General features: G+C 44.7%; 1 protein-coding gene across 1 annotated transcript; it reads right to left on the bottom strand.

Moving 5' to 3' along the window:
- Positions 1-7,501: 7,501 nt before the first annotated feature.
- SLC35F3 (solute carrier family 35 member F3) lies at positions 7,502-61,252 on the bottom strand. Its single transcript, XM_032185647.1, has 7 exons — positions 61,177-61,252; positions 44,862-45,186; positions 13,680-13,899; positions 11,059-11,184; positions 10,590-10,782; positions 9,929-10,018; positions 7,502-9,171 (listed from the first exon to the last, which is right to left on the bottom strand). The coding sequence occupies exons 1-7, from the start codon at positions 61,250-61,252 to the stop codon at positions 8,927-8,929; spliced, it is 1,275 nt and encodes a 424-aa protein (XP_032041538.1). The 3' UTR covers positions 7,502-8,926.
- Between the last annotated feature and the right edge of the window lie 6,200 nt (positions 61,253-67,452).

The raw sequence follows: 67,452 nt of genomic DNA, 5'->3' as shown, positions 1-67,452 counted from the left end.
ATGATCTTTATCCATAATAAATTTTCAGTGGCTTTCATTTGAAATAGTGTTCCTACATAGCCCCATGCCCAACTATTTATTTTGCTAGAAATAATAGCAGGATTGTACCTGAGGTGGCTCAGGGCATTGTCTTCTGTTGCTGAGCACCAAGCCATATTTTAAAATAAAAATTACAAAAATATGTAGCATGAGAGAACCATGCATCAATATTTTCTCTTTCTTGCTTTTCAGATATCTGCTAAAGATGTAACTCTGACTCTTCCAGTGTTCCTTGCAATGTCTGAGGAAGGAATATGATTAAAGAAATCATAATAATTAATTGTGTCTGGTTTTATTATTAAAAATGAATAAATTAAGCAAAGAAATACCATGAACTGAAAACAGTAGTTGCCTCTTTCTGTTCGTCTTTGAAAATGTTTTAACAGAAATTACTTAAATGGTTGGACATCAGCCATCTCTCTGGGAAGCTCTCACTTAAATGAAGACAAAAGCATTTAATTTTAAACAATGAATTTTACCGTAGTTCAAAGCACTAGGCAAGCATTGGGTGGAGAAAGGATGTTTGCCTACTAGTACATCAGTCCTACTTCATGAAGCACAGAAGCTCTGGAAAAAAAATCTAGAGGCTTTGAATGCCTGTTACTGAAAGGTCTTAAGAAGGGAGAAAGTAAATAGCAGTCATGAACAGGTTAAACATGTTATAAATGGCTCAGGATTCAAATTAGGATTAAAATAAAAATAGGATTTATTGAAAGAATATAAAGGAATAGAGGTAAGCAAACAGCGCTGGGTGCACCGGGAGTCTCCGCTCCACCAGGACGCACACCAGTTACATCAAGCAGCTGATTTTTATGCTCCTAGACTAATACATATTCATTACTACTTCTAAAAAAATAGATTATTAAAATTAGCTTCCGGGGTGCAGTCCCTCCTACTGGAGCATGCGCAGTCTCCTCTGGGGTCTCTTCTGGGGGTCTCTAGGGGTCTTCCATGCTGAAGGCTCGCAGTCTTCCTCTTCCCCTTTGTACTTACTGGGCACCATCCCAAGTTTACAGAACACCTTCTTCAAAACACCTTCTTCAAATCTTGTCTCCCAGCCGCTTTTCAGCTTCTTTCTCGGCCCCCCCCTAACCAGATACCAAAGATCCACATAGTATCCCATAACAGTCACTAGTTGTTATCAGTTGTTCTGAAACTCCCAGACACACGGGTAATTAAAACATTCTTCCCCAGCCATTCACAGACACATCTATAGCAGTGTTAGAAATAGAAGTCCGGAATAACAAAAGCAAGCAGGTTCATAAATTTAAGAAGTGATAAATTGGCTAGAATGAGGAATGAGGGGGAGACTGGGACACACTGCAGCTGTGGTTCAAGCATTGAATTGCCAGTGCAGGGCCCAGAGGCAGACAGGATTCAAACATTTCAAACAGAATTGTTCTTTATGGACACGAATTGTTAAAACATTCCTCACAAACAGCAAGGTCCCCTTCCAGTTCTTGAGATCTTGTAGACCAAATTTTAAATCCTACTTCCATCCTTTTGCTGCCTGCAGACCCTCACAGGTTACTCTTGGCAGCAGCATCAGCTTTGAAGATGCAATCTGCAAAGGCAAGCATAGAAGCACCTCGTTCTTGTGGAGGGGAAACATTCATCCATCTTTATACATGTGGGTTGAAGTCTTCCCCACATTGCTTTCTGAAATTACATTTGTGGTTTATTAGGGCTCAGTGGGACTTAAAATCTCATTGCAGTAGGTCATTCTTTAACAAAAAAGGTCATCTTTAGCTTTAAGATAACTTTTTAAAAGTGCTTTAGAAACTAAATACCCCTCTTGAAGAATCAGTCACTAGAGAAGACCACTGATTTTTAAAGCAAGAATTTTCTGAGCCTAGTAAGGGAATTGCTTAGGAACTGACAGACAGTTAGTAAGTTCCTCAGCTGATAATTAGAGTTCTTTTTTTAGTAGCCACCGATGTTACTAAATGATCTGTCTATGCTTATAAAGAGAACTTCTCTACTTCTCTCTTTACATAACTTTGCAGGTAATACCAAATGTTTATAACTAAATAGCTGAAAGAGGCATATTATACATACTATACTTTCTGTAGCCTTATTCAAAGCATTCCTTTTTATTATTTCATAAAGACCTTATGTTAAATTTTATTTATTTATTAAAAACAACATGAATTTCTTTGGATGAATTAGCATTTTTGTTGTTGTTGTTCTTTTGAATGAATAAAGATGGAAGTATGTATGAGGAGAAAGAAAACTAGATTTTTGGGGGGTAGGTTTAGCAAATCAGTTTTTTGAATCCCTAACAAAATGTGCATTTCCATGTTCTGTTTCAATGCAATGTGTGTCGGGTTTCTTACCTTGATTTCCTCATGCTGTTTTTGCTGCATGTTGTGATCCTTGCCATAGGGATTGCCAGTGTGAAATGAACATAATAAATTAGGTAAATGCTTTGGGACAGCTACCGCAGCTTTCTGTGCTAGCTCTGCTTGTACCAGAGGGCTGCGTGTGCCCAGGAAGCACTGGAGGGGGTTTGATGAGGAAGGATGAAGCAGGCTGGTGTGGAGGAGGAACAGGGGAGAGAACAGACACAACAGTGATTTTCATCTTCTTCACAACTCTGCATAGTAATGTGAAGCCTACAGAGAAAAGACTGCCTTTGTTTGAGGCCCTTCATGGACATCAGCGAGGTGCTCTGTAGAATGGTCTGAATATCGCTAGGCTACCTAAAAGTTATGACAGAAATAAAAAATCCTAGAGTGTGAGGATTCTGGTGAGGCGTTGAAGTCGTGTGTGTTAATTATAGGCAATTGTTTTTAAAGCCTTTAATTCCTTTTTTTGTTGTTCAGTTTTTAGAAAGGAAGAAAACAGAAAAAGGAGTATTTGGGGAAGAGAGGCAATGGTAAGGCAGGAATACTGACCAATTCTTATTCTTCTGTTGGCTCCTGATTAGCAATTCTCCAAGCCCACGAAGGATGACAAAATCTTGCTTTGCAGCAATGTTGATGTTCAGTTTCTTGCAAGAAAGCTCAGATGGTAAACTGGGAATATGCCTATTCTGCAGACAGACTGATTTTCAAAGCCATGTAAATGGAAGAAATCTCACGAATTTCATTTGGATGCCTTCAAATTACCATGGCATGATAGATACTGAAAGCTAAGAAGTGGTCCCTGGTTCTCTCTGAGACTGAAATATACTCAAAAATTTTTTATCAAAAAGCCAGCTGAATGCTTGCATCCATGTGTTATATTTAATAACCCATCAGCTGCACCGATCACCTTAGCGTTCACTGTAAACGTTTCAGTGAAGCATGGGTGTGCGGTACCAGATGGGATTGCTTTCACAGGCAGAAAGGCAACATTGTTCTGAAACATGGTGAATATTTGCTCTGAAGATCAATGTCAATTTTCATAGCAGCCAAGCTAGCAAGTAACATGCCTTTGATCACATCCAGAATCACCCAAGGAAAGGGAAATGGTTTTGTTTACATGTCAGGAAAGCATTAAAAATATATAGCCAAAACATATAGGCAGGCATTTAAAATGTAGCCAAAAATCACATGGACAGTATTATACAGCTGCCTCTGTTTGCTCACTAGACTAGAGTCATTAAAGACTTGGCAGCTTCAGAAGCCGGAGGGACAGCAACAGCTATTGCTGGTAGACAACAAAGCTGGGCTCACCGGCTCTTCGTGCGTGCTAGCGGCCAGCAGGGCAGAGAAACAAAGCTGAAGCTCACATCTTATAAGTCCTCACACATCCCACTGCTTGGACCCCACTGGAAGACAGCTTTGAGTCTTAAACATCTTGGTTGTGGGTACATGCAGAAGCTGGAGGTTGGTGTAAATACTCTTTGGAAGCTAGGCAGGGTCACCCTACCCTGAGGAAAGGCAAAGGAGAAGGGACCAAGACCCAGACGCTCAGTATTCCTGTCCTTTCATGCTCAGTGGAGCCTGAAGGATGGGTGACTTTCCACACTCTCATCTGGGTGCTTTTTTGAGAGGATAGCAAGCATTGTACTTAGATTTTTGAGGCATTTCTAATAGAGCTTCTCACCAAATTAAGCTATTGTGGGTCAAAGGAGAAGGTTTTCATGTGGTCTAGTAACTGGTTAGTGAGGCAAGAGCAAATGATTTTTCTCAAAAGGAGAGAGATGATCAAAGGAGCTATACTGACAGGAGTACATCTTTATAAATGATTGGTAAATGACGATAATTTTTTACTGATTCAGGACGGTGAAGGCTAAAACTGAGAGAGGACCTTTCACTGTCATGTGGGCAAGCAGCAAAACAGCTGGTGTAATTCAGCATTAATAGCTGCAAGATAATGGGAATAGTAAAAAGTCTAAAGTGCACAAGTTAACTTTTCACTCATAAGAGAGTTTCTCAATTTATGGCAAATAATTCCTTTAAAGCACATCTACTTTATTCTTCTTTATGTATCAGTTGGGTGAAAGATGCTGTCCCATTGCAGAGAGATTGCACTTAGCAGGTTCTTAAATGCAGTGCTGATGTGAGCTCCACAGCCTCCACCCTTTAGGCTGGTTTCAGACTTGTAACTCTCCTTCTGTTTCATTCTTCGTTTCTGAAAAGTACACTGGTTGCATCGTAGTGTGTCTGTCGTGTGTGGAGGAATGCAGCTCGCCACCCTCCTTAGAATAATTTTGTGCGTATAGAATGAGTGATAGTATATTTCCCTCCAACAGAGTTTCAGGTAGAAGAGAGAAGTATGAGGCATTTTATCTTCAGAAACTTTAGTTTGAGCTGCTGGTCCTGCCCTTAGGAATGTTATTTCCTCTAAAAAGAAGATATTTAGGCTGCAGGTGGGCAGCTGTTCATTTGACTTCCTCTTTGCTTTCAAAAGATCTTTCAGCTCCTTTTTTTTTATTTCCCTTTTTGATGTTCAAGACTTTTAAGTAAGGAGCAGGCTGTCACAGAAGTGCCCTTAGAACATGCCAACTGAAAAGAAAATCTACTTGCTTCTCTTTTAATAACGATGAGCTAATTAAACTCGTCCATCAAAATCCGTTACTGCTGACTATTTCTGCAAAGACAGCTTGTGTGAGGGCTGGATTGTGAGAGAAGCTTCTCAGCCTGGGCCTTCGCTGAGGAGTAGCTCGGTTCTGGAGGCCTTGCAGGACTCCTTGCTGTCTGCTGTACAGATCAGGGGTGTGGAGCCAACCTCCATGTGGTTCCTGAGTTTACAGCATGAGGTCATTTCTGTCCTCATCCCATCTTTCCCATGCTCTTGTTCCACACCAGCATCATTACTTTGGGCTCCTGTTCTTTCCCCATCCCCTGAAGAACCCCCTAGCCCCAGCCTGTGGCCTGTGCCAGCCCTGACCAACTCAGTAGTGTGCCTGCTTTGCACACAGAGCAGCACTGTGGAGAACCTGAGATGAGTGAGGCCGACCCCTAAAATGGCAAAGCTAGATGCTGGTTGCAGTGTCTTCTGTTCATCTGAGTGTTGTGGCTGGATTTCTGCCTTTTATAGCTATTTTCTGAAGGCTGCTGATATGAATACAACCATCCTTGACAGAAGAACAGAAGAAACTTTCTAATATAAGCCCGACTCTGACTCATGTGGTGATGAGACTATGGATGGCTGTAACAAAAAATGAAGGCAGCAGCAGGAGTCATCTACAGACAGGGGGGCAAGGAAAAAGACTTGCAAGGGAGGGGGAGAAACTGTTGGTCCTTCCTTGGGTTCCTCACCACTGCATTGTGCAGCCGTGAAAGGGGGCAGCCACAGTGGCCTGGTGATGCTCTTTGCTCTCTGGATATTTTTGTCAATTTGCTGCTTATACAAGCCCACTGGATATATAAGCAGGGAGGAGCCAAGTCGCTTTGTGAGGGATGAGGTGGAGCAGAAGGCTGCCTATCCAGGTCCACACCTTAGCCCCCTCCTGCAGGCCCGCCTCAGGAAGAGGTCTGAGCTGGCTGCCCTGGGCCATGCTGGGGCTGTGTACCGAATTTGTCCTGTGTATCTTTTACCAGGCCAGTGTCAGGAGAGTTCAGTCTTGCCCTTGCCTGAAGGGTGACCCAGCTGCATCTAATGCTTTCTCAGAAGGGCTGGCTCTCTGCCTCTCCTTCTGGGGGGAGCCAACGACTCCAGTTCCTTTTGCTCTTCAGCTTCAGGTCTGGGAAACCCTGGCTCTCACAGATGCCCACATGTACCCATACGGGTGTGCTGCTTTCTTGACAGTCTCCTCATCACACCTGGGCTTCACTCTGCTAAGTTTCATCAAGCACCTTCTTGCCTTTAACGAGGTGTTCTGGGCAAGGTGTTGCCTGAAGAAGTGTAGCTCAGTTCATTTGATTAGTCTGTGTGTAGTTTGGAAGTGCTTAAAATGGGTTAATCTAGTTTCCTCAGCTCATATTCAGGAGAGACGCTGTAATAAAATATGGTTTGAAATCCCAGCCCTTGCCTGTGTTCAGCCTGTCCTCGGGAAGGATAAACTGGCAGAAGCAATGACAATCACATTTTGTAAATCTCAGTTCTACTGATGCTGCTGTCTGCTGTGGTACTTAAATTCCCCCATGATCTGCACTCAGCACTGAAGAGTCTGCTGCCATTTTAGCAATGAACACACACCAGGTGCAGATTTTGAAACATCATTTAGAGCCTTTCAGGTATGTATTGGACTGCATCAAACACACACCAAAATGGAGTGCAGAGATGACAGAAGATGGTACTTACTGGAATTATGGAAAATAGAAGGGCTCTTTGTACAATCTTATTTGGCCTCAACTCATCAGGGAGCTTGCGGAATGATGTGGGATACTTTGAGGGTGACAAAATGATATACCTGAAGATGCAGTAAATTTTAATCTGGGAGCTTTGAGACATAAGCCTGTGTGTGTGCCCTTCACGCCAGCTACTAGCATTGTACATGTCCTCCTGTCTTGTACCTTAACCTCTCCTGATTCCCCCCAAATTTTTAAAATTGAGCTGTGTTACCCTGACTGGGACGATCAACTCAGCTTCCCACAGCCTCAGATTTTTGCTTGCATGTGTAATCTCCTCTGGCAAGTCTTTAGTGTCTATTTGGTCACAGAGAGAGATGTAGAGAACAAACACACAGCCTGGGCCGGGGCCTTACTATTCCCCGGGGAACTGGGGTTGTTTAGTCCAGAGAAGAGGCTCGGGGGAAACCTTATTGCTCTCTACAACTGCCTGAAAGGAAGCTGTGGGGAACTGGGGGTCGGCCTCTTCTCGCAGATAACTAGAGATAGGACTAGAGGGAATGGCCTCGAGTTGTGCCAGGGCACATGACAACGCCTGCAGGGCTCAGATTCTGGTTTTGTGTTGAAGGCAGTGGGATTCTGAGCAGAAGGAAAGCTCCTGCAACACAGCTGGGGCTGTGAGACTGGGCTGAAGGTTGGCCGATCCTGTCTCTGCCACTTGATCGCTTTGGCCGGATGCAAGCCACAGCAAAACTGGAGTAAAGGTGCAGCCAAGAGAGGCAAACAGCACTGACAGAAGCTGAGTTTAAAATCTTTTATTATTGAGCGTTGCCAAACAGCTAATGGAATCTGAAGTTGATTTGCTAAAATGTTTTGAAGTGGATGCCACCCCTGCCTGAGACAAAGAGGGCCTCAGTGGCAGCAGGGACCCTTAGGCTATGGCAGCAGTTCAAAAGAACACTTTTAATTTTGTATGCAACAATGTAAACTTCAAAAATAGTAAACTATAACCTTTCCCCCCCCCTTTTTTTACATAGCATGTGATCTATCACAGATAGAAATTTAATGGCGAACCAAAATCGCGTAAGTAAACATCCTGGTGCTTACAAGTTTCATAAAAAGTGTTACATTTGATGTAAATATATTACATTTTTAACTCTTAAACACTCACAATTATGGAGTAAAAGCAACTGGCGATTCACCCCCTCAGTCCGTGTCCTCAGACTGTACATCAGCAACCCCGCTCTCGTCAGCTCTGCCGCGCATTTTCGGTCAGATTTTTCCCCACGCAACCACCACCGTTTCCCCTTTCTCATGCTAGCGTTAACCGAGTGCAGCTCCACACAGGGCTAAAACCTGTGCAAGCGGGAGGAGAACCAGGTCCCCTGCACACAAACCTGCAGTCCACGGGGCCCCGTGCTCCCAGCGCTTGTGAGGGGCACTTCCCGGTGCAGGAGGGGAATTTGGGGTGCCCGGGCTGCAAGGCTGAGCCCCGCAGTGCCGCCATCTCACAGCAGGGCCTGGTTCTGCGCGGATAAAGACAAGAGTTCTGTAGAAGGCACTGTATTTCTCTTGCATGGTTTTAAACGTGGACTACAGTCACGTGCAGTACCAGGAGATTTGGGCTCTAGACTGCTTTCCCTCTAGTGCTTTAATGCAGGCATTTTTAGCACTTGAATTTTTGTCCGGTTCCAGCGCAGCACGCGCTCACCTACACAGAGTGATTTCCGAACTTCCCTCCTTCTACTCTTCCCCCCATCTTCCTGTCCCCATAAAGATTCCCTTTTGGTTCCTTGAAAACTATCAGAGTACAGCTCTGGTCAAAAAAATAAACATGTGATGTAGCATAGCATTTGTTTCTTTTAAATCACAGTGTGCAATGCATCATTCGGTACCTAATGTTCAAAATGTCTGCCCTGCTTTTCATGAAAATCATTCTTTAAAATAACCTATGCAAATATATTTTGACTATATATTACATTCATTTAAAAAGAGAAGAGAGGTTCTTGGTTTGCAGTTTTTTTCAGTGTACTACTTAAGTGAAAGGTCTGATGTGAAAAAAGTACAAGCAAACTGGACATGCCAAGACTTGATGCCTTAGATGGTGATCATATCAAAACTGTACAGGTATGTACACCGTGTTGGACAGGTGTGCTTCTTCCCAAGAAAAGACCTTTGCATCATCATATATAAGGTTAACCACAAAGTTTTGGTAAAAAGAGCATTTAATGAGCAAAGGATGACATGGAGGGGCGAGTTCTCCGGCTTTTGTTAGGCAATCCTGAAGTGATGTCTCCGTTCCCTTCAGGGATTTCTTCCTTCTTCCGGACCTTGAGACGCGTGAGCAGCTTTATCACCCAGACGTCCCATTCCTCTGGCAAGAGCAACAGGAGGAAACCCAGGCCAATAATGACGATGGCGATTACTCGGACACTGTTGAAGACAATTTCACTCGTGTAGTGATCAACCACTGTGTGGGACATTGAACTGGTGTTATTATGTGGGACAAAGCACGAGGGCAGTACCCCCTTCCCTCCCCTCAGCTCCCTGGCTCTGGGCTGCACAGGAGGACGTGGCCATGGGGAGATGGTGGCAGGGAGACTTTCTGCTGGACTAGCACACAGCAGGGTGCAAGCCCAGGTCACAGCAGGCCCTGGTTCATTTAAGGAGCAAGGAAGTGTAAATGATAACGTATTTTTTGTTTCTTTTGATGCCTAGCCAAGAAAGAGGGGGGGCTGTGGTTTGGGCCAGGTTTGCCCATCCGCTCCCCTGCCCAGCCTCACTGCCTCGTAGTCTCTACACCTGTTCTTTTATTTACCAAGGCCAGCAGAATTACTAACACAAATTTGCTCTAAAATGTATTTAATTCTATTTGTTTCAATTTAATATTAAGCCTGCCTGGAAAAAAATCATTAAGAATTGATTTCTACTTCATCTCTGAGTGTTCATCCCAGCCTGGAGATGGATGACTTCAAATCTAGTTTGTTTTTCAGTACGCTGGCTTCTTCAGACAGTAACTTAAAAAGCAATTCTAGGAATTATGAATAGTCATGCAATATCATACAACACGTATTTAACAATTAAAGTATAAATTTTTAATGAGTGTAAGTTTTTAAGAGAAGATGTAAAATGTCTTTAACAGAGCCATTTGCTTTTATCCCTGGTAGATACTTGAAAGGCCACAAATTTCATGTACTCATTAGGATGCAAAAGTCAGAAATTCTTACCCGCATTTACTGGCACACTCAGTACAATTCCAAGAGAAATCAAGGTGGGATACGTAATAGCAATTCCAAAATTTAGTAGAATATTGAATGCTGAAGAAGGAAAGAAAACCACTTTTTACTCCAGTGAAACTAGGCAAAGCAAAATACCCCTGCTTTATTACTCTCTCTGTACATTGTACATATAGAAAGCATATTAAATTCTGCTGGTATTCCTGGAAGATACCTGTGCACGTCTGTCTGCCCAAGACATTGCTGTTCCCAGGGAACTCTTTACCCCACTGGAGTCCAGTGGCAGGATCAGGGTGAGGTTTAGGTACAGCCCATCTCTTAGTGTAATGCCCAGAAATACAGTTGGAGTCCTGGGCAATTCCTGCTTTCTGTCCCAAGGCAATATTTTTCATCTGGGAGATTTCATACAAATAGCTGGTTCTGACTGCTTTTTTTTGCCCTTTTAAAAAAAAATTATTTCATTTTTTTTTTTTTAGAAAAGCTGTAGGTTCCACATAGGAATGGGCCTTCTGAATGCCTTATCAAGTTAAAACTTAGGTTCAGAATAAGGGGAAACAGCTGCAGTAGTTCAGAGGGCTACAGCTTCCACTAGTGGCCAGTTTCTGGCATGCTATTCCACCCCAAGCAGCACGAGATCCCAGTGTGTACTCACTCAATAAAAGAATCGAAAATCCACAGAGGTTTCCCCAAGGAACAACGGCAAAAGAGCTCCAGTATTCCACTTTGGTAAAATAAAGGATGACAGGAATACAGGTAACGAAGAGAACATTGAAGACGGCTAACACGGACAGAAATAAGGCAGCTTCTCCAAATTTTGCACTGCCCAGAAGAAGTTTGAATAAAACCTACAAGACAAAACCACATGGGCTGGTGTAACTCTCGCACCACTTCCCTGCAGGGCTGGCATTCCAGCTCTGCCTTCCTGGAAAGGCTTTGTCCTAACTGAGGGCAGGCATCAGACAAAGCAAACAGCTGCGTTTATGGCAGAGGTCCGCAAAGAAGGGCAGGTGGTGCCCAACTGCATGGAGGTTGTGAACCTCCGGGTTGTAAAGCAAGACAGGAGCAGCGCCAGTCAGTGGTGGTGACTGGCATCTTTCGGCGGGGAGCCCTGGTGTGCTTACCTTGTAGAGAGCAGACATTGAGGCAGAGCCCACCACCAGGGCTATCCCAATCACGGAGTGGCTGTGAAACCCATCAGCGTACGTCATCATAACAATCCCTGCAATAGCAAATATAGCAGCCACGATCTGGTTGGGGACAAACAAAGAAAGCGAGTGTTACTGGCCAGCCCCCAGCATGGAGAAACACGAGGGCAGCTTTACATGAGAGGTACTTCTGCATCACCTGCCCCTGCCCTTAGGCAGGAAACCAGTAGCAGCCCCAGGCAGGTATCCACGGAGCTGATGCTGTCTCCACTCGCAGCTTCCGTGGCTAAAAGGGAAGTGTCCCTCTAAAGGGACACTTGGTGGTGTAGCTATGCCCTGCCAGCCTGGACAGGCTTTGTTTTTAAAGGCAAGGAGAGAGAAAAACAAAAAACACAATGCCTGGCACTAGAGCAGCGTGGGGCTGTCCTGGGTGGGCAGGGCTGAAGGAGCTCAGCAGCGCTCAGCAGTCCTCTCACGTCAGCAAGCTGCTGCTTGTCAAATAAAATAAAAGGACAGGCAAATGCTCAGTGTGGATACAGAAGCATGGAAGAAAAGGGCATCAAACAAAACTAGTGTGGGGCAGGTGCAGAACAAACAAAAGGGGATTTGTCTTCACCTGATGGGTAAATCAGCCAAGGGTATCCTTGCTCTGCATGTGAGAAGTTTACAAGGATAAACTCATGGAGGAAAAAGGCCGTCAAGGACCATTAACTATATCAACATCACTTCTATTTCAGGAAGTCCTTGAGCCTCAAATGGCAGCACCTTCACTGCAGTGAATGGCAGAATAAAAAGCATCAGGTTTGATTTGAACGTAAGGGGCTGGCAGCCTTCAGAGTGGCTCCCTGGAGGCAGGGCCTCTACTGGAAAGGAAGACCATGGTTTGGGATTTGAGGATATGTTTGTCTCCAAGTCCCACTGACAGGTGTGTGTGTCTCTACAGGATGCATGCAGGAGGCTCTCGCAAGCAGTGGTTCCCTTAAATGCTGAGCTGCTTTATTTACTGTAGCACGAAGGGAAACACTGAGGGCACAGATCAAAGCAAATGAAGCCACTCTGCAAACAGCTTTGCTCTGGCATAAGGTCTTACCTCTTCTACCAAGCATGCCACGAGTGTCAGATGAGTCTTGCCCTGACCTCTCGGCCTGTTGACATGCCAGGAGTGTCACGCTAGCTTTCTCAGCAAGCCTTTCAGCCCGTCCCTCAAGTGCTGGATTAGCAGCAGCTGCACCACAGCGACCAGCCCACGAGGATGTCTCAGCACCTCAGGGCTTACAGAAGCAGCACCCCAGGCACTCACAGCTTCACTGCACGTGTCCTGTGTGAAAGGAGCAGGGCAGCTCGTGCCCTGCTGGGATGGTCACTGTGCAAAGGGGAGAGTTGCAGCTTCACTGCAGGAGATGGAGGTGTTCCCACTGGGGCACATGGAGGTGGGTGGTAGGGCTGTTGTGATGTCCTTTCCCAAAGCAGTGTGGACAAGAAACAAAGGACAATTGGATGTGGTTGCAACTACAGAGAGTGCATAAGAAATGTCCCTGCTCCTGAGTCCACATGTCCCCATGTGACAGAGCAAGGAGCAAGCTGACAGACAGTTCAGTGGTCTACCATCTACACACTTCCTCTCCTGGGCCCAACCAGCAGTACAGGGTGCTCACTGACACTGCCACAGGGTGGATGAACACCAGCAAAATACCTATTTTTCTCACTTTGATCAAAATGGCCAGCAGGGCCAGCTGGGATAAAAGTGACACTTCCCTGCCTCCGGGAGCATTTCAGGGTACCCTTCCTTATGCATTAAAAACAAAACAAAACAAAACAAAACCAACCAACCAAAAGCCCAGCAGTTAATTTGTTTTCTGCGTACTGCTACCTGGGAAGCTGGATGGGCAGGCACAGACACCAGCTGGCAAGGCCGGGCTGTTGGCAGGGGCGTTTTGCAATGCTCCCCTGAGCTGCAACCACCACTGGGCTGTCCAAGTGCTCCTGCCAGAGAGCAATACTTCCCCAAAAGTTAACTCTCAGCAGTGAGAGATAACGCAGCTTTTCCTGAGCGCTGAAAACTTTGCCAACGCTGACGAGCAGGGAGCTCTTGAAGCACTGGGCAAAAAATAGACATTACTGCCATCATTTCTGTAAATACCGATGCAGCTCCTGCTGATGCAGGGAGGCTGGAGGGACTCAGCAGTGCCTTTTGGTTGCAGCTACCGCTGGGTCTCCGTGGTGGGTGCCAGCTGCCCATCTGCCTGGCTCTGCTGCCAGAGGACACCGCGTGCTGAGGGCTGCCAAAATGGCAGCAGGGTCAGCGGGGGCTGTGGGGTTTCCAATGCTCTCGGAAACCTTTTAAGTCGGAAGAGACAGGCAAAGGCTAGTGTCTGCTCACAGCAGCACGGATATTGCAGCTAGCCTTCATGCCATGCTCCAGAGCAGGTTTCCTCTCTGCTGGTGGGAAATGCGCAGGGAGCCAGGCTGCGGGTGAGGGCTCGTCCCCCTCTCCAAGGGTTTCTGTGCTGACGCTGCATGGGGCACTGCTTGGGGAAAGCGGAAAGGAAGGGCAGAGGGAGAGGGGGCAGAAAGAGACAGAGATAAGAGTCACTTACCCTCACTCCCATGAACCTGTCCCTCAGAACGATCCATGAAAGCAAGAACACAAACGCTTTGTTGCAGCAGAACAACACGGAGACATCCGTAGTGTTTATTTTCTTTATTGCATGTAAGTAAAGGTAGTTTGTGAGTGTCCAAAGAACACCAAAGGGTGCTGCCTTGGTAAAAAACACCTTCAAAGTCAAGCCATTGTCTCCAAAAAATCGGCAGCACTCCCTAAAACAAGGAGAGAAAGGCAGCATTAGTACACAAGCCAGTCACAATCTGTAGCAAACAGGGGTTTTTCTTGCTCCTCATCTTTTCCTTTGGGGGAAGAAGGGCACAGACCTCAAAGACAAGGCAAAAACCAAGTTTCAGCACCTGCTGCATCAGCCACCACCTACACAGGGCACCAACAGGGATGGGCTGCAAACACGGGGGGCAGCAACGATCGAGCAAGGCGGAGGTGAAGCCAGAAGGCTGAATTTCACCCTCACCACGAGCACCTTCAAAGTGGGCCATGAAAGCAGCGTGGGGTTGCTCTCCTTTTACACCGGTGGGGACCAGGATGCTGAGGGGCCTGGCACTGCAGCCCCCTCCAATGCCCAGTGCTACAGCTGGGGATTTGGGGGATTTGGGATTTGCCCCTCAGGGGTGGATCTGGCTCTGCGCAGCAAGTCGGCCATGCTGGGCAGAGCTGTGGGGGTCTGTGGGGTGGCGACGTGCTGGGGTGCGTGGGGCCCAGACGGGGTCGGGTGGCTGCACGGGCTTCTGCTCACCTTCAAAGCCCCTGAGGCCTGGAAGTGCTTTAATGAGGTGCTCTGGCAAAATTTGAGCAAAATTAATTTTCCTCTGACAATGAATGCCAAATAGGTTTGCACACTGCTGCCTTGAATTTTAAGCTGTTTTTTCTTTTTCTTTTCCTTTTTTTTTTTTTTTTTTTTTTTTTTTTTCCCTGAAACTGGCCATGCGAGTCTCTCTATTTGGAGCCTGATGAAAGTGTGTTTTCTATCCACTTTCTCATGGAATGGGCTGCATCAGGTGGTTAGCTACAGAAACCAAGGTGTGCTCTGAGCCTTTTCAGATTTGTCTCATTACTAACTCTCTCCAATCTTACAGAACTATGCCCAGCTTTATAGTCCCATCCCTGTTTCGTATGTCGTACAGCACCTCATGATAGGGCTTCAAGGTGGACAACTCTGGGAATACCATCACAAATCCAGGAATTAAGTTTGAGGATTGATAATTGATAATTGAGGATCTCCTGGGGGTCACTGCAGCATCTGCACCCCTGCCACATCCCCTCATGGCAGGAGGCAGCCCAGCCTTTGCCCCTTTCCAGCAGCATCTCTGGAATCCATCCATGCAGGAGCTGGCTCTCTTGGCCTTATTTTCAGTGAAGCCCGAGGTACATTAAGAGAAACACGGCCTCTTTTTGTGCAAGGATGACTCTGTGCTGTACAGGAACCCCCTCATATTAATTGTCTCCTCAGGTCTCCTATCACTTATCAAAGGACAATTTTTCCTTGGTGCCATCACACAGCTCATGAAGTAACATTTGATTAAGAGAGCTATCAGGGAGTAATGCTAGATGGGGCAGTAATGCTTATGGGAAGAAGACAGGGCAGGGATATAACCCACACAGTAATCCCAAAACAGCTGGGGGACAAAATCACTCCAGGAAAAAACAACCTTCAGCTCTAAATATTTTGACAGAACGTTTTGGACACCGTTCCTCCTGCTGTCTGGTTGTTTTGGTTTTGCCCACAAGGGCACACTGTACCCATTGCGGGGCCTGATGTTTTATGGATACTCCCTGGCAAAAACAGAGTCCATGTCCTGTGGCTCTCCAGACATGCCTGAATGTGCCAGAAGAGCCTGCCTATGAATATTTTAACAATCTCATCTGCTAATGAAAATGTAATTTTTTACGGAAGACAAAAGCTACCCTAACCCAAGGGCGGTCTGTAAGCTCTCAGCATCTTGTGGAGCCAAACTCAGCAGCTGCAGATCCCGAAGCATCCCAAAGGTGCAGGACGGATGGGGAGACTGGGTTGTCTCCTTGCAATTTCACAGGACAGCGACTTTCAGCCCTGCCTGCTGACTCGGGCAGCACAGCGGGGCTATGCCTGCAGGTGTGATGGTTTTAAGCAGCATGCAGCATCTACATGGGCAGGCAGCTTTTGCTCGCCGTGGCATCATGACAAACGCCTACTGCTGTGCTCTGAGTCACTGGAGATGCGCAAACCTGAGCTGCTCTTGATGCCCACCTCAGGAGGAGTGGAGCCCAGGGAGAAGCTGTTTCTTGCCTTCATCTCTAAAGGAGGGGTCCAGGGTCTGGTAAGAGAAATGCCACCTTCTTTGTCAAAAGAGAAATTGCCACCAAAGACTGACCAGACCTCCTCCTGCCTGCAATACCAGCAGTGCTGCAGTAGGCAGTCTCACTTTCAGCATGGATAATGGCTGGAGAGGCCATAGGGAAAGGGCTGACACAGGGCTGAGGCGTGCTTTGGCCTTGTGCATGTCCAAATAGTGAGACTGGAGCTCCACTGTAATCACAGCAATTGGTTGAAAAAATAAGCAACGCAAGGCATCAGTAAGGCAATGGTGAAAGGCTGTGTAAAACTGGAATGGAAACATCAAATTAAGAATCTTACTGCCTATATATAGATGTATATATACATTACTCTAAATTGTTGGTTTCATAATCCTTCATGTGCTAATTCTTCTTCTTCATAATCTTTTTAGTGCATATCTTCATTAACCCAGCAAACAGCAAATTAGCTCTGCCCCATTGTGCATGTCTGCAGCACAGCAAGACTATCAAAATATCTCAGGCACTGGAAATGAGCATCTCCAGCGAAGTTAATGACAAATAGTTGGTGCCAAAATTGCATGCTAAGTAAGTAAGAGTTAATCTTATCAAAAGCAGGTGTTGCAGTCAAATAAAGCTTGCAAATAAAACACGACACTAAAGCTCCTTTTTTTTTTTCCCCACTGAGCTCATAATTACATGCTTAACAATACTCATCTTCAACTGCCTTTTTTTTATCTTTAACCATTGCTAGGTAGATGGGATGTTTCTTCCTGCCTTGAACCTTGTGCAAATGAATGTATAAATTCTGCCCAAACTGGAAGGAATGCTTTTTGCATCCCTTTGCAAAATAAAGCCATTTCTTGAAGAGGGAAGGTAGACAAAACCCAGAAAAAGCATACATAGCATGTTCCCCTAGCCCGGGGGTTCAGCCTCTTGATGCTGGAAAGCAAAACTATGCCAGAAAAGTTATTACACCATTGAGGCTGCCATTATATTTTTGGGAAAGGTGCAGCAAAGTAGAAAATATCTGTGAGGAATGCACATCATAAGGGAATATTTTGCACAAGCCAGTTATTTTTCCTTTCCAGACTGTTAACTGTTGTTAAAATTTTCTCATTTTCACAATATTCATACTGGAACCTTCTCCAAAGCATGTTTTGTTCTGCTGTTGCTCCTAGTCATTGATTTTTGTTCTTTGTAGGCTGCATTTTTTTGTTTTGTTTGACCTTGTAAGGTCTGTACCTGCAAACTGAATTTAGCTAAATTGCTCTTGATTTTCACCAGCGTGAGCATAGGCTCCACAGAACAGAGCTAAGCAGCCACTGTGCCAGCTAATCTGGCCTCTTGATTAGAGATTGGCAGGCAAAACGTGTTTTGCTCATCCCTGCACTGATGAGGACTGCATGGATAAATAGTCTGCAGTAGCGCTGTTGACAGTCGTGCATTTTCCATTCGATGTGTGAACAGACACGGACTAAGGTGTCATGCATGAATGTCTTCTGCGTGACTTGAAAGCCAAGCAAAAGCCAACAAGACAGACGAAGTGCCACAGCTGTTAAAAGAAAGGAAGGAAACTAAAATCAAATTTAATTTCTTACATTGAAAACAAAAAGGGACTTTTTTTCATATTTTATCCTGTTAGAGCCACATCCTTTCTCCTGCATTATGCTCATGAGATAGGCATAAGAGTACTGTGCAGATACAAAACACAAATTAAGCAAAAACATTCCTCAGAAATCCTCTCCAGGAGTGTACATGGTGTGTTTCCCTGAAATCTTGTCTCCAGCTCCACTTTGCTTAAGCCAATACTCATGTGAACTGCAATCACAGCAAAATCACCCTCCCAGATGGGCAGATTTCGGAGCCATGCTAGTGGAGGGTAGATCCCCATTTTACAGATGGACAAGCTGAGGCACAGAGCGATGGAGTCTGCAGGTGCTTGAAGGAGACAGGATGAGGAATGCCTGTAGGCTGCATCTTCTGAGATCTGTTTCCCGCATGTTTATTTTGTAGCCAACTTCTCTTACTGATCAAGACAGCCTCTGTGTGTGTTGTTCCGGCATCACCACAGGTCCATGTGCCAGCAGAACAGTTGCGTGGAGGCTCCTGTGGTGTGTCCCAGATCATAAAACACTGCAAATAAACCTGCCAGCCTCAGCAATTTCCAGAGAGGTGCTCGAGGTGCCTGCAGTGCCTTTTAAATATCAGCCTTGGCAAATCTCAAGCTTGGAGTACCGTGTCCTTAGAAAGGGCAATCCAGCAAGGGCAAGCTGTCATAAAATCACAATTTCTGCAACAGATTACTTGGGGAAAAGTTTCTTTAATTGATTGCTCCTGGCTACAGGGTCAGGTCAACTTGAGAGCATGTCTACAAATCTTACACTGCAGGAAACTCAAGCAGTGTGTCACCCATGGCCCTGCCATGCCAGCGCTCTGCTCAGAGCCTGGCAATGAGCCCAGGTCCATGCCAAGTCCTTGTGCTCACCCTCCTCGCTGTGTCCCTGGGATGATGTCCCCTTCCTTGCTGTCTCTCCATGCTCCTGGGGCCCCAAGGGTAGGTTTCTTGAAACTGAGAAAGGATGGAGAAGCCCTTGATGTCAGGTAATGCATGCCTGCTTTCCTCTACTCTGGGGGGAATTTGTGCAGAGAAAAAGGCCTGAATCAAAGCTTAAAGCACCAGTTAGATCTGGGGCTTGTCACTAAACTCTCCTGCTTACACAAACTGAAAAATAACTATTCAAGATACTAAGCAGTTTCTCAGAAATGGACATTGCATAAAATAATCTAACAGTTTGTTAATGCCCATCAGCTCATGCTTATGTTTCTGTAAGCATTTTATTAAACGTGATAAATGACCCTAAAACTCAATCCAGCATACAGCTAACATTTTTAAGCGTATGTCTGATGTTGAGCAGTACTTGTTTCCACACGTGATTTGGGGCTGATGTTCTGCCTTTTAGTTTTGAACTGTTCCAGGAGTTTCCAGCTCGTTTGCAGAAACTCATTCTGGTAGGAAACGAAATGAGAAAATTGTCTTCTCTTGAATTAAACAAAAAATCTCCAGGCTGATCTTTCTTCTCTGGACTAGGGAGGCAGAGGCAATTGGTTTTGCTCAGCACTGTACATGTGCCAAACTATGCATTTGCACAATAAATGGTCCCAGGAAATGCTTAGTTATGGATTTACATAATACACCAGAATGGCTCCAAAAGAAGCAAATAATACAAATCTTATAAACCACCTGCATACAAATTTCCAAGACAAGTTTTAGCACACACTCTGAGCCTTAATGAGAGACTGTTTAAACTAACAACAACATGCATTTTAAAAGAACAAGACCAAGCCGCAGGGAGAAGTCACAAAGTGTAAACTGCCTTAGCAAAACAACAACAAAAGGGGTGTGAGCCTCCGGCTGCAAAGGCACAGGGAAGAGTCTGCCCCATGCCCTCGATGCCCCTTGTCCTCCCAGATTTTCTATCTACAGCAGCAATTCCCATGTTCCTTCCTAAAAATATTTGGGACTGTCTTTCCCCAGTGTCTCGGTCGCCAGCTCTCCCAGCACTTCTTCCCTGTTGACGATGCCAAGGGACACAGGTGCCCTTCCTCGGGGGGGGGTGATCTGGCACAGTCCTCCATCCCCATTACCTGCCTATGCTCCCTGCTGGCTCCAGCTCTGGCCTCCCTCCCTTCCTGGCACTGAGATTTTGTCAGAGGAGAGAGGACTCTGGAGATGAGCTTCCAGCCTGAGGAGCCTGCAGGGAGCTTGGAGAAAAGGGGCACCTCAGAGCCCATCTCAGTCCCTGCAGTTTCCTGCTGTGCTGCTGCCTGTGTCTCCAGAGTCAGGCTTGTCACTGTGCCCTGTGCACTGATCCTGTTCATTTTGCTTCCATCCACTGCAGGTGAAGAGCAGTAGTCCAGCTCTAGCACACACTGCAGCCTTCAAATACATGACTGGCTCCACAGGCTGCAGGAAATGGATTATATTGGCATGAATATTTCATTTAATTTTTGCCTCTGAACACACTGCAGTACTTTGTGTCGAGGTTGTTTGCTGTCTGGGGAGCAGGGCCACCAGCCACCTCTGGAATGACATGATGGGAAGTGCTGAGGTTGATGAAGGTTGTTGGTGGTGAAGCCAAGAGCATCACCACTGCTCTAGTGCTTCACAGGAGCAGTACAGGATATCACAGTGAGATTTTTTTTTTTTTTTTTTTTGCAAGAGCTTTCCTGCACGATTTCATGCCCACAGGCACCAGAGCCAGCCGAGCCCATGCTGGTATGTGCTGCTGGAGCTTCTGGCGCTCTGCCTGCGGCCTGCTGCGTGGGGGATGCCAACAGCTGTGGGTCTTCCACCAGGCCAGGGGGGACATGCCATTTTGGAAAACAAGGCCAGCATTACTAGCAAGAAGCTTGTGATGTGACAGCGTGCACATAGTTCCCGCATGCTGCATTACCCGGCATTTTCTGCCTTTATACCTTAGTGGCACCCAGAGCCTGAACTGCTTTATACTTTTCTGGATAATTGGTGTTATACAAATCAAATGTAATACCGTTGTTATGTGTAAGCTCCAAGCACCCAGCCAGACATCACACTTGGATGTACTTGGAGACAAGCTTTTTGGTTATGTGCAGAGGCTGCTTCATGGAGCAGCTGGTTACAGTGCCCACAGGGAGCTGCCGCCCTCGACTTCATCTGGATTAGCACACAGCACCTGCCTTAAATCCAAGCCAGAGCCCACCAGACTGGAGGCCAGGAGGCATTTAGACCAGACATTTCCCCTAGGCAGCAGCAGTAGCTGACACAGGAAGGGGCAGAGAGGGCAGAAAGCTTTGCAGGTGCTTGGGGCTCCTGATGAGCCTGCGGTGAGAGCAGAAGGCAGCTCTTGCTGTATGCTTGGGGCTGGAGGATGAGTGAGAGGAACAGGCCTGTTCAAACTGTGAGGTGCGAGGGTGGGAGGCTACCCTGGGGGCTGAGGTTGTGCCCAAGGGGAGTACACATAAAGAACCGCCAACTCTTACATGTAAAACACGTTTTAGATACGTGAAACCACAGGTAAGAAGCAGTCAGCAAGGTGAACCACAGCTAATCACGGTCTTTCCTCCACAGCACGAGGAAGACGGTGGGAGTGACTGGTGGCAGAGCACAAGCAGAGGACTTGGTCAAGAGCAGGTCATGGCAGGGTGTGCAAATGGCCTCTCTGCAGCAGTGGTCACAGCAGAAGAAACAGGGAGGTCTACATGCCACACCTCCTCTCTAAGAGGGGACCCAGTCTGCCCAAAACTGGAGTTTTAACCCACAAGAGGGGTTATGGATCAAACTGGCAAAATGGGTGGTAGGCTGTTTCCAGGCAGTATTTACTCAAGAGTTCAAAAAAGCCTGAGGATGACTGTGGGGATCCATAACTTGGCCCTTAAAACTGCCCTCCTGCCCAAGGAAATGCCATGCTGATTCTTTAATAAGGTGTGGGGGAGAGATGGTAAGTGACAAGTTTCTAAACTTGATGTTTGGGACTAGACAAATTGGTAGCAGCTTTAATGAGACTGGAAATAGTGGCCAAACTGATAAACGTAACCTATGTAGGAGGAGTTGGTATGGCCTAGAGAAGTACCACTATACAATCCTCTAGGAGTTATCAAAGTTTCCTTTTTACTGAGAGAAAAAATGTACATAAATCACAGATTCTACATTTATAAGGACTGTTACTCTTCTTTCCTAACATTTAATCCTAATGACAGGAATTATAAGTAATAATAATCTTTTATTCAAAATCAGCTTTCTATCCTGTCCACTGCTGGGCTACCATCCCACATTTGTATGTGGGAACATAAGGGAGAAAATTTGTCATTCTCTAGGCATCTGTGTGACTGTAACTTATCAAAGGTGCTATGATAACATGACCCTTCACAAGGAAAACTGTTGAATATCCAAGGTATGGTGGGCAGAAAAGACTGGTCCTAGTTTTTAGTATGCATCCTGCAGGATGAGGTATATTACACTGGGTCTAAATACTCCAAATTCTTTCTTCTTTACTCATCAAGCCAAGAAGACTTCATCATTCTGAGCACTATTCCTCGATGCCCTGATGGTCTGATTGGATTGAGTATCTCAGACAGGCATAGAAACCCCACATTAACCCCACAGCTAGCCACAGAAACCCATTTGGCCCCCACAGGGCTCCCTTTCTTCACTCTGTCCTTCAATCTGACTTACAATTTACCTCTTGAATCCACCCTCGTTTTCTGTTGAAAAAGCTATCCTAGGAACAGTATGTTCACTGGACACCTGTAGAGTGGATGTTAAGACTGTGACTCAAAGGCAGGCTGAGTCATTCTACAGCTATGACTACTCTTTATTACACCAGGATTGACAGAAGATCTAATCGGGGCTGTGACTGTGGCTGGCCATCTATTTTGAAGACAATGCTGCCAGTCATCTTCAGCTTGCAGTGTAGCCTCCTCCTCCTCCTGGTCTCACCAAGGGGCGATAGGGACAGGGAGGGCACCACTAGAGGCATGCTGACAGGGCTGCAGTCATGCTGCTGCTTGCATGGACTTCTAGCCTGGCAGGATAGCTGAGAGGAACCTGCCCAGGCTCCAGCAGGGCCATTCTGGCACGTTCTCCATACCTAAAGACCATGCAGAGCAAATGTGCACTAATTAACCGGGACTCTCCACGCTGCGGCAGTGCTCCCCTCAGCAGGCCACAGAGCGGCGCCACACCGGCCGCCATTTCAGAAGCGCACCTCAGCTTCTGGGGCGTGTGCTGATTCTGCCCATTAAAAGGTGAACTCGGTGAAGCTGGTGTTTGCTTTGGTAAAACGGAATAAAACAAACAAAACCAAATCTTGCCACATTATGTTTAATGTTGCCTTCACAGATTAGGCAATTCCCTGAGCTCAGCAGGCTGCAGAGGCACGGTGAGCAATACTCAAAGCACTTCAGTACTGAAAAGCAGCAGCCAAGAGGCTGGATTGGAGGTCGGCTGCAAAGCTCTGCCACAGTTTTCCTGAAAGAGCTTGGCCAAGCCCCTGGCTGGCCTGCATCCCCCCCTCAGCAGTGTCCCAGGCCATGCTGAGGTGAGTCAAGCACTTGTGCGGTGCTCGGCGCGTGGTGAGGGACAGCATATACAAACCTAGGCAGAGAAAAACTAAACATTAGGCTCTCAAGGCTTTCACTGCCGGAGTCAACATCGTCACTGCTCTCCGTCATCATCCGAAATTTCCATTGACGTCAGTGGAAGTTCAGGGTGTGAACGGCCTGCGGCGTCTGAAACTGTGCAGCGATCACTTGCGGATATCTTGAGCTTGGCCTGTTCTGATTTACATCCGGCTTCTACGCTGCAGCTGTGACCTGCACCCTACTTTTTGGAAGAGTCAAAATGAGACTTCTGGGAGAAGCTGGCCAGCTGGCCCTCCTGGGAATCTTTGTTTATTTTATTTTATTTTTTATTTTTTGGTGCAGGCAGACAAAAAAACCTGGCAAGAATAAAATGCTTTTATAACAGCTGGCACCTTGGTTTCTGGAAATGTTTGGGTCTCAGATCTGCTGGTTTGGAAGCACAGTGCTGACAGAGGGGAAATGGTGCTGTTGTGTCTTGGGAGAGGAAAGGAGCGAGACATGGGACAATACAAGGAAGAGTGAAATGCCTTGGTGATAACTGGCTACGCAAACACTGGTGTTACCATATGTATAATCATACATGTCCGTTGGAAAATATATATGTAAAATACATACATACATACACACATTTACTTCAGACCTTTATGCCTGTGGATGATCAGAAAGACTCTGCATAGAGATATGTGCAGTTCAATCTGGCAAAGCACTGCCAGCCCACAGGCTGTCTCACTGGTGATACCAGCCTTGGGCCATGGGCATAATCTATTGGCTCATTAAATCCTCACTAAATAGCAGTATCAAGCTGTAATACAGATAATGAGGGAAACAACTCAACCTCACAGTCTAAACACCAATTGTGCAGCACTATGACAGGATGCTGGGACAGCTGGGAACAGGAAAGCACGTGATTCAGGAGCTACCAGAAGAGACACCATCAATTTGGCATCTAGTCAATGAAAAGAAGTAAAGTTATACAAAAAGAAAGCAGAGAGCTCACTGACACAACAGAGAAGCTGACATTGACAACACACAAATTGCTGCTAGATGCATTAAGTAAACCGGGATACAGAAAGGAAATAATCTTTTCTAAATACTTTTATTTGTGGCCATTTTTAGAGTGCCCTGTATCAACAGCAGGTGATTTTTTTCTGACTGAAGTTTGTTTGCCTTTTTAATTGCACTGCTGATGTCCATTTGACACAAAATCAGAGCAGCCTCTGTCCGGTGCTCTCTGTCTTCAAGAGCACCTTGTGCATGGCAGCAGAGCAGGGAGGGGAGCGAGTGAGTCCTCAGCTTCCCACGGAGGTGGAGTGAGGAGATCTCAAGGTGCTGTGGTGGCATCTACCCTCATCCCAGAGCACGATTTAACAGCACGCTTCAGAGAGTGGTGATCTTGGCAAATGAGAGTGTGAGGAACTGAGAAACTCCACACTCTTGCGTCACATGGAGTGAAGGAGTACAGCTAACAATTTTAGAGCCAAAGGGGTGGTGTTATAAAATACAATATACAGCACTTCTGAGATTCATATTTCTAAACAGCTTTACTTGTTTTGACATTTTTCCCAATAGGCTAGTTCTTTAAAAAACATGTTCTACAATATGTTCCTGTTGCTAGCTGCATTAATTTAGTGTAAGAAAGACCTCAGCATAAATGATAATAATGGAGTGATACGTAATGGTAACCGAACAGCTTCTCTCTGCATTACTGACTAGTACATTTAGGTCTCTCAAGTGACATGCAATAACTGAGAATGGCTTGGAAGTCAATTACCTGTTGTCCAGGAGAAATATGTCATTTCTGACTCCTCATATGAGCACTTCCTTGTCTGAACAGTAGACAGGCAAAATTGGAAATACTGACATCACTGTATTGTTAAAGAAGGACTGGAAAGCACAGAAATGGAGCCATGACAGCTGAAATTCCCAGACTGCTCATGAAAAGCTAGGTAGATACAGCTTCAGCTAAGAGCTGTGGGAACCTGTGTGGTTTGGATCTTTGAAGACATGTCCTACAGCATTTGGTCAAGAAGTTGTAAATTATTATGTTCATTTAATTCTCAGTGAAACAATTTGGTGAACCAAAATGCTAATTCACTGAAATGGAAGCTTCTGAAGAAGGGTACAGGTTCAAAACACCTTTAGAGAAAGTACTGAGAGAGGTTTTGAAATTGTTCTATTTGAACATTTTAAGTGAAGTCTCTTTTATAAACTCAAAATGGATGTTCACTAAATCTATAGTGGAAAATAATGGAAGTGAACAAAATCAACAAAATTTTTAAAAAGAGTTGGAAAGAACATATTTTAGTTGAAAGGAGGTTTTATTTTCATTTTGCGTCTGTGGATGCTCTTGTGTTTCACCTCATTAGGAACAAGATTTCTTTTGAAATTTCTGAATGTTTCCTGGAAAAAAAAAAAAGCAATTGCCTTCACAGTCTATTAATGACACATTATATTATCCCTTCACAATTCTTCAATGTGACTGCATAAAAGCCTCTGCTGACCCAAGCCTCACAGGCAAGAAAGAACTATGTTTTAAGGTAGGGGAGTTTTCCCTCCATACAATATAGTTTATAGTTATCGTTATAAATAAGATCCGTAGGAGGAAATTTTAAAAGAAATCATAAACATTACTCTGCTAGAAAGATCACACATACCAGTTCAGCTGCATTGTCTGAAGGAGTTTCCTCCTCCCCAGTTTTCAGAGTTACAAAGGAGTCTGTAAAAGTATGGGCAGTGTTTCATGAGGATCCTACGTAAAAGCAAAACTTTATCTGAAGACTCTTCTTAAAACATAAGGTACAGAGAAATCAAGATCCAGCAGAGCCTTGTTTGCTGATGTTGATGTGGACTTGGAGTCCAGAAGCAGGAGGAATAGCAAACAAATACCCCAAATAGCCACAGAGACCACTTTATGCATATTGTTTTACTGGACGGCTTAGGGCTTTAAAAATGGTATCAGCTGCCAAAGTTATTAAATCTTGTATTCTTTTTTATTCCAGAATGGTGTAGCTTTCTTTGACCCCCTGGTTTCTAGAGGAAGAGTTAGGTGGTGCATATGTGGGTCGCTGTTGTGCCCCCACTTCTGGCACATTTGGTGGTGACTTTTATTCCTACTCTGTGATTTACAGCCAACTTTCTCATTAGAGACAAAATAAGAGCGTAAATAAACTAATGGGGTTATTAGCTCTTGATTGCTTCATTTGGAATGAAGTAAAGCAAGCATGATATTAAAAAGAACAGAGCAGAAATATAAAGGGAGAGAGAGATCAGATAGAATTGATTAGTTCCACAAGTAAACAAAGAGATTATGGCACTGAGGTGACTGCACTACTGCAAGGCTGTAAGAAACTGAGATCTATTTGAAGTTGCTGGAAAGATCAGAAATGTGAATACTGGTGAGGGATCCTCAGAAATCCCAGGGAAGCAGTTTGTAAGGTTTCAGATTTGCTGAATTAAAAACAAGACAAAACAAAACAAAACAGACTTGGAGAGTTCAGCTGGTGGAGCAAACTGACATTTGCGACTGCAGGAACTGCTGGAAGCTACAAGCGCATCTCTGAATGAGAAACTAGCCATTATTATTTATGTGTTTGGATGGGATACACAGTGGTTCTTTGGAGGCCAGGAAATTTGCTTTAAATCTGAATCCTGCCACAGATACTCTGCTTCAGAGTGTTGATCTGTATACTTTAGAAACATTATTTATATGAAATATTTCATATTTTTAAGGTTTTACTCCTACAAGACAAGAGATTGTGGAGCCATCATCAAAACATGGCAGATGAGAAGTCCCTGGCCAGAGTGTGGTACCACAGAAGTACTACAAGACACAAAGCAGTCGGGTCTTGTCATTGCAATGCATGTGTGGGGGGAATGTCAGTGTGTTTGGGATCAGGTTGTTACAGCGCACACTGCTCTCCTTCTTAGTGACATTTTTTATGTACTTGTTCTTTTTCTTTTATATTTTTATTGCCTGCTAAACAGATTGTTTTGGCTCTGCTTTGTGTGATCCTCAGTAAAAGAAAAATTCTGGCCAGAGGAGCACTCTGAAGACATTGCCCCGTTGAGGAAAGAGCTGGTGCCTTGCTAGCATCTAATGGGCCACCCTAATCTTAGCTGCAAATCTACAAATTAAGATTTCAACACAGCCATCACTGATTTGCTTTGTGAAAGACTTGAAAGCAGCAAAGACTCCTTATCTGCAACAGTGATAACACAGGAATTTTTCTGACCAAGATGCAGAACTCCTGAGTTAATGAATTGGGAAACCCATCTGCTGGTCCAAATGCTGTACTTGTGCTTTAAGCATGGAAATCACTGAAGTAATAACACATTGTAAGCCTTCCCCTTTGCCCAGCCTGTGTCAGTGTGGGATTCACTTGGCAGTGCCTGCGAAGGGATGGACCTGTACAACGCAGGAATTACCAACCTGGGTCTGCCAAGCCCTGTCTTGTCTCCAGCATCATCCTTCCCCTGGACACCCTGCCACTTTCTTGTCTTTCTCTTCCCTCTCTTCCACTTCATCCACCTTGGATGCATCAGACAGGCACCCTCACTCAGTTCATCAGTCTGTAAGACAAGTGTAACTCCCTGCAGATCAGGAGTGATGAGAATTAAAGAACATTTCATTAACTAAAGAGCTCTGAACTGCTTAGGTGTAAGTGCAGAGCTAAAGTACAGCCCTATTGTCTTTGAAAGGATGCTATAAACTCCCGATAAGCTGCTCAGCTCAGCTTGGACCATGCCAACCTTACCAGCATGTGCTTGGTCTGGCAGGTGGCCCTGTAAGTTTCTGTGATAAGGAACCATCCATCCTGCCACAGGGCCAGCTAGAATTGCCGGAACTACTTCTGGGAAACAGCACAGCAGAGAGAGGGAGAGTCAGGATCACCCACAGCAGAATTACATCGTCTGGTGAGAGCACCTGGAAGACTGGGGAGAACAGCCTTGTGATGCTTAAATGGCACACACTGACTGCTGGTAGTAAACTTGAGGTGACTCAGGAAAGTAGTATCTGTATTTGTCTCAGGAACGCGAATGTGACATTTGAAACTGTCAAATGAAAATGGCAGATTTTATACTGGATTTACCTTAATCAGAACAGATCATGTATTTCATGCTAGAACTGTTCTGACCATTATCTGCTTCTGGGTTTATTACATTTTGATGTGCCTCTGGTAATGGCTTTAATAAGCTACCTGGAACAGAGCCTGTTAAAGAGTTTTCTTGCATTTAGATGCTCAGATACCAGGTGATAGACTGCAGCACAGACAAACATCGTTTAACGATAGAGAATTTCTAAAGTAAAACATAAGAATATCAGGAAAGACCTGCAGCAACTGTAACCTGATTTAGGGTCACAGAAGTAATTTCTGTTCTTTGACAGTTTTCAGCTACAGAAATCAAACTCTTTTGATCTCCATCAGCTAAGTGTGCAGCTCATCCACTTTTACAGTGTTCACTTCTGGCTAAAACGAAATAGCTCTGTGACATACAGCTGCAGTTTATGTCATCCTGCTGGATTTAATGTGTGGAAGGAGTTACAGGGAGTGTGGGAATGTGATTTTTGGAGTGAGGCTGTAAGGGCAGAGCAATGAGACTCCCTTTGGCTTGCCGGTCCTGAAAGCCGAGCTGTGGTGAGGACAGCCAAGCATTTGCCAGACACGACATTACCGGGTTCATTTGTCTTCCACCTTCTACTCCCGTGACATGCTTATTCCTTCCTTCATTCTGGAGAGTGACCTTGTGATCCTTACTTCCAGGATAGCACTCTGCTTCCAGAGCAGCTGCACAGACATCACTCACAAATCAGCTGCCTCCTACCACAGTGCAAACATACTAGGGCACAACACCTGCCCCAGCGAGCTCCTGCTGCAGCCTTGCAGTTTGCCACCTAGCAGGCAAGTGGACATCGGCTAGCAGTATTAATGCCTGCACTATGGGCATGCCTGCTCTTTTATTTTTTTTAAGTATATGACGGATTTATAAAGCCCCTGGACTTAGACTGTAATTATAAAATGGCTTTTCTGGCTCTGTCCCAAGGCTGTGGCTCCAGGGGACAATATCTGAACGCGCTACATAATCTGCATCGGATACTCTTTGGTCGCAGTTACGGGCAGTGTGATTGCAGCCATGTACAATGGATTGCCTGGGTTAAAATGAAAATGGTTGGTTTTGTAGCAGGAAGGATGGAAGGAGGGGGCACGGTACTGCTCCAAGAGTGGCTGAAAGCAGAGGAGACAAGTACAGTCAGGTGGCCTGTTTCGGTGTGCCTGCGAATCCTTACACATGCATAGCAGGGGGTGTTGGAAAATTTAACAGAATTACTGCTGGGGATGTATCACAGCCTACATATTCTGTAAGCACTCATCTCTGCTGAAGTTCAGACATAGATTAATTTAAACAGATGACTTGTTGATGTTATCTAGAGAAGCAGGCTTGCATCTTTCTAAGATGCTTTTAGATTTCTTTCGACCTTGGATTTCATGAACATCTTTTGGTTTAACCAGCCCAGCCATGCTGGAGGCCATGCTGCAAGCCTTCATGGGGAGCTTCCCAGTGGGACTTCTCATTTGCCTGCTTCTTGCATAGGGCTTCCTCTTTTGCTGACTTTGGTAGGATCTGGACCTCTTACTTCAGGGTACAACACGAAGGGGTGAGAACGCAGCACCACGCTGGCAGAAAGCTGATCTCAAGCAGAAGAGGAATCAGTCCAAAAATCATGGGTTCATCCTCATCTACAAGGACATTTGTAATTACGTTCCCTCCTGTTCATCTGCCACGTTGCGCTATCACATCACACACTGTGCTGCTTAGGCATGGACCTCAGCAACCCATCATCTGTTACGTGAAAACCACCAGGCTTCAGCAGATCTGCGTGCATGCACGTGCCTCAGCCTCGACTGCAAGTTCTATGGCACAGGCACTGTGTTCAGCTCCCTGTTGGAAAAGCATCTAGCTCAAGGTGCCAGTGCAGATCAGGATTTCCAGGGTGCTCATTTCATACAAATAATAAGTGATAATGACACCTACACAGCTGATGAGCTAGGCAAAGGAGACACAGGTTTAGATAATGAAGCTCCAACCTAGCATGCACACTAGCTGAGGAAGGGAACTAGAAATAAATAAATAGAGAACAAAAATACATGAACGAACGGTTCAGCAAGGAAAATGTGTCCAGGCTTGAGGTAAGCCAGTGCCTGGCCTGTGGGAAAGAATAAGACAAAGAAGTGTAAGGGTAAGTCTCTTCACTGCTCATCTCATCACATGGCATCTGAGGTATGTGTAAGATGATATATGCGTTAATTAGCTCATGGCATCTCGGTAGCTGAAATAGTTGGTAGGTGGGCTGAGCCATAAACCAAAATACTCCCAGCATGTGAGAGATGCTCAGCAGGCAGCTTCAGGACTGGGAGAAAGGAGCAAGCCATGTTAGCTACCCAACAGAAAGCACGGAATAATATCTTGAAGACACACAGCAGGGACAAAAATCTACCTAATAATTCCTGCTCTTTGGTTTTGATGTGAAATTTATTTAATTACTGTGCTCCATCACTAAAAGAATATCTAACTTTTCCTCTTTTGGATCAATATAAAAACAAGGGTGCATATACCAAAATATGGCCACATGGTCAGTGCACATCTTAAAAAACAGTTTTCCCTAATTATAGAGAGTAATTTGTGCAATAACGAGCAGACTATTATTTTACTAATTCCCTGTATCCAAATTTTCTCATGTTTACTACCAGAACTGGGTAATTCTGTTTTATGTGAAGCTGTTATTAAAACTTAGAGCATCCTAAGAGATCTTTGAAAATTGAGGTTTACATGTGTAAGGAAACTGCTTGCAATCAAATTTAATGTATACATAAATCATCCTTCAAAGTAAACCAACAGAGACAAATGATTTGCTGTTGATGAGATCCATTACATTTCTTATCAAGATAAAATAAAAAGAATTTGATAAATAATCTATAGACGGCACCAATGATCAAGCTGCAAGGAATTACTGAATTTCTCTTCCTTCACACTGCAATCAGATCAAATTAAAAACATAAATTAATATTCAGGTACCTAAGCACACTGACTTGTTCAGTGGGATGAAGACTGTCAGCACCCACTGATTTCAAATGGATTATGGGTGAGCAAATTTAGAGTTTAAAATAGAGGTTTTAGAAAGGTTAAGGCTGCTAAACTTAGTGTCTCCTGTCATGGCATCAGCCACGACAGGACAGGAGCCCAGAAGAGGGCCATAAAATGTTGTTCAGAGGGAGTGTGTCATCTTGGAAGTGGGGACACTGTCTGCAGAGAGCTGTGGAGGAAGAATTATTTCCCAAACGCTAAGAATTTAAAAAAATAATAATTGGGTTGTACAGAGAGTGAAGATGCATTTGACACAAGGACTACTCTTCCAATCCTACTGTAATTCATCCCCAGTGGAAAAACAGGGCTTTACTCCTTCCATGTTTGAAATGAGCATGACTTTGTCCCAAGGCACTGCAGGGGTCAGAGCCGGCACTCGGCCATGCTGGCAAAGCTCCAGGCCATCGCCGAGTGCACTGGATTTATCCTGAAATGTGAGTGGGATGGAGGGTGGAGTAAAGGGAGGTGAGCTTCCATCCCTCAGCCTGGCCAGGCACATCAGTGGGGAGCACCAGCTGGGCACGCTGTGCTCACAGGCACCTTGCGGGTACCCCCTGTTTGTGCTCTGGCTCCGCTCTTAGCAGGGGAAAGGATTTTCGGAGCTGCACCAGCAGTGCTCGGAGACAGATGCTTGAGAAGAAGCAGCTTTCCCGGCATGGGAGGCAGGTGTCAGCTTGCTCAGAAGCAAGCCCGTGCAGCAGGCTGTGCAGAACTGTCGAGAAAGGCACTCGGGCTGTCCTGCAGAGCTCGCACCAACCAAGACCCTCTCCAAAAGTTTCTTGGGCTCTTCAGACACAAGTCGCACCCTGCATGTTGAGCCTCAGTAACAGGGTAATTCCGTGTCATAGCGCCCTGTGATTTCCCCATCCGACCCCACTGATTCACACAAGGCATAATCTGGCTCAGTAACTGTGATGGTGCCTGGGGTACACTCTGTTAAATCTGGCTCTTTCAATAAAAGCTCACCTACACAGCTAGAATAAAGATCTTCAGTGGCTGGGCTCAGCCCTTGTTCAAAACGTAATGCTCTGTGATGAAGCTGAGAGAGGTTATTTAATAAGCTCAAACCCTTAAGAGAGAGAAAAAATGCACTGAGCAGTAGTTCACATCATTACTAATTTTGGCACAGCATCTGGATCTCTTTTCAGACTGTTTCACAAGAAGAACGATGAGCACAGCAATGTGGTTTTGGGCTCTGAGGTGAGCCTGTCCGCCTGGATGCCAGCAGCGGAGGCACCCTCCACATGGCCACACCGTACTCTGCTCTGGGTGCAGCCTTGCTGTGCCCGTGCCGAGGTGCTCAGCAGGATGCCAGCACCCAAGAGGCACTGTGGGCTCAAACCTCATTACGGTGAGCAAGGGTTTACGAGCTGCAGAGCTACGGGCGTGCTGACCACAGGGGACACAAGTGGCTCTTTGCTGAAGCAGCAGCTCCTTCGCTCGTGCACAAAGACAAGGGGCACACAGTGGAAGAAAGCAGGTGATTCTGTCATCTAGTCTGAAACATTTTTCACCCCTGTGCAAGCTATACATGTTTGCTCGTTTAGGGCTGGCAGTACTATGGGGCTAGAACAAGCAGCGTCAGCTGCTGAACAAGATCATGGGAGAGGTAAAGACAGATATTAAATGGCAGATATCAGGTATCAGTCAGGCATACTGAGGCTGATTGGGACTTCAGCATGACTTGTATCAAGTCTAATGGAAAAAGCAATTAAACCACTCTTGGAGAGGCATAAGATGACAAAGTCACATCAAAAAAACCTCTCCCGGTCAGTGCCATCTGTGTATAATTGCCAGGAGATGGGAGCGCACCAGAACGGGGGAGCAGTTACAAACAGCATCCCATGCAGAGGGCTGGGCAGGAGAGCATGCAGTAACACCACCACATGGCTTTCAGCTGTCCACACTTTGTCACACCTGGAGGGACCACATTCAAAGCCTTGGGTGAGCTGATCCCATGCTAAGGAGCTCATCTGCAAGAGCAGGGTAGCTCAGCAACAATAAAACGAATTAACAAGGCATCTAACCTGCTGCTGCTGGTCTCAGTGTGCCTGTATTTTGTGAGGATGGATCCATCAGGCTTTTACCTCTGGGACAGAAAAGAGGTCCCTAAGCAGGGAGAAGCATCTGCTGGAAACCACAGGAAGATATTTATGCCTGTTTTCAGGATGGGGCATGCATCTCAGCCCTTTTGTGGATGTCACTCTGGACAGGCCTGGCCCCTCAGGAAGCACCACTGAGAACCAGTAGCAGTACCCCTAAACACCAGTCATTTACATAAATTAATTATTAAAGACAGAAACTATCATTAGCAAGGAATCGGCGGGGTTTGCTGACGACTCTCTTCTGATTTGGCTGATGCGTGTTGCTGGGGAGCTGGGAGAGAATTCCAGGTGACAAACTCGTCCAGAGCCTGATCCTCACCAACTGCAGAGCTGCACCGACGGGAGCTATTTTTGGTTTGAAAAGAGTGTAAATGAATTGAGAGTTTGGCTTACGGGGTGAGAACTGGATAACATGATGACAGAAGGGCTTTATAAACATTTATTATTCAAAATCTCTTCTGCAAATGCGGATACGCCTAGGCAATTATCTCACTTTAGCTGCAGATGGGCAATTTTGATGCGATTATTATGCACCTTCAGTACTACAAAGCTTCCAGTGCCATTCCTTTTGAAAACGCTTGAATTATGCAGAATGGCAAAACTAATGAACTATTGCATCTTTTTCCTGCCAGCTGCACAACATCTTGTAGGTGCCATCAGCGCGCGTCATGCGCAGGAGCCGCGTGGCCGTGGCTGCTGGCCCAAAGCCGTGGCAGAGGCAGGCTGCCCGATGGAGGCAGATCGACTGAGCGGCTGAGCTGCTCGAGGAAGGACAATTTGCCATTACACATTCAGATCATGGCATGACACTGATTCCAAGACACTCTTTGTCATCTCCTTCTCAAATTTCCCTGGTGAGATGTTTCTACGTGTGCCTAAAATCTGTTGTTAATTACTCTGCTGTGCTAGACAAAGGGTTTTTTTTGGTTTTTTTTTTTTTTTTGGTAATGAGACTCCAGATATCAGCAGCGTAACAGTGGAAAATATCTAAAGCTACACAGAGAACAGTTTGTTTTTAGCACAATTGCTGTGGAGGAAACACACGTGTCTCCAGTTCCTTGAAACGACTTGTCCCTGGTTTCTTACAGCAAACATACCCGGGAAGCCAGCTGTTAATTTTTGTGAATCATTAAAACAAAACAAAGTTCTAGAAATATAAAGCAGCAGAATTTTTTTTACATCCTGCCAGCCAAAAGTTAAGTATACATTTAACATATGTTATATACATTAAGTATACATATAACTGGTAGGACTTTCAAGAGGAACGTCCTCATTATGATTCTTGTTTACCTAAAAATAAAGCCAATTTGATGCTCCATTTTGAAGAGATCCCAAGAAAGTATCTTTAGCAGTTTGGTAAATTCTAATTGTACATTCATTCTTATTCAGAAACAAATCTGTTAACACATGAAGCAGCTGTTGCTGGTATGATTAAATCCTTCATAGACACTCTCAAGAGACTTGTCTGGACCCCTGTTAACTTGGATGGCTCCATGGCTGCTGATCCCACTGGACCCTGGAATATCTCATGCTAAGAATCTGCATCCAGGCATACCAACAATTCCATGCTAAGCACACTGTTCACTGAAATCATACATCATTTACTGATCTAGCTTTGCTTGTAGGAGAGGATGTCATCTAGGGTCAAATGCTGACTGGACCCATCACATTTAATATAGAAAACTTCACGAAATACTGAAAATACTAGGTGAAAATTTGATTATTTAAAATAAGTTAAGCAAAAACACTGTACAGTGGGTTGATACCCTTTAAAAAAAAATTAAAGTTTAATCAAAAATAAATCAAATCATCAGCGTTTGAAACAACATGTTCTTGTCAGAGGACGGGCAAATATTTAAGGTTGCTCTAGCAGAAAGAGGCAAACAGCAGCAGAACAGGTACCATTCACGCCAATGCATTCTGGTATGTGTAATTTTGGGATTTCTAGAGACAGGACTTTAAATGATGTAATAAATTAGACCAAAAAAAAAAAAAAACCATATTTGTCCAGTGTATGCAGTTCACTAAACTTTAGCAAAATGAAGTAGATACGTTGAAGCTCTGTGCTCACCGTATGAGACCAACTGTGGTTGGTGGGGTCCTGGGGAGGCGTCTCATTCCATGATACAGTGTCTCACCATTCCCACAATGAGAGACGTCCCCAGGTCCCCACCAACCAGACTTATTCCATGATTCTACAAGCTAACATTTGGGATCCCCTGGTGAGACGATCTAACAGCAGCACCATTTGTTAGATGGTGGAAATATCAGTGTTACAGAGCTGTAACTTCATTTTTATTCAAGGTACCATTAGGTAGTACAGAAAGTTTCTGGCTGTTTTTGAGTGCGCTATTTAATAGGAGAGCTTTTCATAGCTGAAGATTTTTCTTTCTGTTCTTGGAAATCTATGTGCACTCCAGCTGAAAGCACAAAAAGCCAGACTTGTGAAGAAGGCTTCACTTTCAGTTTCAGTGCAGGAAAAGCAGAATGCAGTTTTCATTTGGTTGGCTTCTACAACAGATAGTGAAGAGAATTAAATGGGAAAAAAAGAGTACTGGGAAAAAAAAAAAAAAAAGGAAAAAGTAAGTTTTTTTAGATGCAATGTAAGGACAAATGCCAGATGACATTTAGGAATGGCTCTACTGTAGCGAGTTGGCCTGGACTCACAATGTGCGAGTCTGACCATTGTACTGATGCAGTGGAAGGTTTTCACAGATATGAAGGAAACACTACAGGAGTCTCGACATACTGGTGAAATAAGCAGCTTAAGCAAACAAACAAATAACCACTCAGCTCCAAAGAGAAGGAATGTGGCTTAGAAATTAATAAGCCAACTGAAACCAACTCTATATGGGAAGAGTTCAGAGATATGGGGAATAGGGGTGGATAAGAAGGCTGCTGGGGACCTGACTGATATAGGCTTGCTGAGTCCAAGAGACCCCCATGACATGAAAAAAAAACAGATTTTGTTCATTTTTCCATTTTGGGTAAGATTTTCTGGCAGGAAGCTAACTTTTGGAAAGGCGTTTTAGCACTGGAATACACAGAATTAGTTGAACATGTGTGTGTGCAAGCACATAGATGAACCTGTCTACCCATTGGCTCTTATCTTAACATGTTTTACCTCAGGAAAAAAAAAATCTATGGATGTTCACAGATATTATCTTATATAACTGCTTGATAGGGTTTTTCAGTTTCTGACACCCTGTTCATATATACCTGTGCTACTGCTAACCTTCATCTTTGGCTGTTCCTCCCTCTTGGTAAAGCTAAAGCTGAAGCTATGACTAACAAACGAGGGTGGCCAGATCCCTTAGTCCCTGACTTCACAGCATCTCCAGCCAGGTATTTGTGCATTTATATGAGGCTGTCTTTTAAAACAAACACAAATCATCCTGGGAAATCTGGACATGGGCCATAACCACTAGGCAGCTGGACAAAAAGGTTTTTTCCACTTCTGTGGTGCTGCCAGCCTCGAACACTTCTCCCTGTATCATCCGTCTTTATTGAGAGCTGTTAATTATAGCTACAAAGTCTGTTACCATACAGGCACTTTCCCTTTTTAAAGGAGCTTTAAAGGTAGCAGCCTTCAAGACATTTTGACACGGATCTGGGCTGAAAAAAATATCCTAAGCTTCCTTACCACTCCCTCCTGAGTTGTGTTGTTTTTGCTTCTGTTATAAACAACACGGAAGAGCCTGTGCAGGACAGGCTTTGTTTATAGTGCATTTGTGCACTGGGTGTCAGGATGCTTGATAGGATGGCTAGGGTTAAACACTTCCTGCAAAAAGACCAAAAAGATCAGCTATGAACACCATCTCCTTTTATGTTACAGTGATTGGTAAAACAGAGGATCCATGCTCATCCCAGCTTTCTGCTTCTTTCTGCACGTAGTAAATGTGATCACACACTCTCTTCCCAGTCCCTTTTTTCCTCTGCCAGCCACAAAAAGCAGATCCTTTTCAGTTGGTGCATGCTGGTCATGCACCAGCGGCAGGGCAGGGAGGAGGTGACCTCTGAGGTCCCTTCAGCTCTGCTTTCTTCGGCTCCACAGTCTCAGTCCGTGCAGAGGGGTCAGCATAGCCATGATCAGTATAGGTAGATTTGCTCTAGAGGTCTCCTGAGAAAAGCTTTAGCAGCCCCAAGGTTTGGCAGCTTCCTTTATGAACTAGGGAAAAAGCCAGTTAACGAAGTGCTCTTCATCTGCAGCTTAATGCTGACCGGGGGTCACTCAGTGCTGCAGGACATGACATTTTTTTCAAGCAAAAGCCATTCCATAAACATGTTGTTTCATAGCACATGCCCCATCATCAGGTAACAAAAACAATTACTTCTGTCTGCAGCCCTTGCCTCAAGCACCATTACCTCATAGGAGGCACATAATACAATTATTTCAGAGTATCTGCTCAAGACACAGGAGAGAAGACAAAAGTAATGGAACAACGAGACAAAATTACAGGATGGCACTTAATTAAATCATCCTTGGAATGGTTTTGCAAACCAGGCTCAAGAGTAAAGACCATATATTTCTCCTGATCAGGCAGTACCCAATTTTCAGTCTCCCTTAGCATTCCACATAGCTCCAAAAGCCCAGAGCAGGTGATCCCCAACAGACGAAGGATTTTCAGATTAAGGGAAAGATTTTCACCAGGCATGAATGTTAATGAATGTTTCAGAACATCATGGTCAGAAATACAAAGGATTGGTTTCCTAAGAAAGGAACCATGGCAATTTTCTTACTGGGGCTAAGACACAAGCTCTCAAAGTAGCTGCAAAAGTTGGGGGTAGGTTTAGAAAGCGAGGTAAGCACGTAAATGCCTCTCTATGTACTTAAGGCTCACATGCAGGCTTCGCGTTGTGAGAACTGGCTCCAGGGAGCTTAGGACTTGGGCACTGACTTTGGGGCATTCTGTCAGACCCTCGCACCATCAGCTCCACGTAGGAACCAAGCTCTCACACCACACATCTGAGGAACAGAAAAACTACCACCTTAAGCCCAGGTCCAGAAGAAGCTTTTTAAACAACAGGCTGCTCATAGAGCACATTTTTGACATTTGGCTGAGAAAATTTTGTTTCAGAAGCCACAAAGAGACAGAAACCACGACATTACCTATTAATCACCTAAGAAAGCAAATCTCCCCCAAGAAACAGCTAAAATGATAACTTGCATGATAATCTGGCAATAAAGCAGCACAGCTGTATTGTGACAAGGCAGCAGCTAGGAGCCACCTACAGAGCTCTGATGGCGTGATGCACCCCTACCCTGTTGCCCACTAGGGTACGCAGTGTTTTCAAAAGCACTGCCACAATTTTTGTCAGAAAGAGGTAGTTCCTCAACTTTGAGAAATGGAAGATAACAACAGCATCACCCTGAGCTCTGTGGCTTGGACTGCAGCTGAGCTAAGCCCAAATCGATTCTCCGTGCCTGAGTTTGACTCTGCATGCACAGCAGGTGCCCACCAGCACTGCCCCTACCACAGCCAGCACATTGTTCCAGCAGGAGGAGTCACTGCTACTGCTACTTGTTGACAGTACAATCTGGCCTCCTTTTAGCCAGAAGCCCTGGAAAAAAGTGCAAATTTTTCAATGCAGAGAGGCAGTGAAAACAGCCTATGAATAAGTACAGATGCCCACCAATAACATCACCAACAACAATATAAACACCTGCAGCAGAGACACAGATGACCATGAGTGTGATAAACCTCTTGCAAAATATTCACAACTTCTTTTAATTAATTGCTATGATCCCAAGAACAAAGGTAAGCCCTGACAGCCTGCTGTAGAGATCAAATTGATTTAATTTGGAGTTACTCCTGATTTGTGTCTAACTTGGGTAAGAACTGGATCTTTTAACAGTTCTTGTTCTTTGGTTATTTTTTTCCCCTAACAAGCTAAAGGGACCTTGCATTGTAAAGTGATTTTATTTTGAGGAACACAAAGTAAATAGGTATTATTTTAAGGCTAATGTACTGAATTAGAGAAATAGAGTTTATAAACTGCAGTTTTTTGAAAGAAAACATGCTTCATTGGGTGACATTTGCTAAAAACACTTGCCTTCACCATGTCTTGATGCTTTTGTAGCTTATTTATGACTCTGTTAATGCAGTCTGCTCTGGTGGTGATGCTCCCACCTAAGCAGTAATATAAATCAGTATGATGCCAAAAGTCAACCACACTGCAACATTTTAATGCAGATGGATAACAGAGACTCATGAATACAAAAAGCTAGAAATCAATAGTAAAAAAATATATCCAGTCATGCCAAAGCAGGCTCTAACCTTCTTCCCTTGCAGAGCTGCATCGTGCCCAGGTGGCACCAGCACCTACATGGCCAGGTTCTCTGCCTGCAGCAGGAGAGCTGGGTGGTGCTGATGGTTCGCTGAATGACACTTTGGCATGAGTCAGAAGTGAACTAGCAGACTGGGAATTACTGGGGTTGTTGGCTAGGACCTTGTCTCCTCCGTGCTAACAGAAATACACATGAAACACACTGAGAAACTGGCCCACACTGTCTGACCACCACAGAGCTAAGTCTCAGTTCTGAGTGCATATATACATAAAGCAAAAGTAGCTCAGTTAGTAAATTGGTAAATCAGCATACATGAGACCTATTACATCGGTCCTTTTGGTCCTTTTCCATTGTTACTTCCAGTATTTTGGTTCAGCTCCAAAGTAATAACTATACCTCAGTTTTACCCTCAACTTTTTTTTTTTTTTTTTCCTTCTTTGCCAAGAAAAATGTTCAAATTCCTGCAGATCAGTGGCAGCTAGTTTTGGGGCAGTATCGGGACAAAACTTGAATTCAGTGAAAAGGAACACATCAAAACATGTTCAGATGTGGTTGTGGATCACTGCAGGTATGTACAATGAATCTTTCAGTCACCCAACACCTCCCCTGTATTCAACACTGTTGAACAGATTTAGTGTTAGCTTCTTTTGCTTTCTTTAGCCCTAATGCTTTATGAAATAATAATTGAGACCTAAATAATAAATAAACATACAAATAATCACATACACCATTGTGGAAAGTCCTGCCCTTTCCTTCTCCAAAATCTTCAGATAAAGCTGTATCATCAAAATAAACACACATTCTGAGGTATTCTCTTGCCAAAATGGGAACAGAGCTCTATTATTCCCCAGCTGGCACACACAGAGTAAATCTTTACAAAAGGTACGTTTCCTCCTGCCTGGAGATACGCAAAGCCAAACAAGGTCTTACAGGGATTTTAATTTCATCTTCCATGTAGCCAGGGAGCTTTAAGCTCTAGTGCTTTTAATTTATGTTACCTCATAAATTAATAATGTAGATATGATGGAGGGCAGCTCATCAGATTAAATGTGTCATTTTATAAAGCAGTTTGGAAGCAAAAAGTATGAAGCCAAAATGAAGTACTCTTAAATGATCCATTAGGCACATAAATCATTACATGTGTTATTTCTGGACTGGACAATGGTTGAAATTAATGATAATTCAGTTACTGTAATTTTATTTTAAGCTAGCAAGTCTTTGCACAAGAAACAAGAGTGCAGCGAAGAGCCTGGAGTGCTCTTCTGTGGCCTGCTGGAGTTTTCTGGGTCACTTCCCTATGGACACAGACCTGTGCGGAGGGTGCACGGTCCCCTGGGAGCAAGCGTGGGACAAGTTCTCCCTGATCGATTTAGATTTGGGCACAACTCTTTCATGTGATGGAGCTGTATGGGGAGAACACATCAGTCTGTATGTGAATGCAGGTATTTTGGTTTGCCTTCATTCATTCTCAGAAGTAGGGAAGGGATTTTATTACTCTGTGAGGCTGGATACAATTTGGATGGTTTCAGCACTGCCTCAGTGAAATCACTAGTGATTCCCTCCATGTGCTGCAGACACAACTGGCAAGTCTAGCAGGGCTTACACAGGAGGTTACTTACCATGCAATGTGGGTCAGTCAGAATCCTTAATGCTTTACATTGCAGCCTAATACTCAAAATCTTACAAAGAGATGGAACAAACCTGTTCTTAATGTGCTACTATAAAGGTTTGGTGCCAGATTTACTACTGTGGTATATGCTAGAAAATGGGAAGAAACTGGTACAGCTTTAACCTGGTTTGTGTCCACAATAAATATGTTCTCCTGTGAGATTACAGAACATACACATTCATATCTATATGGCATAGTACATACACCTACAGGTATAATACAGTAGCAATTCAAAACCATAATAAACCATACAATCAGTATAAGAGGGAAGGCTCATCTATTCACTGCTCCTACATTTTATAATCCCTCTTTTTTGTATTTTTCCTAATGATCACCGTTCATTACATGTTCTTTAGCTGTACGGCGAGCTATACTGAGGCACGCCTGCCAGCTCAGACCTCTCAGAGCCACCCACACAGGCAGGGGCGGTGTGAAGGCACTGTCTGTGCTGCACTGAAGGCAGGCTCAGCTGCCCAGCCCTGACGAAGAGGTGGTGGCAGCACAGGTGTCCTCGGGAAGCTTTGCTGCCAAGACACTCAGGTGTCTATAGATTTTAGCAACCTGCCTAGGCAAGATCTGAGAATCCTCTTGTTTACTACCTTACTACTAAGGTGACTTAGATGTCATATTCGTACCTTCTTCCAGTACCTACTTTTCATTTATCTCACTGCAGATTCCTGCCAGAGAGCTTAGATAATAAATTAAATATATGAAGGTGAAGGATAAATGCAGCAGCAAGTGATTAAGCAAGGTGTTTTTTTTTTTTTTTGTTAGTTCCATATCAGAACTGTCCATTTTAATTATCTAGAAGCCCATCCATCCACTGCCTCCATAACATGTCTGATTGTGCCTAGAGTACAAGCTTTTCTGAGGATGGTAATGCCTCATACAGACCTGCCAAGTTTCTGCATAGCTGTGTGTCGTGGTTTAACCTGGCCGGCAGCTAAACACCACGCAGCCGTTCGCTCCCACTCCCCATCCCTCTCTGGGACAGGGGAGAGAAATGGAAAGTGAAGCCCGTGAGTTGAGATAAATACAGTTTAATAAGACAGGAAAATAATAATAACAATAATAATAATAATAATAATAATACAATGGTGATAATAGTACTACTACTAATAATATGTACAAACAAGTGATGCACAATGCAATTGCTCACCACCCGCTGACCGATGCCCAGCCTAACCCCGAGCAGTCCGGCCCCCTCCCCCCGGCTAGCCACCCCTATATATTGTTTAGCATGACGTCAGATGGTATGGAATAGCCCTTTGGCTAGTTTGGGTCACCTGTCCTGGGTCTGTCCCCTCCCAGCTCTTACTGCACCCCCAGCCTGCCTGTTGGCAGGACAGAGCAAAAGGCTGAGATGTCCCTGGCTTGGTATAAGCACTGCTCTGCAACAATTAAAACATCGGGGTGTTATCAGCACTCTTCTCATCCTAAGCCAAAACACAGCATTCCACCAGCTACTAGGAAGAAAATTCTGTTCTAACTGAAACCAGGACACTGCGTACACATATATATATGTATATATATACAGACATGCACACACACATACAAATTTGCACAATAGGGGGAATAATTAGGAGAGGATTCTGGAGCCCAGAACCTGACTTACATACATGTGAAATCTCAGCTGTACTGCAATACTCAGATGATCAGGAATTCTTTTTTTTTTTTTTTTTTTCTCTCATTGACAGCTAGTGCAGCAGCACCAAAAGGTCTCAGTTTGGATAATGGACATGCTGGGGCAGACACCACATAAGCACATGATTCTATGATTTTAAGGCACAGCCCTCCCTCTGAAGCACTGTCTCATGCAGAGAGTACAAAGGAATCTGAGGTCTGCAGTGACTTGCTCAAAGCCACCAAAAAAAAAAAAAAAAAACCTGCAGCAAAGAGAGGAAACAAAGCCAAATCTCCAAATATCTGTTGACCCTGACACCAATAAAAACTCTGCAAATTAACCCCAGTCAATATGCTAGTCAGACTCACAAATGCACATTCTTCACTAAGCCTGCTGTAGGCTTATTTGTAATGATGTCCCCCTGCATCCCAAATAGGCTACAGGGCTTGCACCTGCTCTTCAACTCAGTCATCATTTAATTAAATGGAAGACAGAAAACCATCACCCATATCAATTAACTGTGGCAATGAGGAGCATAAGACTCTGGTTTTAACCCCAGGGATCTGGTGAACCACAGCCGTTCACCCCAGAATTCATCAGTATTTAAAACATTGTCTGATGGCAACTGGAAAGAAAAATACTGACAGAACAAAGAAACTAGAATATAGCTGTTTGGGGCTAGCATTTGTTCCTGTTTTTAGATTAAGCTCTTTCTTTCTCTAACCTCCATACTTTTCTCAACCCTGAAGCCCCCATATCTGTTATGGACTAAACAACAAACTGAAGGCTGAAGTGCAGGAAACACAGCATCTTATGCAAATGTCTTTAATTCTGGACTGCTTTAGGACCTGCAGTGAACAGTGAAATTCCTTTATCTGTAGCTGCCTCAGTGATTTAGGAGAGAAAGAAAATACAATAATGGCTAATAAGCACAATTTAAACATTAATAACCTTAACCCTGGTAATAAGAGGTATAGCATAATCAGTGTAACTGAGTAACCTGATTTCTTATGTTTCCCATTGTGAGTTTCCTCCTCGCTGCTGCACAGCTGGAAGCTGAGAAATGTGCATTTCTTACTGTTTATTTTCTGAGCTACTTCATTAAAAGGCTGTGAGTCCCACTGTGTAACAGAAGGGGAAAAGGTTGTTCACATCCTTCCATGTATCAGGGAGGCTCTGACACAGGACGTCCTGATGGCTGATTCATCCCATCTGTCCCAGGCGCCTCCCTGAAGCCAAAAGGAGATGAGATGAAGGAGTGCTCACCAAGAGGCAGTCCTTCGAGCAGCTAGAGCATCCTCACCTCTCAGGGAGGATGGGCACTCAGGGCTTTCCATGAGTGCTTTAGGCTCAGTGGGTTTGGCTTGCTGTGAAGAAAAGGTGTGCTGAAGACAAAACACTGTCCTCGGTTATGACTGCACTTCCTCCCGGAAATAAACAAAACAGCTCGAGTTTAACTGGGATCAGAGTCTGGCCTTAGGTGTCAGGGGCATAATGCCAGGAAAATACTGTAATACCTTTTACTTGGCTATTCGAGGCACTGCACAAGTCCTGATTGTGGAAAGAAGAGCTTTCTCTGCTTATTCAGACATTGCCATAAAAGTCAGCTGTAAGGTAGAGGAAGAAGATACTAATAAAGAAAATGATGGCCACAGGAGTCTGTACAGAAAACTCTTGAGAAGTAATTACAGAAACGGTGGACTTTCATTAACTGACTTGTATGTATTTCTAATAAACCCAGACTTAGTCCTTTTGGAATCAAACTGTATTAAGAGTAATAGCAACAGCTAGCATACAACAGAATGAATTCAGAGCACCTTTTAACAAACCTGAAGAGGAAAGCAACTGCGGGTTTGATGTAATGCACAAAATGTTGGCTTAGAGGCAGAGCAACATGCAAGAGCCACAGGAGAAAAAAATAAAAGCTCCCATACCTGTATCTCTGCTTTGGAGACTGCTTTTCAGCTGACTTAAAAACATGTCCAAGATAATACAAAGGAAAGAATAAAAAGTTCCAGTTTGTTGCAAACCATGTTAGAGTGAAGGGTGCATCGAATTTCTTAAAGGTTAGTTTGGCTAGCTGGGTTGAACCCGACCAGGAGGAGCAGACACCCAAGACCACGGCCACACCCCAGAAAATTTTCTTGAGTTGTGTCACGGAGCATTTCCAGCAACAGCGGCTCACCCTTCCACCGCCTTCTGCCCCGGCTTGCATCTGTGCTTCTGCTGGGGCTGGAGACTCCCGGGAGCGCTCATCCCCTGGGGAGAAGAAAACACAAGGCTTACTGAGGAAATCCGGGCAGAATTTTAGTTTTCCCATCCTGGGGCCTTCTGAAGTCAGGTGGGGCTTTACCAGCCAAAATAAACAAATAAACACAGATCTTGCCACAAAATGTCATTCATTTTTAGATCACTGCAAGGCCTCTGGTTCAACTAAGGCATGGTTAGAATGTAAATAATAATTATCACCTCTAGATTTAAAAGCCACTGAGTAAATGGAAATTAAAATTACATGTTCTGATGTATGTAGAAAGATTTAACACGCTGCTTAAAACTGATGCTTTAAGAACATGTAGATAAATGAAAAACAACGCACTGAATTTGATAGAGCAGCAAAGGGGATTGCAGCAATAGCTGGAATCGTTATTGTCTTGGAAAACGTGGAATTGGGCAGCTTATGCAATATGACGTTTCTTTAAGAGGAGGGAGGGGACAACGTAGTAACCCTGCAGTGAGCATCCTCACTGCAACATTCGTAGCATGACTAATGCTCAACTTGGATCACCCAGCACTTCTGTGGCCCCTAGTTCTCCTGAGGCAGCTGCCAACAACTAGACCAACCCACAGGCTGCCCTGAACAGCATCTCAGACTAAACAGCCCTCACTTTTTTCAGCTTGAGTCCTGCACCAGATGTGACACAGCACGTTGACTTCTCCCTGGTTTAACCAAGCCCAGGATGCTGCTGGAAAGGCGGGTTTCACACATGCCTTATAGCTGGACTCAGCATCCAGCACCCCAGAGAAGAGGCAGCTCCTCAGCCGCACACCTCAGCACCCAATGGCCCAGTTACGGACAGTGTACAAACCAGGAGATGATTTTGAAAGACAGCAACTATTTCTATTTCTGATTTTTACTTATATCCTTAAACATGAATTGTTAGAGTCCTGACAACTTACCACTATCAGCAGATGCTGTGTCCAGGCTGTAAACAAATGAGCAATGCAGCGCTAGGTGGTTCGATTCCTACTGAGATCAAAAGGTGCTGGCAGACCTCAGCAGCAGGCCACTGTCTTTAGGGCTTTCACCTGCTGTAAACTAACTCCATTCAACATCTCCTGAAGCCATCAAGTCACCTGCATGCAACAGTCAGCAGGGATTTCTCTTAAAGGCTGATTTGTTTAGTTGGCTCATTCACTGTAAGCGTGAAGTAATAGTGATTTATGCTGGAAGCCAGAAGCCTACAACTTCAAAAGCATCTGAAGGCCACTGCATGCATTGAAAGGTGGAAAGAGAAATGTAAATACAGCCAGGATAATGAGGGACTATACTGCCAAATACTTATCCATGCTCAAAGCAGACTAAGGGATCCACATATGGAAGTCCTTCCTTATATTGGTGGGAATCAGTGGCTGGAATGGACAATCTCTTAAGACATCTTATTTCAGATTAACCTAAATTTATATTTACATAAGCTAATACATTATTAAATGAAAGGTTTATTCCAAAGGAGAGAAGTATTTATTCTTCTACATAAAATAAATGTTTGATTTGAGCTAAAAGTACCATTAGTTTGCCTAGCAAAGCTGTATTTTGTAACCGTCTGATATCTTGAGATCTATGAAGAGCATTCAGCAGCAAAGGAATAAACATCTCGATTTCTGTTGGTGTTGCTGAGTGGCTTTAAAGAGATGGCGACATTGCTGAACTCTTCATTTATTTCAGTTTTCAGTAGAAGACTGTGTGGGCAGCTTCCTACATAATGGGAGATGCATCAGCAGGCCAATGAATTATCCAAAGTTAATGTAGCATTGTGTTAAACATACAATGGGAAACTCAAAAGCTACCTTCTAAACACCGGAAGAAGCTAGAATTGAAATAAGGCTGAGGCTCTAGCTCATGCTAATCATTTTAATACATTTTCTTTACACCACTGCTTGTAAGTAATGTTCCTTCTTCCCCTATTGCCTGGCATAGACTGGTTGGAGTTCAGTTTGCTGTACAATGATACATTGGTTTCCTTTAACTTCACCAAATAATGTGCAGCTACCAGCACCTTCTTTACTGTCTACCAAACACGTCCTGCAATTATGGCTGTAATTTTAATTTCCCCCCAAGCCTTTCTAATGGGCGCTGCCACTGGAAGACCAAACACTTCCCACACCTTCAGGAACTCCCCTTGGCATGCTTCCCATGGGCCAAGGAGCATGAAACCAGCTTTAACCCCTTTCTGCTGAAGATATTTAACAGCAGGGAACATGCCTGAAGCCACTGGGATATATGATATCCTAAGACAGGTAGGTGCTCTGAATGACAACACTGAACTTGTGTTATTTTTCCTAAAATAAGAACTGGTCACTGAGACAGCAGGATAATGTGTCTGGTCTCTGGAGTCCAGTGGTTCTGGCACCCACTGAAAAGGGGAAAATCACAACCACATGCCCTGACCCACCAGGCACTCAGTATGAAGTAATGCAGTGTTTGATGGACACCCTGCTACAGACAGCGTGGTGAGGATCTTCCAGGCTGAAGATGCCTGTCCTGCTCCCTGTTACACCATGCACGTACTCGTAAGCTAGCAGTTCATCTGGACAGCTTGTATGCAACACCGCTATTTTTTAGGTCTATTCTATGGCAATTGGTCCCTATGAAATAAAGCTAAACTTTACTGATGTTCTTTCTACTCCATAGGCAAAATGACGCATCCATGTACATTTAACTTTGTGTTCAATGCACCAAGACAATCACTTTCAGCACAAGACAATACCGAGTCTACCACTTCTACAGTGATATTGCTGCTCAAGGCTTAAATTTCTAGGGATGCTCATTTTTTGGATGCATTTACATGCTGCATGGAGTAAAAACTTATCCCAGGCATGACACATTTCATGGTGATGGACCACAAATTTTGGGGTAAAAATCACTGTTGGCTTATTAAGAGTTACAAGCAGAGACTTCTTTTAACTATCTGGCTGTGAAACTGCATCACGTGCTCATTATTTCCTGTGCTCCCAGATTTTCTGTGCTTCTGTCACAAAAAGCCAGACTGTCTTTGGAAAAGGTGGAGGCTATAGATAATTGTAGTGGGTTTACGTGGCAAGGTTTTGGTAGCAGGGAGCCATAGGGGTGGTTTCTGTGAGAAAGATCTAGAAGCTGCCCCATGTTTGGGAAGGGCCCCATTGTTTTCCAGATCCGAGCCAATAAGCGATGTTGTTTTGCGCCTCTGTGAGAGCATATTTAAGACAGGGAAAAAACGCTGCGCCACACAGCAGCCGGGAGAGTCAAGGGAGTGGGAGAACAGCCTTGCACCAAGGTCAGTGTAGAAGGAGGGGGAGAGGTGCTCCAGGCGCCGGAGCAGAAGTCCCCTGCGGCCTGTGGTGAGGACCATGGTGAAGCAGGATGTCCCCCTGCAGCCCATGGAGTACCACGGTGGAGCAGGGTTCCACGCTGCAGCCCGTGGAGGAGACCACGGTGGAACAGGTGGCCCTGCACCGACGGAGGCTGCCGCCTGTGGAAGACCCCTGCCGGAGCAGATTCCAGGCCAGACCTGTAGCCCGTGGAGAGGAGACCACTCAGGAACAGGTGACCTGGCAGGAGCTGCTGCCCGTGGGGGAGCCAGGTTGGAGCAGTTTTCTCCTGAGGGATGGACCCCGTGGTACGGACCCATATCTGGAGCAGTTCTGGAAGAGCTGCTGCCTGTGGGAAGCCCACGCCGGATCAGTTCATCAAGGACTGCATCCCGTGGGTGGGACCCCACAGCACAGGGGACGAGAGTGACCGAGAAGGAGCGGCAGAGAAGAAGTGCTGTAGACTGACCATAACCCCCATTCCCCGTTCCCCTGCGCCGCTCGGGGGGAGGAGGTGGAAAAGGGTGGATGGGGGGGGAAGGTGCTTTTGTTTTTTTTTTCCTTTGTTTTCTCACTTCTCTCGCTTGTTAGTTGTAGGCAATAAATCTTACTATCTCCTTATGCCGAGTCTGTTTTGCCCGTTACAATAATTATTGCGTGATTTTCTCGTCCTTATCTCAATCCTTGAGCCCTTTTCACATATTTTCTCCCCATTCCTCTTTGAGGAGGGGGAGTGAGAGAGCGGCTGTGGTGGAGCTCGGCTGCCCACTCGAGCGGAACCACGACAATAATATATACACACATCATCCCCTCTGTTCATTTTCTGTGTTGGGGACCTGCCTTCCAGCTCCATACACAACCCCCAGAGCTGTAGTTCTCCTTGTCCACTCCCTGTGTCCCCATGGGGACAGTTTTCCTTGCACAAGTCACAGGTGCAAGGTGGGGTGATGGCAAACCCACACGTGGGTGAGAAGCTTCTCATCCTCTTTCTAAAGCTGCACAAGGGCCAGCTGGCATCAGACTCCATAGCAATTTAAAGATGACAAAATGGCTTTTCAGAACAGATGAGGCAGGACTTTAAAGAATTTTATTTCTGGGTATTTTCCTCCAGACTTCCTGGTTTGTTTGTTTTTTTTTTTTTCCTTTGCCCCTTGAAGCAGACTGCTCTGTATGCTACTATATGCCCCAAAAGAGTAAATCAAGATGCTGAGATAGTTGAAAAATGCCTATCTTGCTTTTACTAAATTTGGCTTTCCTTTCTCCTGTTTGATCATTCCTTTTCCTGTTTCATAAATCCCAGCTGAAACCATTCCTCCCTCCCTTTCAGCCCAACCTGTCTCCCTTGGCATTCAGAAACACCTGAAGGAAAACACCTCCAATGCCAGTGCCCTCTGGGATCCTCAATCCCAGAACAGACATTCTCTGTTCCCCCATTAGGACCCCTCTTGGCTAAAAAGGGGTTCAGAAACCTGCAGTAGGAACACCCACACCGGAGCTAGTCATCCCCAGTTCCTAATTGAGTCCAGGGAGAGAAATGGGCACCAGAAGGCACAACTTATCCCACATCAGGTATATGCTTTCAAAGAAGTGCCCTATCTCACTGACTAGAGATGCAGTGGGTTACAGAAAACCCACCCCACACTGGCATCCCCTTAAGCAGCCTGTCCAGACCATTTCAAGGGTTTTAAGCCTCGCTTATGGCTTAAGACTCCTGTGCACAGCTCACCAGTTTACGACTCACCATGAGGCAGAACCTCACGGTGTATCTTCAGAATGTGATACTGATAGAAACCAAGGGTGGCATTCAGCTTATCAGTTTGAGACATCTGCTGTGCAGACTTGTATATCTGAGACAGTCATTTACACTTTCTGCATAGTTAGTAGACAGAAAAAAGACATTTCCATAGCACGATTTATCTCATCCTAAAGTAGACGATTAAAACAAGCCAGATGAATCACCCTCTCCAAGTGCTTGTTTCTCTCCACCAGCCCTAAACAGTCTGGGGAGAGAAGCCCGCAAGTGGGTGTCTCTGGTGTAGGTGCCCGAAGCAGGGTGAGATGTGTCCCTCCTCTCCGCCACCGCTGTCAGGAACCAAGGGTAAAGCCATGGCAGGCAGCGCTGGCAGGCTCTGAGCTGGGCCCACGACACAAGCATGTATAGCTGTCAGCAGCAAGCTGCTCTCGCTGTTCCCAGCTCGACAGCAAATGACAGAAAGAAGTACTACAAAAGCGCAGGGTGCCCTTGCCAGCCCTTCAGAGAGAGCAAGTGACCCTCGCAGACTAAGGTCCTGTCTGTTAGGGACTGAAACATGTGCCTAATGATAATGTACAACTCCCTCAGCTTCCCCAGACTATGAACATGCTTGCATGTGAGCATAATGTAAGCATATTCTTCAACAGCTCTTTAAGGCACGCTTCTGAAAAATCATTGACAGAAAGAAGAATCCTCAGCGGTCTCTCTAATAATTACAAATGAGCCATCCTCAAGGCATCTGTATTTTTCTAGCCTCTTAAATGTTTTGTAGATGTTTGGGTGTTGCACAGAAAGTTTGTAAAGCTTGCAAAAATATTATTTGCTTCTAATAGATGTGGGAGATGTCTCCTGTAAGCCAGCACCTGATCCTCAGAGTGGTTAGGAGCTCTAGAAACCCGTGCCATGCAGGGGGCTCAGAGCTGGGCACTACACGAGGTATATTCACACAACTATTTGCCTCAGTAGCAGAGTCCCAAACTCCTCCAAGTGTTTTTATCCCATTTCCATCTACCACACTAGCTATGCATTATTTAGCTGTCCAGGATTTTTGAGCTAAGCTGTTAAAAACTGCTGAGGCATAATCCTGTGAAGAGAAGAGTAAGTGCCAAGTCCACAAAATGATTTACGTCTCTAATTGCCTCTGTAGCTGTCTAAATCTGAAATACTGGCATTTATTCAGATCTGTTGCCCAGGCATTTTCTTCACAGTTGGTCAGGTTAAAGAGGTCTGAGGGGGTCACCTGTCACAGCATCCAGTCACTGGTGCAGATTTCCCATGTCATTGTTAATGATGACCTCTCCTCTCACAGATTGTCCTGATAGCTGGTTTTAAGGAGCTGCTAATATTTCATTTTGGAAGCCTGTAATCTCCATATAACAACCTTCCCAAAGGCCTATGTTTCTGCTGCATGGAAATGCAATGAGAGACTAATTTCTGCACAATGGGACATTGCTTCCTTCTCCAAATGAGCTTTAGTTTTGCCAAGCTGCTTGTACCAGCTGTATCCTCCTGCCATACCCCTTAGAGCTCCTCAAATGCCAAAGAACCTGCTCCTGGGCTTGCCTAAGTGGACTCCTAAGCAGGTTGGTGCCTCTCTTACACCTAGACCCTGCCAGGATTCAAAGCACAGTTGTTTACATCTCTCTTAAAAAGTCACCTCCAGGGAATATTTCTAGTCTATATTTGAAGTAATCATTGGAACATGCCAAAAGCATCACTTTTTTTTTCTCCTCTGGGCAAATGACCTCCTCAGTTAATGCCTTCCCAGCAAATGGGAGCTTATTCCACTCTGAGCAGTCTGGCTTTGCTGCTGTGTGGCTGCCCTGGCCCTGGGCAGATGGGCACCCTGCTCCCTCTACCTGGGGAGCTGCCACCCCAAGGAGGTGCCCTATGTGCTCAGCCATGGAAGACAAGCTCACACTCCCCCTCTGCTTTTCAAAAGGCAGAGCTCAGCCACTTAGCTGACAACTTAGCTGTGAAACAGGGCAGTAAGTGCTAGAGTGAGCAAGCAATAGTGAGGGACGGGCATCCTAGTGTGGCATAAAGCCGTGCTCAGGCCTGCTCTCAGCACTGCCCACAGGACAGGCGAGGCCGCTCATCCTGCAGCCTCACCAGTGTCCTTTGACAGGGGTGGACGGCCACAATGATGAAGGCGATGCAGTTCCTCTTTCCAGGTGTTTAAGAGGCTTCTGACAAAATCCCACTCCAAAAGGTTGTACAGAAAATAAGCAGCCAGGGAAGGTGAAGGAATGACTAAAAGGTCCAGTGCAAGATAAGAAACCAGGAAGGAGTAAAGGACGCAATGGAGAGGAGTGACTGGAGCCCTGCAGAGGCCTGCTGTGGGACCTGCACTCTTCAATGTAATTATAAATATCACGGGGGCAAGTGGTGATCTGCCAGTTTCCTAATGAAATGAAGTGATCATCCAGGGCTGCAGGATGACAGGCAAAGCAGTATGGTCATAAAACAGCAGACTGGAGATGCATACAGATGTAGAGGTGCAGGTGGGAGTATGCAAACCACATGCTGCATACACAGTGATGGGCTCTGACCATCTAACATGAGGGATCCTGAGCTCTTCCCAGGCCATCCCACAGAAAGACAGCCTACTGTTCAGGAGCAGCCAAAAAAAAAGGAAAATTATTAACTGCCAGCAATTATTAGGAACAACACAGAAAACAGCAAAAAGTTGTTTTCTGCATCGAGGGAAATTTCAACTGACAGCATGCCCACAATGGAAGAGATGCATCTCAGGCCAGAAAAACACCTTCCCAATGAATTCCACCAAGCTGGAGATAGGACCAGAAGAACCTTTGGTCAGGTCCCGCAGGTGACTGTTCATGTGCTTCTTGAGGAAATTGCTCCTAGCTTCCTAAGAGGAAGCTGGCAGTGTCCATGGGTGGCTGGTGGATGGGACTGTAATGCTTAGTGTTTGTATGCTCAATACCCAAACTTCCCTGTTGTGGTAGGTCCTGAAGGTCTAACAGACTGGTTTTACATTTTTCAATGAATACCAATTAACACATCATGATGGAAACATGACAAAGCCCCATAAATCTTCATAAAATCAGTTCTTAAATGAGAATACTTGGTCAAAATGGCATCGCACGTGTGGATTTTTAGACAATATTTAGGAAACTGTAAAAGTACTCTCTAAATACTTTGCCTTACAGTAACAGATAAAAATTATGTTACTTAATTTGATCACGGAATAGCATGACTACATTAAGAATAAATAAATACAGGAGATAATTTTAGAAATTCACAGTAGAGATTATTTTAAAAAACAAACCCAGGGTATTAACCTATTAGGTCAGAAGGTCTGAATTTGTTTGAGGCTACAGCATAAATTCTACAAGGGATGTAGGTACCTGTAAATGGGAACTCTGTATAAGTACAGATTCAAAGCAAGACAAATGCAGATTGAGTTCAGACCTTTTTTTTTTTTTTTTTTTTTCTTCTACTGGAATTTATTATATAAATTAATTAATCATAAAAAATAAATGTTAAGATAGTCTATGAAGGACATTCAAATATATCTGATTATCTCACCTTAATTTCAGCAGGGTAGGAAATAGGTCTGTTGGCTTGTAGGCAGTCAAGATGAGTCTCCTGTGCCTTTATCTACGGAAATCTGTGTCCCATATCACTGATGCTATTGAATCATCTGTATAGCTTATGTTGCCAGGCAGGCATAAGTTTACTCTAACAGGTACTCCTAAATCCTTATCCTTAAGTACTACTCAAAACTATAGTGCTCCTCCCTAGCATATATATATATTCCTTTATTCCTGTCAAATCCAGCAAGATCTTCTGCAAAATCTATATTCTAATTCCTGTTAGTGACACAGAGAGAGCTGATAAATTCTCAACTCTGTACTGCAGCAATTTGGACTGTAATCCATTTAATTTATCTTCAGAGGCAACTGCTTAGAAATTCTATTAAAATTGCTGCATTGAAATGAGCCTCATTAAAACATGATATTCCACTTTGAATGTTGTGGGGTGAGGAGTTCCCCTAAATACTGTCCTTTTTATTATTAAGCAGAATGCATGATTGAAGTCCAGAGTGAAAACTGATAATACTGTGTGCTTATTACAGTACACTGTGGTACTGGAAAGTAACATCTGTAAATGGATGTAAAGAATAATCCTGATTATGAGATACGTATTCTTGATAGTATGAAAAATTAGATTTTTTTTTCATTATTCTGAATTTCCTTCCTGAATAAAAATTGCAGCTGGGAGTTTTGCCATTTATTTTGAGGAGACCAGCATCTCTATGGAAATACAACTTGCATTAGAATAAAAATAAGCCATGGCCAAAACTGGATTCTGGGCAAATGTGAGTTGGAGGCTTTGCAAATTTCATCTGGAACAAAGGTTTAAGCAATGGTTGTCTGTTCTGGTGAAAAAAAACCAAGCCTATTCTCTACAGAAAACTACTGTATTAGCCAGCAGTTTCAGTGCCACATCTTTCCTGAGCAATGGTTTAATTGCCAAAGGCTTGTACTCAGCTACTTATACTAATATGAATACCACATCCGTATCAGGACATATAAACAGGTATTATGTTGAGTGGTAAACCAGCTACACTGGCTGCATTTTTTTCAGAAATGAGACAATGTTGTTTTTCCCTTATAGAGCTTTCTGAAATGCTGAGCTGCTTGGTATTCAGGTATACACAGTTTTAGATAACAGATTTTGTCAGAGCCCATTGGTCTCTTGCACACTGAATTCTAAGTCCAGCTGATTGTTCTCTTAGGAGATAAAGGGATAACCTGCTATTGAACCTAAAACACGATGCTTTTTTAGGTCTTAAATTCAGAACATGATACTCAGGGCATTTGTTCTCTGTCAGCTAATGACCAGACAACAGAGTGGACTTGAAATGGATTTGAGTCTGCTCACAATGGTTGGAGCAGCAGACATATAACCAGAAAGTCCTCACATGAGTTGCTGCTCAAGGATGTACCAGAATAGACAAGAGGATGCCTCCTCACTTCTCACTGGCAAGTTCCCCCAAAGCTGGGTCTCCTTTGGTAACAAATCTAGGCTTGGCTAGACCCTTGTTGGCACCAAGAAAATTGGTACAACTCTGAGCAAGAAAATATTACACGTAAGGATTCCAGTTTCCATTTTCTCTCTGATAATTACCTTTTCCTCTTTTCAATAAGAAAGGTTTTTGGAACCTCTTATTGTTTCAATCACCTATAGAAGACATACTTGTACTTTTTTCAGCCATAAATACAATCTTTGCTGAAAACTGCACTAGGGAATGTGAGGTGATTGTGGAAAAGCTATATCCAGAGCATATTTCCTCACTTCTATATTCTCCATGACCGAATTACAAGGCTTATGGGACTCACGGGTCTTTCCTTCGAGGAGTTTGTTCTATGGCCAGAAATAGCGATGCTGAGCAAAACCCATTCCTGTTACATCAAGAAAAGTCAGTGTATAATTTTTGTATAACCAAAGGGTACTAGATCCCATGGAGAAATGTATGCCTTGTGTGAGACTCTCAAAATTTCAAGGCAAGGTTCCTCTGCATTATGACAAATTAGAGTGGATTTAAGTTCCTGGAATCAGGCAGACAATGTTGGAGGTGGTGCCTGGCTTCTCCAGTACACGGTGCCAACACATTTGGTGGGCATCTCTGCCTGAAAGCAGGTCATCTCTGCAATGCAAAGAACACCTTGTTTCCTGTTGCCTTTGATCTGATGCTGCAGTGACTGCCAGCAAAACTCAGTGATGATTACAAAGTTCATCTACTCTCTTACCAACCAAATTCCTGCTTCTGCAGGATGTTGTCCAGGTCTGCAGTGACATCTCACAGTTTATAATTAACAAAGAGTAACTGAGCATAAGGGGCTAAAACAGGTACAATGTAAAAAATACTACTCATGTGCCCTGTAACTAGGCAATGGCTAGGGAATACACATTACGCGACAGTAGACTTTCATGTGGAACTTCTGGTCATTTCCCTAGCTCTTATACTGAGCTGCTTCTATGCTACATACTCTTCCATCTGCAATTGTAGGCCATTTGAAGAGAGACATGAAATTTTCTTCTACAAATATTATCAAATGAAATTAGGAGACAACGCACGATGCATTCTGGTGACTTAATATTTCTTTTTACTAGCCTTTGTTCCACCTTCTCATGAGAGAAATCTATGATTAAATAGATGGATTAGTAATCTGCTTATTTTTTTGAAAGCAAATGCCTAAATTGATTCAAGATGACAAGAAAATGCACCTTGCTTCATTTAGGGATATGTGGGTGAAATGTAATGGTCTGTGATCTACAGAAAGTCTCAGAAGATTATCCAATGGTTGATGTTATTCTTAAGTTCTGTCACTGTAAATGAAAATATTGTTTGTCTGTATTGTCTACATATTGGCTCGTTTCAGCCACTAAAGTAAGGAAGCTTGGATAAATCTTTAATAACTTATCTTTCTGCTCCGTGATGCATTAAAGCTCCTGCTCTAGCATTAGTTCAGTAACATCAAAATGGTCTCATACATTCGTTTTATTTTTGTATCATTTGGGGAGGGGATATACAGTGCAGAAGCAATGAGTCACCTCTAAACCTATAGATTATGAGTATGCACAGGCGAGATGGTATAGAAAACAATGAGTGGGACACGATCAAAGATGAGCTGGCAGGAATCCCCAGTGAGTAAGCCTAGCACAGCTAAGAGCGGCTCATTTTGAGACTGTTTAAAGACTAGGAAAGCACTGCACCATTTGGGAAGGGTGCCAGGTGTTATGAAACAAGAAACTCCTCACTCCTTTGGAGCACGATCTTGGGTATCTGCTCAAATAGGCTGTTGTATTAGGTAAAAATGCTGCATGAAATAGGAAAATTGGGCAGAAGTTGCCATGGGTTAAAGCCAGAGTGTAATTATTGCCTGTGTGCATTTACCACTAAGTAAATGTGAAATAGGGTGCCCCCTTTCCAGCAGAGGAGTAAGCTACATTGACTTTACCCTGGGATAACAGTGCATGGCGGCAGGTATGATGGAGAAACAGACAAATGGCAAATTACACACCTCATTCATTCTCACACCTGTATGCAAAGCCCCTGCCTTTTGTTACCATTAACTTCACCCCTACAGCATTCATTTTGTCCCAGCTCCAGCCAGGAGTGAGTGAAAGCTGCTACCACAGCCCTGGAACAAACGAAGCATGGGTTTTATGGTTTCTGCCGTGATTGTGAATGTCCACATCAAATAATCAGCTATTTTTTGTCTTCTGTGCAAGAAGACAGGCTGAATGAAAGCAAACATTTTGCAAATTAATTACTCCACACAGAAGCCAGCATGCATTCCTCACAAAGGCCACTTCAGTGGGGAAGCACGGGCGAACCAGCAGCCTTGGCTGAACAACTGACTCACCAGCCTTTCCTGCTCTCCCATTTCTTCTGTTTTCTAGAACTGCATGAGCACTGTATAGTTTTGCAATGTACATATCTCACATAAAAAAGACCAGTGGGCACAATTCTTGCTCTACAAATGCCTACTCCTGGGTGCAACTTTCATGGGGTCTGTCCTAGTACTCAGCCAAAGTATGAACAAGCACGGTCTGATTAGCAAAACCTTCAGATGACAGCAGCAGAACATTGCTAACAGCGGCACAGTATTCATGCAGAGATGTATTTATGCAGCATTTGAGCTTATTTTCCCAAAAAAGGAAGTTTAATTAGGAACATGCAGGAAATCAGCGACCAGTTAAAAGAAGTCCTCTCGCACCCTGACCACATCCAGCCTTGGGGGTGCCCTCCAGTGGCCAGAACACAAATTCGGGGCTTAGGGGGTCTGTTTCTATCTGTTGTAGGTCTTTTCTCCCCTGTTCTGTGAAAAGATGTGCTGCTTGCTTTTAGATAAGCTGCTTCATTCTGCAGTTTCTCATCTGCCCCATCTGCAAAATGAGGATAATAAGAATCACATAGCTGAGGGAGGCATACTGCCGCTCATGGAAGTTTTTGCTGTGGTTGGGATCTTCAGCCTATGCTTGCTAAAGAAGCCAAAAAGATTTATTACTGAAGTAATTACAGTGTTGATACACTTGTGATGAATTCCCTGCAGGCACAAAATACATTAAAGGCCAAATTCACTTCCCATTTGTAATTGTAAAAATTCCCTGCAACTCCCATGATGCAAAGTTACTCCAAAAGAGCAGGTGGAGGAATCCAGTTCCACAGCTACTACACTGAGACATATATGTGCAATAATTGAAAACAAAGGGATATTATTCATGTCACAAGCAACTTTGAATACCACCAGCCACTTTTCATGACAGTGCAGAGGAAAAGGTGCCATATGGGGAGGCTGTGATACTACTTTGTTGGTGCCAGAAGCCTGAGAATAACAAGCTCTAAGTATGGACTAATTAAGCCAAGGATGGGTTTCCTCTGGCAAGGTGATTGTCCTGGAGCTTCTTGTGAAAGCTGATGTCACCTGCCTCTGGAAGATCCCAAGATGCAGAGCAGGGATGGATATTTACCTTCCCACGGAAGGGAAGACAGTCCTCCAAATGCTCTGAACTTTCACGTACAAAGAGGGTGAAATCAGGCAATTGGCTGGTCCAAGAGAAATGCAGTATGGATAGAAATTGGTGATAAAAACAATGACAGAAAGATAGACAGGCACAAAACAGGCACCGAGCCTACATTTCTCAAAATATGAAGCGTGCACAATGGCACCAGGCACACAAAACACATGGTATGGTTACTGCCTGCCTGAGTGATGCGTGTAGATAGAGTTGTCTTTAAAAGTGCTGGTACTGCAGGCTCAATGCATACTGATGATTCAATCTCTGAAATAATTTGAAATGGCAGTCACGCTTCTGAAGGCGCACAAAGTCCTTATCTTCCTTTTAAAGTAAAGAAGCCACTGCACCGACAAGAAAATATAAAGGGAATGCTGGAAGGCTGCTCGGCAATGCATATCAATGAAAGGCTCCTCTTGGCTAACTATCCTATACAGAAACATATTCCCAGGTGTTCCACCAAAGATCCTTGAAAGGCTTTGGTGATGGTTGGTAGGGAAGAAAATAAGCTTACCTACGAAGCAGAGCAAAGTTTTTGCTGTCTTGAGCTTGCAGTGCTGGTTGTGTCTTTGCAAGGGATGTTGGCTACAAGAAAACTTTGGGAAGACAAATCTTTGCCAGAGGTACAGCAGCCAGACAGAGGGAAGAAAGCAGTCCACTGTACGCCCACTGTCTCACTTCAGGCTATAACTACATCCTGGCTTTTCATACGACTCTAAACACCAGCTGGCAAAATTAGTCAATATTAGTCTGAAAGGAAATGTTGTCAATTGATTTGGAAAGAGAAGCTCTCAAACAAAGCCGGTCTGTTTCATTAAAAGGAAACAAGCAGCAAAGGAAACTCTTACCTGCTTTTAGACAACATCTGGTCTCTATCATACACCAGCAGGGCAATTTAGATGTTGCCGTTGATGATAACAGAAAGAAGAATCTGAACTAAGGAAGGAAAAGTCCAACTAGGTCAACAAAGTCCCTGGTGGGCGGTGGTACGGTATCAGGGAGCTGGTACACAGAGCGGACATGGATGTGCTTGAAAGGATTCAATTTTGCAGCACAGGGGAAGATTGCTCTGCCTCTATTTCTATATAAGGTAGGCAATAAACTGTATTTGAACTGGTAGAGACAGAATATGACCCACATTTCAAAGCTGGAACCTAGTGGGTTATTATTATTTATGATTCACAAAGCTTGTGCAGTGCACCAAAAGAAAGGAAGCCATGCTCACTGCCCAGAGGAGCCTCCAATACAGACCTTGAGAGAAACAGTCTGGTGGGCACAGGGCTAACTCCAAGGGCTTTTATTTATTATAATTATGGCATAATTAAAATCTGGCTGCTTCTTTCACTCAGCAAACTGAGATCCGTTCTCCTACCTCTACAGCAGTTTTTATGCTGGGAGAATGCAACAGCTGTATTCCCCATGAACAGGAATCACAGCCTTCGGGTACTCCTCATTTTTCACTTTACTTGGTGATTTTAGTTCCTGTCCCCCTCCTTGGGCATTTCTGCATTTTCCCTTTCTTCTGCACAGATATATTGCTACCATTTTTCTTTTCCTATCTTTTTCCCCCCTCAGTTTTTCAGTGTTATTATTTTTCTCCTTCTTCATGAACTTTCCATGGAGTCTCACATTCACATTTTACCACTTCCTGTCCTCTCATTCCCCTTTTGGCTTCGTTCTTCCCCTCCTTTGCCTCTTGCTTGTCGCCACCTGCCTCCCTCCGCTCCCGAGCCAACCCTTCTCTCTCACCAACCCCATTCTCTCCACCAACTACCACATCCCCCAGTGGGTCCCCCAAGCCAGTGCCTTCCTCTTTGCCCTTCCTTTAGGAGCTCAGATCCCTATGCACCCTTCAGATGAACTCCTCTTCTTCACCTGCACCCTCTGAGTTCCTCCGATCTCCGCTCTCCCCCATCCATCTCACCAGCTCTGCCTAGCTCTAGGACACAGCCTACAGCCTTCTTTCTCCCCATGACCGCAGCTCCTCCAGCCAGGCCTCCCACTTGCTCCCCCGGAGCCTCAGGGCTCTCTGGGGGGACCCCTGATCGCACCCAGCCCCTTTCCAAGTCTGAACGTCTCCAGAGCTCCCCGCGGTCCTGGAGGGGCTCCCGATGCCCATTGTGGCAGCAGAGCCCCCACACAGCCCCACAGCAGAGCCTGGCACGGGAGGCGAGGGCAGGTTCTCGGGGGCCCCCCCCGTCCCTCCCGCGGGGCTGGCCTCCCCCCGACGTCCCCCCCCCGTCCCACCGGGGTGCCACCGGGCAGCAGCTCGCCCACCGGCTGCGGGGCCGCTGCCGGCTCCCCGCTCCCCGACGGGACGGGAGGGGAGCCAAGCGCGGGGAGCACCCGGGGCACCCCCCTTCCAGCCGCCGCGTTACCTTCCACTTTGGTGAGGGTGAGCACGGGGCTGTTGCAGGCGCTGAGCGGGGCCACCCTGGCCGAGTGCTTCTTCATGGCGAGCCCGTCGCCGGCGGCAGCTCCCCGCCGCCCCGCGCCTACATCCTGGCGCCGCCGGAGCCCTCCTGGGCGGCGCTCCCAGCACGGCCCCGCGGCCGCCCGCCGGCTCCCGGCCCGCCGCCCTCTGCCGCAGCACCGGGCGGCGGGGCTGGGGCTGGGGCTGGGGCTGGGGCTGGGGCTGGGGCTCGCCCGTTGCCGCTCGGGGCTGCCGCAAGCCCCACGTCACCGGCGCGGCCCCCCCCGAGCCCCCCGGGGCCGCCCCCGGGTCGGGGCGGGAGCGCGGCGGAGCCCCCGGGCGCAGTGCGGAGCCTCCCCGGGCGGCTGCGGAACGGGCTCCCGGCCCCTGCGGACCCCACTCGGCCTCCCCCCGGCGCGGGGCGAGCCCTCCGAGCCCCTGCTCGCTACCTGCCCCCGGTGCGCCCCCCCTGCTCCCCGTCACGGCCGAGCCCCGCCGGCGCTCCGTGCCGGTTCGCAGCCGGGCGGCCGCTCATCGCTCCTGCGGCCTCGGGGAGCCCCGAGCCGGGCTCGGCGCCCGACAGCACGCACCGCCGGCTTATCAATAACGCTCCGATACTCGCAGAAACGTACCCTCTGCCTTCCTCTGGAGGCATTACACGAAATACCTCCGCGCTTACACGTTCAATAAAATGGGAGATTTCACAACGGGATGTTGCTCGGATGTAGCAACTTGCTGTGCTAGTGTCTTCTTTTTCAGAAACAATTTTAAGACCCCAATCGTGCCGTACCAAGTTATGGCAGCTTTTCCCTTCTTGATAAGCTTTTTCTGTTATTAACTAACAGATCAATTAATACAGTGGATCCAGCAGAGGACACATTCTAATGAACGAGTATGAAACACAAAATAAATAATAAAAATAAAAAATATACAGCTATAAGCCAGGAATGAAACATTAAAAAATAAGTAAAATTATATAGCTATAAGCCTGAAATGAGATTTTGCAAGATGCCGAGCACCTTTTGGCTCCTGCTGAATTCTACTGTGGCTACAAAACCACTCAGCAGCACATTCACCAGTTTCAACCATGAGATTTATTAGCAGACCAAGATGCAAATACTCCACAGTTCTTAAGGTTTAGTCAAATTAACAGGAGTGCACTTTGCAAACAAGCCTAGGCGGCCAGAAGTACTCCCCAAACACTCCAAAGTATTTGTTAATAATATAAATAGCCACTATTGAAAAGCAGCTCCAACAGACCAGTCAGCAAATGGTGGGAAAATGCCATCTTCCTTCTGCAGCCTGGACAGCTATTTGTATTTAAGAGGCTGGCTTTCCTGGGGGTCAAATCCAGCCTGTTAGCTTGCAAAGGTCCCATCTGGTGACCTGCAGGCTGATGAAGCCAAGGGGCTGCGTTGTGTTTCCTACCAGCCCTTGGGATGAGCTGTGTCAAAAAATCAGTAGGTTTCTTTCACAGGATTTTTTAGGAAACTTTATTGGCATGCTCAGCATGACGACCACAAAAGCCCAGCTCAGACAAATGGAAAAAAAAAAAAAAAAGGCTTTCATGATTATTCCCAGGCTATCCTAGTAGGATTATCTGACCCATTGATTTTCCTGTGATGTTACAGATCACAGGCATGTTGGGAACCATGGGTTCATCTTGTTTCACTGGACTGTTTCATCTAGGAGTCCAAACAGTTTCTGATCTTTGAAAGAAGCTACATGAAGAGAAGCAGATCTCACTGTGGCTCGTTCTGTCCATGAAATATTTCTCAATGTTAGTGCCTTGTATATGAGGATTTGAAAGTGCAGTATAAAATATTAATTTTACATTGCTTTTGAGAGGAAACTTCAGATTCACAGGTGAGTAAAACGCAGCCACTGAGTTTAAGGAACTTCCCCAGCCTGAGCTAACCAAGTGATACCAACGAGGAACAGAACCCAGATGAGCTGTGCCTCCTTCCACCCTGAGCTTAGCTCCCACAATGATTTGAACCCATGCTATAGGCAGGAACCACTGAATCAGCATTTCACATCCAAATTTCAGGCAAATGGTTGTGCCAGGCAGAGGAAAATCAGACTTCTCTACCGTCTGTAACTTGTCATCACCAGGACATTTATAGGAATTAAAGGCTATTTATTTTAAAGCCTTCTTTGTTGCTGGGCACTTACACTCTTCCCTTTCTGCAAGGTTTATGCTCTCATTTTTTATAGGCAAGACACGGTAAGCACATTATTTTACTTGGAGGACAGCACTGTTCACATAAAGAATCATGATGAAAAGGAGGTGAGTTATTATTATTTTTTTTTCGATACCATATTATTCTAATTCAACCACGCATGTATTTACTATTCCAGGATTTGCAGGGCTGTTAATAGGTTTCAAGCTTGCAATGTTTTATTTATGGCTAGAACTCCAGATGTCAAAGACTTTCCTGGCAACAACCATCTTCTGTGGCTGGCTGGAGCTCTGCTAGCTTAGGTGATGGTGGCGGCCAAGCGTGCTGCTTTGAGAGGCTGGTGCACCTCTGCCAGCTGGTGCTGCGAGAGCCAGGAGGCACCTCAGCCTTCCACACTCCTGTCCTCCTCCTCCCTCTGATGACACCTTGCACAACCACAGTGCTCAGGGCTCTTCTCCCTGATGCTCAGTTTAATCTCCCCAGGGAAGCTTTCAAAGGAACCGAGGATGAGTATCCAACACTGGTTCCTAATCAGGAATAGGACATTCGCCTGCTTGCTGACTTTTGGACATCATTTAGAAAACATGTGCCAAGTGCAGCTAATTAGGGCTAATGCAGTTTGATATAGCTCTACTTGACCTTCGATCCCACTGAATTTTAACTCCACCAGTCTCTGATTTCTCTTGCTGCCCTTGCAGGCACAAATACTTAGAGATCCATGCTAAGCCCCTGTCTTGCTCTGTGCATAAAAATCAGCCACATACCACAATAACAAAAAGTTGTGTTTATTTAATGAAGAATAGTACGTCTGAGGACTGTATTCCAAGGGCTCTAAAACTAAGAGCTGGGTTTGGCAGCGTGCTTGTTACTTTCTGTAACTTGTATCGCAGTGCAACCTCCCCACATCCCTAAGCCTTAACACATTTGCTGCTGGATTACATTTAATTGAATTCATAGTAAACACCTTACAGTATAAGCAAAGCAAAACCAATGCACTCAGGGTAACATTTCAAGTCAAATTTATGGCATCTTTCCTTAAAACTCCCCTCCAGCATTCAAGAGGCAACAGGGGAGAAGGTGGTAGATGTTTGGCTTCCAGACAGCTAACACATTTGGAGAGGAAACTCAAAGCTTGAAAACTGGAGAGAACAGACTTTCAATTCCAATCAAGAGCAGGGATGAATAAGGCATGTGGAAAAAGCAGAGTCAGACTAGAAATCCAGGATGGGATACTTAGAATTTGCTCAGCCTGCTTTCTGCTTGGTAAAGTCAGATGGAGCTGCTTTTGATACATACCACCAGTTATCTGAAAGTTTAGATTGAGAAATTATGTTTGGTTGTTTTCTTTAACAGAAAAACATGCCGATTACACTGCTTTTAAGCTCACATAACATCACCACTTCTGTGAAAGACTTCTTATTGATGTAGAAAGGTATATTTGAGACAAAACTAAATTCTCACAGTTATGTCTATTATAACCCTTGACTTTTATCCTATTAGCTAATTTGATTAACCAACATGAAAAACCTGTACAGTTGGTATTTTTCCAGTTCAGATATTTTCCTATTTAGTGTACTCATTAACAGGACATTTATTAATTTACATGCTTGCCTTGCCACTGAGGGCAAATACTGTTGAGCCTAGCAACCCTAAAGGAAATGGAGTATGGACTTGTACATGTGTAGCCAATTTTGTAACAGGCTACATCTCATGCCAAAAGGAATTAATCTGCCAGGAGCCAAATACAGGCACGAATATAAGCTAGACACCTACTCTGCCCACAAGCTGTCCAGGAACAGATCCTCCTTTCCTCTTGTTTATTTGAAGTTATTTGTTGAATATTCTCCACAAACAATTATTAGTCTGTTTCTGAGGAGCTTGTGCTATTTGAATGCAGTGTTAGTTTTGTCTGGCTACCGTCTAACAACTTTCTAAACCATTTTCATTTCCTGACTAAAAAAAACATGTTAAACACGCCTTTCCAACTCAAATAATAGCTATTTTGGAAGTGACATTTGCTGTCCTGCTATCATTTTGAAATAAGCATCTACAACATGCTGTCTGGTGACTAGCCACCAGTATGCCGTTTGCACATCATCTATATTCACAACCATCATCCACTCAAAGCAAATTCCAATTTCTGTCAAAATCACATACACGTCTTTCTCTGTAATATGTGTCTGGCTGCAAGGATGATGTCTTTCCAACCTTCCCTATTCCAAAACAGGTCAGTTACTTTAGGTATGATATCATCAATTCACAGAATGAGACAGTAGAGGAAGGAAGGCCTGACTGGCTAGAGGTGTGCACCAGACCACATTGAACAAAGACTGATATACCCAAATACTTTTTCTTCAAAGCCAAATCTGAGGTCTTCTTACAGGCTGCAGATTATACATATGACCATACATACAACAGTTCCTAGACATGGATTTGGAGTCCTAGTGAGACTATCTTCTTCATTTTTTATTTTTTTCTTCACCCTTCTGTTTATAACTGCTGTAAGCACTACAGGAGGAGACAGTGCTAATTAATTTCATTTCCAAATCTCATAAAATATTAACTGTTTCCAATACTTTCTGAGAGACTGTCCTGGTTTTGTGCATAAAAAACAGCTGCATTTCAAATAATCCTGGTGGGTTCCACAAAATGTAATAAAAAAGCTAGTTTAAGTCTCAGAGTTTCAACACTGGGCTGTATAACTTAGTTATAGTTTTTAGACTTTTGCATTAGGATTTTGTCAAGAAACATTTATGTCTTAACTTTGTTGTGAAAGGGAAATACTTTGAGAATTTTTATTTTACTTTGAATTTTAAAGAAAAATTAATGCAGTGCCATCGGGCAGGTAGGGGACTGCAGTTTCATGAATGTAGTCTTACATTTACAAGGGGATCAGAAAAAAGGATGTTTGCCAAGCTGCTTCAAACTGCTGGTAGCCAAGGGGATCCCAGAGCCACTCAGTTTCAGCCTTATTTTCTTCAGCAACATGGGTGAAATGAGCATTGCTATTAGCCCAAGGCAACTCTTCCTGAAAAATATACATCCAGGAGAAAAGACAGGGGCTGTTCATTTTCTGAGGGACATTGGGCCTCCTGTGACAAACAGCAGGTGTTTAAAGGTGAAAGGCCCAGGAATACAACACAAATTCCCATATCCGTTTCCATGATTCCCATCCAGCTCCTTCAGCTGATGTGCTCTGTGTTTTTGCCTCTGTACAGCTGCAGTTCAGCCAAAATGCACACTTTTGGACGAGGTGGCTCAGGAATAACCCCTCATGTGGCAACTGTGATTTTTCAGCAATCCCCACATTACCAGCAAGGTTTGCCTTTAGGAGCTGTGACCTGTAATTAATCCAGTGATCAGACTACTCACCTATATAGCATTTCTTGATATCAGTGGTGAGCACACAGCAGAAACTAGAATGGAATAAAACAGTAAAACACTTCAAATGCCTCTTTGTGTTCTTAAAGCATGTCATTCCCTGGAAACTCCAGCAGGCTCAAACAGTTTTGCCTGGTAGAAGCTGCTCTTCACTACCTGCTCCTGACAACCACCAACCCTCCTTCTGTCTCTTGTCACTTTTTAGCCATTTCAAATGTTGATTCCCCAAAGCTAGCAGTTCTCTGTGTAGTTTTGGTTGAAGACAAGAAAGCAGAGTCCTCATACCTTCACAGCCTGGTATTTTTTTTCTAATGAGTCTCCAGTGGTTATCAGGTAATTTTTTTTGCCTAGCCATATTTGATGCTGTCTAACTAAAAGACCTCTCTAACCTCAAATAATAAAAAATAGATCATTATACCATCAATATCAACAATTCAATAACAATTATTTCTGAACCTTCTCATTATCTAGGATACATACACAATTACAAATAACTGGGCATCACCTCTACATTCTTCACTACCACTTCACTTCTTGCTAGCTGTCTTTGTAAGACACTGGATGTGAAGTGCATTTAAATGTAGTTGTGCATGTTTTCCACCATCAGAAACAGCTGTGCTGAACCTACTGCTGTTACATCCCAGCAGAGATGCAAAGGCCAGGAGACAATGTTTGGC

Source organism: Aythya fuligula, chromosome 3 (assembly GCF_009819795.1).
Source record: "Aythya fuligula isolate bAytFul2 chromosome 3, bAytFul2.pri, whole genome shotgun sequence".
Lineage (NCBI taxonomy): Eukaryota > Metazoa > Chordata > Aves > Anseriformes > Anatidae > Aythya > Aythya fuligula.
Note: the sequence above shows the minus strand (reverse complement) of the source record. Positions and strands in the feature narration are given on the sequence as shown.

Coding starts and splice junctions, on each gene's coding strand:
- SLC35F3 (XM_032185647.1), bottom strand. CDS start 61,252: ATGAAGAAGCACTCGGCCAGGGTGGCCCCGCTCAGCGCCTGCAACAGC. Junction 13,900..44,861: donor TCTCCAAAGCAGAGATACAG/GTATGGGAGCTT, acceptor TCCTTGTTTTAG/GGAGTGCTGCCGATTTTTTG. Junction 10,019..10,589: donor ATTTTCGATTCTTTTATTGA/GTGAGTACACAC, acceptor TTCCTTCTTCAG/CATTCAATATTCTACTAAAT.